The sequence below is a fragment of the Aricia agestis genome, chromosome 5 (genome assembly GCF_905147365.1).
Source record: "Aricia agestis chromosome 5, ilAriAges1.1, whole genome shotgun sequence".
Lineage (NCBI taxonomy): Eukaryota > Metazoa > Arthropoda > Insecta > Lepidoptera > Lycaenidae > Aricia > Aricia agestis.
Window position 1 is genome coordinate 13,277,200 of NC_056410.1, and position 72,089 is coordinate 13,349,288.

Below are 72,089 nucleotides of genomic sequence, written 5' to 3' on the forward strand. Positions count from 1 at the left end.
CAACATTTTAATTTTCTTCGCGTCGCAAAGGCGCTTTCCACCGTCTGTAACTGTATATATTATGCTTAGATCTTTAACTAAAACTATTTTTTTCATCAAGGCGAGCGAAGCGAACCCTAGTATATCCCACAACCTAAACATTTTGTGGTACACTTTACGGAGAAACTATCAGGCCTATTGATTTGTGCTTTAAAGTATTATTTTTATTTATATGTTAACATGTGTTATCATCAGTCAGTCAAGGTGTGACGACGCGAGCCCTCACAAAGCTCGGCTTTTAGATAGTAGATAGAGCGATCATAGAAGAGGAAAGATTTATCAGGGCGAGCGAAGCGAACCTTACTTTATCCCACGACCGCGCACTTTTATGGTACACTAAAAAAAATATACAAAAATCTTTATTCACAAACTTAAAATACAATATAATAACAGTGTTTGAGACCCCCTTTTAAGTAAAGTTACCTGTGTTAGGGGAATCTCGCTCTGCCGAAAACAATAAATTTGGGAAGTAAGTACCGTATATTAAGTGAGGCTAGTAATTATCACAAAGAGAAATATAGTGTTTACTCATGGACGTATAAAAGTTTACTATTTTTTTTTAATTTTTTACTTATTTATTAAAATTACTAATATCTTAAGAGCTATTCGGAAAGCGAGCGCGTATGTACTTCTGTAGGTGAAATGTGGGTGTGAGTGTTGTGTGTATGTGTGTTGTGAGTTTAGGTGATGTGCGTGTGTCTGGGTTGTGTGAGACAATGTTCGGTATAATATGTGGATGTAAATAAATAAGCCAAATTCATGCTGGGTAAAAACAACTTCATTTTGGATAAGGAAAACCTAACATAACCTATCAAACAGTGCTTCCGTTTCGTCGTAGCTTTAGTGTAGTAGCCATTTATTTAGTGTCTGTTTCAATTTATATTTGTTCTGTTGTTTATTAATTAGGTTATAAATGTGGGTGGATTGAGATGCATATTGTCTTGCAGCAAAGTTGGATCTTTATCGATAATTTTTTTTATTTTTTCGCTGTGTTGTTTTGCTATTATTATAATTTAATTGTTTATGGACTTTTAAGACTGTGTGTAAGGTATATAATTTTCTGATCGTAAGCAATTTTGATTCAGTATAAAGCAGGTGAGTTGGATATCTGTATGGTTTAGAGTACATTACTTTAATGAGAGACCTTTGTGCTCTTTCCACTTCTATTAATTTACTTTTTATGGCTCCCCTCCAAACAGTTATACAGTAGCTTATAATTGATTCTGATAGAGAAGTATAAATTTGGTTAAGTAGAAGTTTTGTAGCGGAATGTCTCAAACCTTTAAATATCCAGGTAAGTTTCCTAATTCTACCCGCCAGCAGTTCTATTTATGCATGCCATGGCAGTCGCTGATCAATCATTATGCTCAAGTACTTGGTTGTCTTAACTTTATTGATTTCAGGACAGGGGCTAACAGGAGCATTATGATTGCATGAGTGAATTTTCACACCGTAGTTAGTGGGGGGCTGTGTGTTATTGTACTTTGTAAAAGTCATAAAGTTGGTTTGAGTAACATTGAGGGTAAGAATATTGTTATTGAGCCATTCAGATATTAGTCTGAGCCCAGCTTCAGACTTTTCTTTTAACTTCTTCCCAGGATTTGCCAGTGAAAACAATAGCAGTATCATCTGCATAGGAGAAAATTTTGGCGTTGTTGAGTTCGAGTCGGCAGAGGTCGTCAATGTAGACGAGGAACGGGGTTGGACCGAGTACGATGCCTTGTGGAAGCCCATAGCAAATATCCTCGTCCTCACTAACGACCTCCCCAATCTTTATCCTTTGCTTTCGCTCTTGAAGATCTTGAAGTCAGACAACAAATCTAGGGGCCTTCCCCGTATACCTTTGTTTTCTAGTTTTTTGATAAGAACGGGAATAGAGACGGTGTCGAATGCTTTCCTCAAATCAAAAAAAAACGGCTAGGCATTTCTGTTTACGGTCTACTTGATCAACAATGTGATTGGTTAGAGCAGCAATAGCGTCTTCAGTTGAACGGCCATTCCTAAAACCGTATTGTGAGTTTGAGAATAAATTAAATTTTTCAAAGTAGGAGAGTAATCTAATATTTATAAGTTTCTCTAGTATTTTAGAAATTGAAGAAATAACTGAAATTGGCCTATAGTTATTGATGTCGTCCCTATTCCCATTCTTAAATACCGGTGTTATTATAGCCTTTTTAAGTTGTCTTGGGAATACACCTTTATTAAAACAAACATTTACCAGATGGCTGATTGGTACAAGAGTATCCTTAGCAAACTTCAGGAAAGTCGTAGGTATGTTGTCAAGTCCAGGCGCACTTTCAGATTTCAGACTCATTATGACTCTCTTCACTTCAATTGGGTCTGTTTCTAGCAAGACAAACGATGACGTTGATGTGTGTTACAAATGTAGAGGTATTTCTTAACGACTGGTTCGCACTGCAGTTACCAATAGATATGAGCTAGATTTTTTCCAATATTAGCAAAAAACTTGTTTACCATGTTAACTGACTCATTAGGTGTTGATTTAATTTCAAGGAGTTGGGTATTCGGTGTTTTTGTAGGTTTGTACTGAGTGATATTATTTATCGTTTATTCTTAGCATTTTTGTGTAATTGATCTCTATTATATTTACGTTTTAGTTTTTTAATTAAATTGTTGCAAAAGTTTCTATATCTTCTATATGTTATATTAAGTATTTCATCATTAGGATTGTTCCGTAGCTTTTTTTTGCATATTATTTTTATTTTCAATATAGCGTAATATTCCCGGGGTAATCTATGGTTTACTTAATCAATTGTTTACTTCTGGGTACACGGATTTTTTGTATGCTTAGTGACACTTTACGGAAAAACTATCACACCTATTAATTTGTGCTTAAACATATTAATTTTATTTTTATGTAGATATGTTATCATCGATCAATCAAGGTTTGGTTACTATTAAAACATAAAAAAAACTGCCTTAAACTCACTTTAAAGATTATTACCACGCAGGAAAACGACATGTCGACGACGACGAAATTTGTGTCTCTTAATGATTAATCTAATCAGCTAGATGAAACCCTCCTAATTAATTTAAATAAAATAAATTCGTTTATAGGGAGTTAAAAAATGAGCAATTTAAAAGTTATTTTCTCAAAAACGAAGTAAAATGCGCACACTAGCGTTTTACTCTTGCATTTGAAATATAAGACGCCATCGACTCATTGCATTAACTTAGTCATGTCCGATTTTGGGCGTTTCTAAAACACTGTGCGACACGAGCCCTCACAAAGCTCGGTTTTTAGCTAGTATTATAAAAAATGCATGAACTTACTCTACTCGTTTAATTCAAAAGTAAAATGTACTATCTTTTACTTTACCACTTAACGCTTTCCACCGTGTGTACCTGTTTATTATACTTAGACCTTTAAAACTATTTATTTACCGATAGAGCGATAGCAGAGGAAATATTTATATGTATAAAAGATGGATTTGCCGGGTTAGCCATGTTTTATTTCTAAATAAATATTCAAACATAGTGGATATAATATGAATATTGAATAATATTACTAGAACTACAAAATACTTTATGCAGGTAAGATGCTAAGGAGCACACGGTGCTCGGTTGTATAAAAGTGTTGCTTGTTCTATTTGTTAGTAAGCTGTTAGCTGCATCTATTATGAATAAATCATTTTAGCTCTCGTTGCTGTTCTCACAGTTCGTCGCTTATTATGACTTTGAGCATCTTTTCAGTATTCTGATTTATTTACGTAATAAAATATCAAGAAAATATGACTTAAGAATATTTGAGAATTTATCAATAAAATTCAAGACTTATTATGGTGGGTGTATAAACAGCAATAATTGATGTTTCCTGTTTTCAAATTTAAGAATGACATGATTACATACACCTTTGTTTTAAGTATATAATTTACTTAGATTTCGTCTTCGCCTTTGTCCAAGTAAATACAGGATTTCCGAGTCAAAATGCATAGTACGAGAGCCCTACAACAATTTTTTTATAGGGTTCCGTTATAGGGTTCTGTAATCAACAAAACTTGGTTGACTACTGAACCCTAAAACGGAACCCTAACAAGCTGATTTTTTTGTATATTGATAGTAACTATTAAAGTTATATAATTTAAGAGTAACATTGTCCTACAAATAAAACAGTCCATATTTTAGGACCATCTGTTCAAAGTATGAAATCCTTTCTATCTCTGTTAGCTACCACTTTCGAGATTTTTCGCGAATAAAAATGTTGTTCGTCTTATCAAAATGAAGCTACTCACAAAAAATTAGCTTGATAGTAATAAAAAAAATGTTCTAGGGCTAAAGCTACTAGTAAGCTACTAGTACGGGAGGTACTAGTAGCTTTTGGCCTTTCTCGTAGTCTTTTCTATGTGGCGAATTGTTTATTATGTCAATGGGCGAATCTTATACAACACAGTCAAATGGTTCCGGAGCCTGTTCGATGCAAACAAACAAAAATTAGCTTTTTGTAATATTAGTTAGTACACAGGGATAAAATATATTTATAATTTATTATTTTTAACAACTGCAGTGAATATTATGAATAAAAATTAAATCGCGTTTTTGCCAAGAATTGACCGTAATCATGTGATGGCCATTTTGCGGTCATTCTCCGGAGAGCAAAATTTACGCTTGTATACTCTGTAACTTCGATTAAATATTTCTGTAGATGCACAGTTTAATTCAGACTAAATTAATTTAAGTCGTGTTAAAAAACCGTGTTCCTCTAACTACCGTAACATGCGCGGCGCAACAGGCGTGGGGACTGGGGACACACGCCAACTTGATCTCGAAACATGCTTGTAATTTTTATAACGTACATTATACTTACTTTGACTTATTAATCTTTTTTAACGCTTTTAAACATTGGTTATCGCATTGCAAAATATCGACTCAATAGGCCCAGCCTACAAATAGTTATCATGAAATAATCGCTTGTCCGATCAAAAGTTCTAATTACCGTAACACATGCTGTTTTCGGGTGCCCACCCAAAATCCTGTTATGTTTTTGGCACATTACAAGTGCACGGGTCACTTCTCCTTAGTGTGTGCCAGGTCCCGTCAGCGGTCCCACGTCGTTAATGTTAGTGTGAAGCAAATAAAGCATGTGAGTATCAAATTACCGTAGCTTTGGTTACACACTTTTCTAATTACCGTAATCTTTATTTTTAAACTATGTTTAAATTAGATAATTTGGCATACATACGTTGCCATAAGCTAGTTTTTGCAAACTGTGTCGTTGTACCGTTACATAAAACATTACATTTGTCTAATTACCGTACCCATATTTTTTTTAAGTCTTATTATCTAAAAAAAACTTTAACTGTTACATGCCTCATTTATTATTGTGCACGTGTCTTTAATTTCTTTAATATATTTTCAATGTGTTCAAGTTAGAAAAAAGAAGGTTACGGTAATTAGGCAAATAATGCCAAACCGGAGAATGACCGTTTGCCGTTTTTGTAGTAATCACTCTCCCAAAACGCCCGTATGCAAATGAGGGTTTTCCTGACACTATTATTGCGTGATAACCCTTAGCTTTTTACACAATTAATAGAAAGATTCAACTCGGGTTAGGTGTACAAAAACTGTTTCATGAGAAACTGTTTTGTCGACTTTGATGTCGGGGAATATTGATAGAACTACGAGTACGAATAATAAAAACGACTAGTTTTTATTATTCGTAGTGATAGAAGTAATAAAATATACTACATTTCATATCATGTATTTGATACTTCTTCATTATTTCAATAATATTGCTTGCTATAAATTTTTACTTGGAAAGTATATTAACATAATGCTGATCGACAATATACCCTAGGGTTCGGTCGTGATCTCAAAAGTTATCTCTGAGTAAATATTCATAAAAATTCGGTATGCTTTAAGAGATCATCGACATAAGATCTCTTGAACAGTTATTTATGTAATTTATAATATTATTATTCATTCATCATTAGTAAAACAGAATTATTATAAGTATATTATACAGTTTATTTAATTAAATGATAAAACCTTTTATTCCAAACGTTCTATAGGTATGTTATGAGAGAGGAGTTCAAGCATATTTTGGAGTACAAACAAAAACATGGCGTTTACTCCACAACAGGAGTGTGGGATACGTGGGAGAGCCATGCTTGACCGAAGAAACAGCGCTTGCGCTGTGTTTCGCCGAGTGAGTGAGTTTACCGGAGGCTCTATCCCCTACCCTATTCCCTTCCCTACCCTCCTCTATTCCCTTCCCTTCACTACCCTCACATTACTCACACTCACTCACATTGCGAGTGACTGCAACATCTTATCAAAACATTTTTGTGTAGAAGAAAATGATATTTCGGACTTTCATGTCGTACTTAAAATACCAGTTATACTCGTTCAGTAATGCTCAGAAAGGAATTTTATTGTGCGGCATATGTTCCGCGTAAAATTTCTCATCGATCTAAAACCAGTTGCTTTATGTCCAATATTAGTACCCATAACTCTGTCCCTTTATCTCAATTGAAGTACTAGAAGCCTTTTGTCCAAGTTTGCCAACTTTGTACAGATAAAGGGATGCGGTTACCGTAATTTCAAAGTTTAGCTTTCTATGTAGACAGTAATTTCAATACATAGGGAACATGTTAAATATTTCAATTGCTACACTGTTTAGGTCGTGTTCGTGATTACAGTCTGATTATCCAATTGGATGTAAAATATTATTAACTTATTATAATAAGCTGTTGCCCGCGACTCCGTCGGCGTGGACTTCAGTTTACAGCGCGGTGGGTCCTATTTTCGTTAAAACGATATCAAACAACAATATACAATATTTAAGCCAAATTTTAAAGCCGTAGCCCATTAAAAAAACATATTAACTTTGACCCCCTCTATTGCCCCCTTACAACCAGTTTTTTCCAGTTAAAAAGTAGCCTTTGTCCTTTCTTAGGCTCTGTGTATAAAATTTCACTAAAATCGGTTCAGTACTTTTGACGTGAAAGCGAGACAGACAGAAAGAGGGGTGGAGGTTTATATGCGACTTTCACCAATTTCATGAATTAGGACATAAGAATTTACACGGGACTGTAGACAGTTACTAAAAGACCTTAATTAAATAAGTACTTACAAGAACCAACTTACAAAAATAACTGAAATCCCACCAAAAACATTCTTGTAAAATGTGATACGTGGGAGAGCCATGCTTTGGCACGAATGGGCCGGCTCGACCGGAGAAATACCACGTTCTCACAGAAAACCGGCGTGAAACAGCGCTTGCGCTGTTTCACGCCGAGTGAGTGAGTTTACCGGAGGCCCAATCCCCTACCCTATTCCTTTTCCTACCCTCCCCTATTCCCTTCCCTTCCCATCCCTACCCTCCCGGGCGTTATGGGCGACGGAAGTTGCTTTCCATCAGGTGACCCGTTTGCTCGTTTTCCCCCTTATTTCATAAAAAAAAATGTTGCCGAGACGACCACATAAGGTTTACCCAGTGAAAAAAATTTGAGATCTCATGTAGAGCCAAGCTTCTGAATTTACACGGCCTAACCCTACTGACCCTAACTTAAACAAATTCTGCATAATATTAGTAAATATGTATGGCTCGGCTGTTTCGTTACTAACTTCAGATCAGAAACTAAATCACTTGCATCAGGTCCGTCAGTACTTCTAGTCGCGGTCGCCGGTCGCGGTCTCGAGTCGCGGTGTCGCGTCAAGGTCGCTTTGATTCGATTGCTACCTTATAAGTTATAATAAATGTAGAAACTTTCAAATTTTTAAGGTGGCTTTCTCACCGCGAGCATTCACTTGTAATGTAACATTATAGATTCGACTTTGAGCATTCCATAGCTAGTTGATGTTATTTATTGTATCAAGATATTACACACTGTATCTTCTTATTATGCTCGACTCTGTAACATTACTTGTAATGCTTACATTACAAGCGAATGCTCCCGGCGAGGGAGCACTTTAAGAGCAATACACTTTATAAACAAGCTACGTTGGCCATTATTTTTGGAGTTTTTACATAAAGCTTGGAGCTAAATAATAACAAACCTCTGGGAAAACCTTTTTAATTCTTTGAAAGCAGTAATAATATGTTTTTAAGGAAAAGTGCAAAAGAAAATCTCACGTAACACACAACATTTGCTTGTAATATAACGTCTGTTTATTGTAAATATCCGCGTGATTTATTGCTGACATTTTATCCCCGGCCTGCTCACAAATCATTATTCGATTTTCTTAAATTTATAGCACGGCAAGATTACACGGAGAAATTGAATCACACGGCATAGATGTTTTTCTTATATTTCAGCAATATTAATAAAGTCTTAATTGTTTTGATTTATAAATATCTCCTAATAAGTCACTACTTAGACTTAAGTTTTGTTTGAAACATAATTATAGCGCAAACTTGTTCATTAACTTAATAATGCTTGTGTTATTAAAACTCGATAGCGCCGGGAAGTTAGCGTTAAGAAAACTTAAATTCGTTATTCACAGAGAAAGAATCTAGCAGTTTTGCGGCGAACTTTTACGAACAAACCTAATTAAGAATAGCTATTGGTAGCTACGGTCAGCATATTGTACAATTACCTCGTATTCGGTTACCTATTTCTTCTCGATCAATGTTACAATAATTATTTTTAGTACACGATATTTTTAGCAATTTTAAAATCATTGAAAATATCGTTTAGGTGATACGAAATTGTAAACAATTGCTATGCAAAACTAAAGTATGTGTTTCTCCGTAAAAGTTTAATTTTTTATTTTTGTTTAGGCTTTATGATGTTGTGGCATTTCACCTAGAAATAGATTTTCTACTTTTAATATAACCATAAATATTGTAACCTTACGGAAATCGTGTATTTAAAATCATTAGGAAGTACGGCTGTTTTCATTGTATTTTATTTTATTTAAATAACACTTACAAAGAATTAAGAGTGAATAACTATTATAAATTAAATATTAATTCATTAAAGTGTTAAACACTAAACAATCCGGTCTTAAATTTCAGGCCTTTTGTTTATCTCGAGAGGCGAAATGCAATTAACTTTCAATTATCACTGAAACTATTATTTATGGATCCTATAATAGTATTGTAATTACAACACCGAACAGCTTAGTGAGACTTTAATCCCGATTAGAGTGTGAGTAGCTTTTGCCTGCGACTACGTCTGTGGAAATATTATAGTATACTATAACCACGACAATACTGTACAACACACATTACTTTTTCGGGGCCCAAGTGTGTGCGCAGTACATAAGAGCACTCTATCTTCCTCTACTTCCATAACTCAGTGCGACGGACGACCGACGAATGGCTAGAGATCAGGTGTAGGGCCTACTTTTTACATACCATCTGACGCATGGATCATAGTACTTTTCAGATAATCAGGTGACCTAAGTTAGGTTAGGGTAATGCAGAGTGCATTGTCCTAACCAAACTTAGAAATAACACGTTTCCAACGCAGGAATCGAACCCGTGACCTCCGAGTCGAGAGCCACGCTCTAAAAGGACTATGGAGTAGGAAGAGACACCGTTGTCTACTATAACGAAGTCGATAACAGACGAATTTGTAGACATTCAGTAAGCCGCAGCTAATTAGATTAGTTATAAAGTTTCGGCCGACCGGGATCAAACTGACCAAGATGTTCGATTGTGGCTACAACTATGCCATAATAATCTCTGGTTATTGAAACTTGCTCGTGGTTCAACGGCTTTGTTTAGTTGTGTCCTAATTCATTGTAAGCTGTTTCGATCAAAATAATGTCCATCTAACCGCTAGTCGCTAGAGTAGGTTTTGATGTTGAATCATTCTTTGTTATAATTTTAGACAGGATTACAATAATTGAATTAATCGATACAATGTTGTACTCAATGTTGCTGTGGCCGTGATAAAAACTATACTTACTATACTATGTAATTTCCCGGGACTTCAGTCAAACCAAACTAGGCATTTTAAAAAGACAAGAACACTAGGAATAATGTTTGGAATGGATAACACGTACTCAATTAAGTTTCAAATATTTCTTTGCTATACGATAGATGTTGGTCATTGCAGAAACTAAGCGACTAAAACCGTAAATCTAATTAAAAAAACGTTTTGCTCTGAAGACTTAAAATACCTTTTATAAATACAAATAATCAATGTCTCAATTTGTGATATACATTCCACGGCGTCACCTAAACGGGGGCAAACGGGGACGGAGAGAATTCAAAGAGTTACAACAATTGTTCGGCAGCAAGGTGTCAAGCTCGGTGTTGCCACGACAACAAAACAACTCGCCAACTTCTGTCGTAACACACCTGAGAATTTTAAGCAGGCATCCGAGCAAGTTTATTTAAAAGTGTTGAAGTTTAATTCGCTCATATTTCATGCCGCAAACTTTCCGAGTTCTTTCCGTTGTATTATTAATTATTCTACAAACCCGGTTATTGGGGCTCCAAGGAAATTAATTAATTTTGGTTATTGCTATACGTGTTTCTAAATTTCATTACCGGATTCGTTGTGGTGTGTGAAATTATAAATAGTTTCAAAGCCGTAGCGAATTACGCAACCTATCTTTTCTTTGAATACATGTTATTTCTTATTTAGGAGATAGGTAAGTCCACGTATTTTGTATTTTACGTAACGTAGTACGTTACAGCAGGTACTGATGTATTAGAAAATACGAAAATACTTTCAGTAAACGGCTCGCGTCAGGCGCTCAGCTTTAAAAATCGTGACAGGAATCGGCATTCTACAATATCGCATCAGGTCCGCCCCGAAAGATTTTAAGTAGACGTAATTTTAAGAAGTCATATGGGCTTATATAAATGCAAAAATACTTGTTTTGTTATCGTAGGACGCGAGCCAAATAGCGGCATTAAATAACCCTGTATCTGTAGGGAAATGTGGCGTGATAGCATCAAAGCGCGCTGCCAAATTATCCCCTTGCTGCGTTTACAATAACAGTCGAATGGAGGCAGTATCTATGTCTGGCGATAACTCCTGACTCCGGAGCCCGCCGTGTATATTATTTGCGGTGCGTTATCCCTTGTACGAGTATTTTTTCCTATTTTAGTACAAAGTGAATTGCGTTGTATCAGCAGATTTTAGCTATGCGTAATGCGGGCTGATAAAAATCACAGTGAAATTGTATGAAGCTTTGATTTTATTAAAACATACACACATATAAGTACGACTGTTTATTACGCTACCGTAAATAACAATTGGATTTTATGATTACCTGGAATTTCGAGTCGGAAAGTTCAGAATCTCAATTTAGTAAATCCTTTTAGGACGATACATTTAAAGTTACACCGAGGCTATATTTTATTTATAAGCAATCATTATGATGTAGGATGGGATTTTTTGTTAGAATAAATAAACACTACAATAAATACTCGGAAAAACTTTTTCATATCTTTCGTGAATAATTGAGTCTGTTTGAAGTACGACATCGTAAACATCGCTTCAATAAAGATCTTCGACCCTGAAGATATTTGTTGTGTGTATTTACTGAAATTATGTTATTCCACATAAAACTATGGTGTTACTTTTGCTTTGATTTAATAACGATGAGTGGAAAAGGTTTATGAAGGAAATAAAGTTGTGTCTGCTTTGCTTTTTAGTGACGACGTAAATGCACGTCGTCACTAAAAAGCAAAGCAAAGTGAAGATATGAATTTCCGAGAATAAAGATTGAAGAGCGCTGAAAAATGGAAAAGTCAAAGCAACAAAATATGGCCGGCAGATCCAAAGGTATCATGCCGTTCTGCGAAGTTATCCTACGATTGATATTATTTAACCTTGTAGTTCAGCCATTACTGCTGCTCTTGGGGTAGACGGCCGATTATATTGTTGAATGTATGAATAGTAGCGAACCGCGCTGACTAGAGAACATGCATAAATTATATTCAATCTGTGTACCGTATAATATTTGCTTTCCCCGCCTCCACAATGAGTTTACATGATCGATATTAGCTTAGTTCACACAGCCGAGGTTCTTGTAATATATTGAAGGTGATGCCTGTGATGAAAAGTTTGATGGCAATGAAAAAAATATTTGATTTTTTTTATATCTGGTTAGAGACGTAGGCTGGAATCAAAATGATTATACAATATTCATTAAAATACCTCTTGACGTTGGCCCATGGTAAATAAAAATGGTTACCCCGACGATACGTAGTCGGCTGAAGGCAGTAACTGTTGTTGAGGACATTAGTCTACATTCTACCGTGTACACAATCAACATCCAAGTTGGACTGTTACACGTTTTTTATTGCTTATACTTGTCAATGATTATGTAGACACGGTATAACTACAAAATTTTAGGTCCTTAAGATATTCAGCTCGACTTAAATGAGATATTTTCAGAGGTTGATCGTGATTCCATCGCTGCCGGAAGTCGGTCCGGTGCTCGATTACCGGACTAATAAGCATCTGAGAGCTCGCCTCAGAAATATCTAGGGACATTTCGGTGCTTACGCCCCTTCACACTTCGGAATTTCTGTGGGAATGTATCTTATTACATTGGTATAAAACTTTAAAGCCCTATACTAACTGCATACTATTACGAAATTCTTTGAGCTTAAAGTGTATGCCGAAATTTTTAATTGTATAACGAAAAAGGCCTTGTTCTTCTTTTTACTTTAACATTTACTAATAGTACTCGTAACACCCATTGTTTGGCTATTGAACCCTAAATCAAACAATTGTTAATCAGAGAAATTGGCTTAGTTCACACAAGACACAAAAGTATGAGGACATTTTATAACTTACTACATCGAAATAATATTATTAAAAATCATAAATAAATAATATTTAAATAATAAGAGGGCTTACGCTTAAACTAGCGGAGCTACTTGTATCTGAAATAAGTGATACAGGGATGTTGAATAGCTCGCTAATACTAATTATAACAATAGCTCGGGTTACGGGTAATAAGGATAACTATCTCATTATAAATCTTCGTTACATAAAACCTCGGCTCTCATATTTTCAAACGTACGCTTTAGCGTCTTTAATGCTTACGTTAAGCGGGTGCAGCGAATTTCCGCGCAATATTGCCGAGGTAAATTACGACAGGCGAGATAATGTACGGGAAAAAATATAGCCCGGTAATAGTTTAAAAATGCATCCTACGCTATCACAATTAAGTTTTAAATTGTTGCAGTTCTCATTGTGCTTGCTAGTTTATATTTCGATAAATAACAATCATTAATCCTTCGATCGTGGATTCTTAGAAATCTATTGTTATTCTATTGTGTCTCGCTCACCGGCGAGCTTATGGGGCGCGATGAGTTAATAATGATCTAAAGTGCAATCAATGTTTTACAATGAGAAATTATTGTTTTACTCCTATTTTTTATTAAGAACACATATCCACAATTTTACCATTATTTATCTTGATAGTCTAGTCGACACACTTAAATGTTCGTCTTCATTTTTGTTATAATATCGACTGATATTGAAGTGGAAATCATATTTCCTCCCCTCTTTGAAAATATTAGCTTAGATTTTACGAGCGGGTGCCTGCTGGAACTCAACCCTTCATGAAATGCCTTCGCAATGAAATCTTTTATGTTACCATAATTTTATTCTCATTACTTTTAAGATGATGATTCCGTAATAAACGCATGTACGCCTACACAGAGAATGATTGTCATGGAGTAAAGTAAATATAAAATAATAATAATTTGAAACGCCTATAATTAAAGATTGATCATAGTATAGAGTTACATCAATGAAATTTAATTTTAAAGTACCTAGCTCAAAAGAAAAACACGAGTCAAGAAAAATTCAAACTTTTTACTGATTTTTTAATGTATCGTATTACCTAAATGAGGTGATAATTAGGATCAGCAATTTTTTGGATTTAATATAATTTGTAAACAAAGGTTGTATTAATCCAACTAGGTTGGGTCGGTTTTCGTTCGCTTTTAACTTCGTAATCGGCTTATCGTGCCGCATTCTGTGGGGTCGACGGGGACGGTTGAGTCCTCCCCCGGGATCTCCTCTTCTAATTAATACATGACATCCAAAATACCTTTTAATTTGTTTGTGCCTGTTCACCTGACGCCTCCGAGCCGTCGTCGACAAACATGAAAATATTGAAAAATCTGATTCATCATTCTCTCTATTCTTTCTATGGAAACGTTTTTCAATCTTTTTAATGGCGCGAAACTCTCTTTAAAAAAATGCTACTCCCATCCACGCTTTGCTTTTTTCATCTATGTATGTTTATGAATATATCCTTTGTGAAAAATTTCTACTCCATGTATCAATCATTTTAATTTTTTTACTGAAATAGTCTTGTCGACCTCTGGCGACCCCCATACAGGGGCTTTGCGACCCACAGGTTGGAAAACACTGCTATATGGCGTTAGTTATATCCTGCTGGACAATACAGGACATAATATTATCTAATGCATTTTATTTCACCTACTAGAAGTAATATTTTGGTAAATTCTTTCATTCTATCAGTCTTTGTTTTTATATTCCTCAAATATTTATCGTGTTAATTGCTTGTTTGTCCTCTTTAGGAGGCGTGTGTTAGTATCAATAGGTGTTTACTATAATGTTGTTAATATTAACAAAATAGCGACAAATGCGTAAAATGGGACACGAATAATATTTACCTGCTCTATAATTAAGCTTCAATTACTGATTGTGTGTTGTTTAGATTAACTAAAATTAGTTGTGCATTAGGTACTCTATACATTATGCAACTAGCATAATAGTATTACCTATAACGAGTGCTCATCAAGTTGACAAATTAGCATTAATTAATAACATTATTTTAATGTCTGTAATATTTTTCATATATTTTAGATATACCTACCTACGATTTACCATATATCTATGATTTACTTGTTTTAGCTTATAATATGCTTTTATTTTAGGTATCACAATCGATGTATTATTATAAAAATATGCCCAAACCAAAGACTTGACTAAGGCTGCCTTTCCACCATTGACATGAGTTTGCCATGACATCGCTCAGCGCGGCGAAGCTATTGGTTCTCAAAAACACATTCCTCGCAAAACAGCTCCGCTAAGCCCTGGTGGAAACGCAGCCTAATGCTCGACATGGTTGTTCGGGTCTAGACTCTAGCGTATTTTTAATAAGCTCTATCTTAATGACCTCTGTGGCGGATCAATTAGCGCCAAAATCCTAAATCACGCTATCGAAGTTTTTTTGAGTTCGTAACTCAGTAACTACCTCAGTTGACAAAAGTAGTTGAAGTACGTGTGCCTCGGCCTAACCAAACACGTACTACCTGGCCTAGTCAGAGATCTTCTACTTACATTCCCACAATACTCCTTATTTAATTTCATAAATTAAGGCCTTACCTTAGTCATAATAAAAAGAGAGGGTTGCACCAACTTACTGTAACTTTAACTACATATAATATTACAAAATATCAAATGAACATGTCAAATCTCTGGTTAAAATCAATAACGTGGTAGGGCCATGCTTTGGCACGAATGGGCCGGCTCGACCGGAGAAATACCACGGGCTCACAGAAAACCGGCGTGAAACAGCGCTTGCGCTGTGTTTCGCCGAGTGAGTGAGTTTACCGGAGGCCCAATCCCCTACCCTATACCCTTCCCTATTCCCTTCCTTACCCTTCGTTACCCTTCCCTATTCCCTCTTAAAAGGCCGGCAACGCACCTGCAGCTCTTTTGATGTTGCCCAAGTGCCCATGGACACTTGGGCGACGGAAGTTGCTTTCCATCAGGTGACCCGTTTGCTCGTTTGCCCCCTTATTACATAAAAAAATAAATAACGGACGTCATATTTGATGATAACCGTAACCACTCAGTTTCGGTCGGTTAAAGTTAATTTATTTAAAGTATATTTCCTGTCAATTTGTATGGATAATTCAATGTTTATACATTCATTCTCATTAACTTTAACAAATGTCACTTGGACGTTTGACAAGTTCTGTGGTTATTGTTATAGTTATTGCTAAAATTAATCTTAACTGTAACTATAACAACAACTATGGTGCAACCCACCCTTAGTAGTTACAACAAGTAAACTATGCAAATAAGTCACTCGTATAATATCCAAGATGAATTTTCAATAAAGTGTGTAATATCGATGCATTAGCTATGACACAGCATCGATTATGTCCCGTGAGGTTTAATATAAGTTCGGCGTCGGAGGTAATTTTGTGTGAACGTGAACTTTGTATGCTTTACGTAGTTAATACTTCATGCTCCAATAACAAGCTTGTTTTACACAATATTCAGTTCACTTTCGTATCAAGTATCCTTAACCAAACTGAAACAGATGAGTAACTTCTATAAGTTCGTACCTGAAATATGAGGTTAAAGAAATTAAGACCCCAAATCCATACTTTCATATACATATATCTATAAAAACTTGAGAGGTGTCAAGGGACACCTGAATGGAACGAAGTTATTTATTATGTTCAAAAAACATGTATACATTGTTCGGTCGAAAATAAGAGAATGAATTTAAAACTGTACTCTTTATACAAATGTTATATTCTCGATACTTTAACAATTTTGAATTTTGAACTATGAGCGTCCACCGCGGTTGTAGGTATCGAAGTGGTTCGCGGCGTACCGAGCAGCGAATATTCCCGTGCGTGTGAGTGGGACGGAAGAGAGCCAGTTCGTAGCTAACGCGCGAACATACATATACACTCAAAAAATATTTTAAAAACGCCATATCTATTGACGCCCAGGAATACTAACAACGCGTCGCTGTTTATTCTCAAATAACGCCATCTAGTTGACTCACAGGAATACTATCAACGCCCTCTGCCCCTACCATGCAGGTACTAATAAAAAGTGTCGAAGTCAAATGTCGTTCTGTCTAGGCCCCTTTATGCCGAACGCGCGATAAATGCGAAAGTGTCTGTCTGTTACCTCTTTACGCACAAAGTGCTGAAGCCATTTTGTTAGAATTTAGTATGGAGATATTGTGAGTCTCATGACAATGGACATAATTTTTATCCCGAAAAATGCACGGTCATCTAGTAAAAAAATGAGTTTACTTCGCTACGTTTAACATACATATAACCCGAAGCAGTAAATAAATGATCGGGACATCAAGAGGGCTTAAAATGTATATTATGTGCCCTTACCGCCAAGTCCATACTCATTACCGTAGCAATAAAAGAACAAAGATACTTTAACTCACAAAGGCCTAACGCACTGCACGCGTAGGCTCGTTATAGTGCTCGCGATAATTGCGCAGTCTCATGATAATGGCTCCTTGGGAGTCAAACGCCGTGTGAGTCTTTATAATACTACTAGATGTTTCGCCCGCGTAAATTAGGAATTTTACAAAAATAAAATAAAATATCTTTTTATTCAAAATGGGTACCATGATACACTTTTTGAAAGTCGAACGAAGAAACTACGTTGCCTACCAACGGTTCGGGAACTACCCCGCCGAGAAGAACCGGCGTAAACAGAAACCGTACAGAAACCGTACATTTTCCCATAAAAAATAGCTTATGTCCCTACTCCCTTCACTTGGTCTACTCTATATCTGTGCTTAATATTACCATAAAAATTGCTCCAGTAGTTTCTAATATTTCCCCCGTTTTCCCACATTTTCCTGCGTTTCTTCGGTTGTATTAGTCTTAGCGTGATAATATAGAGCCTATAGTCTTACTCGATAAATGAGCTATCTAAAACTGAAATAAGTTTTTAAATCGGACCTGTAGTTTCTGAGATTAACGCGTTCAAGCAAACATACTCTTCAAGTTTATAATATTAGGTAGGTATAATTTTTTTTAATTATCGCTTGACAAACTCGAGTCTCGATCTAAAAGACTATGAAAAGAACCAATAACAGGGTCATTATAGGCTCATAAGTCATAACCATGGGACGATGCATGGTATAATAATATGGTAGTGATGATGATGATGATGAATGTAATTAGCACAGTAGCATATGCTTTCCGTTCTTAAAACAACGCCGAAACTCCCAAACTTGTATCTATAAAGTATAGGAGTTCTCTCAGCACCTTCCGTACCACGGTATACCAGGTATACCTCGGTGCAAAATCTTACTTGTTGGTAGCATATGCTTAGAATACTTCTCACGAAACCGAAGTCACCACATGTTTCCCTATAAATTTTGAGGAGTTCCCTCGATTGCTTATGGATCCTTCATCAGATCACCACTTTTGTGAATATAATACCAAATTGGGATGATACCCTACATAACAAAAGAAATTTTTTGAAAATCGTTTAACAAACGGCGGAGTAATCGTTGAACATAAGAACAAAAGAACATAACACCTCCCCCATTTTGAAAGTCGGTTGAAATTGAGCCTATGTGTTATTCTGATGTATAAGCTATAATATTGTAAAGTTTCATTAAAATCCGTTCAGTAGTTTTTGCGTGAAAGAGTAAATACATCCATACATCCAAACAAACTTTCGCCTTTATAATATTAGTAGGATTAGTAGGAAGTAGGATTTCTATCTACATATAACACATAACACACAGGTAGATCCATACTAATAATATTATAAATGCGAAAGTGTATCTGTCTGTCTGTCTGTCCGTCTGTCTGTCTGTCTGTCTGTCTGTTACCTCTTCACGCCCAAACCGCTGAACCGATTTTGCTGAATTTTGGTATGGAGATACTTTGAGTCCCGGGAAAGGACATAGGATATTTTTTGTCCCGGAAAAATGTACGGTTCCCGCGCGATAAACGAGTTTTGGCGCAACGGAGTTGCGGGCGTCATCTAGTAATGTTATAAATAGAAACATATGTTGCTTTGTATGCATTTATTGACATTCCAAAACAACAGGTCCGATTTGGTAAAATAAGGTGTTTACAGTGTCTTCCATTCCCACATGAAGACTTTACTAGATCATGGTGATCGTACTAAAGTGATAATTTGACTGCCTATAAATATAGAAATCTTGCTTATTTCATGTACAAAATTTTACCATTTCGCTACCTAGCTTTTAGTTTTACTTCAAAAATATTTTTATTTCAAATTTCGAACGGCAAAAGCGAAACAATGAAAGCTTTTACGAATTATACGTTACGATAAACCCTTCCTCACACAAAATAGACTTCTACTTGAGCAGCCGTATTGTGCCAACAGGTTTTATGTGAAGTGTTTCGGCGCGTTTTGTTCACCGGTCGAGCCGCGCGTATCGACACACAAAGTGCTCCGAAGCCTCATCAGCGTTGGCCCATATTATAACCTCATAAAGAACGATTTTTTTATTTCTCTTCAGAAGTGAAAATGTTAATCCTTATCATATTTATGTATTCTTTTGTTTGCACGTGCACGATTTTCTCTACAACAATTTCACCTTTGCCCGTGGTTGCCTTGAAGAGAATGCTCATACTATAATAAGGCCGCCATTGTGACATCTAAATATTTTGTCTATTTTTGGAGGCCTTTTGTATCTTTTTATGTGTACACAATAAAAAATATTGCATCGATTCATTAATTAAATCACGTAGTAGGAGAAAGCGATTGAGTTTGTCTGATTTACTATATTTTGGCAATTTCACATATTTTAAATATTATATTATTATGTCACAATTGGTAATATAGTTAGAAAAATGTGGTATCAGAGGAAATGCTAACGATTGGTTTAAATCTTACTTAGAAAATAGGACACAGTGTACAGAAATAACTAATTTAGCCAACAAAAGATTAAAAAAATATCAGTCGCAATTCAAATTGAATACTATCGGAGTCCCACAGGGCAGTATACTCGGTCCTATCCTATTTTTATTGTATATTAACGACTTGCCACATTCAACAAATCATGAATGTATTATGTTTGCTGATGACACGACATTGATAATTAAATGTAAAAAAAGGACAATTAAATCATGATATTAAAATTGAATTGAATAATATAATAAATTGGCTAAATAAGAATAATTTGAAAATTAATTTAGATAAGACAAAAATTATTAAATTTAATAAAAAAATATGACAATGACAATGAATTAGATCCTATGAAATGTGTGACAACAACAAACTTTCTAGGTTTTACAATTGACAATGACATGAAGTGGAAATACCATGTTGACAATGTGTGTAATAAATTGAATCGATTTATTTTTGCCTTGAGAAGAATTAGAAATATAGCATCTGTTAATACAGCACTAATGGCATACCACGGATATGTTGCGTCTATTTTAAGATATGGGTTAATATTATGGGGGAACTCATCAGATATCTCAAGGGCATTTATTGTTAAAAAAAGATGCATAAGGGCTATAGCTGGAGCTGACTACTTAGAACATTGTAAACCGCTAGTTAAAGACCTGAAAATTCTCCCCTATCATATCAGTATATATTTGAGATCTGTCTCTTTGTTAAAAAATACCAATATCTATTTCCAACAAATCAAGAAATGCAGAAACAAGGATCAAGTAGGCAAAAGCATAAAATTTGGGTACCTAAACAAAACCTTGAAATTTATCGTAGAAATGCATTTATCATGTCAATAAATATATATAATAAGCTACCAAATAATATAAAAAATATAACAACCTACAATAAATTTAAAAATAGTTTGTTTTCTTGGCTGTTAGACAAATGTTTTTATTCAAATAAAGAATATTTTGAAGATAGACAAAATGAAGGGAGGTTTTGATTAAGTTAAAATTAGATTGTTGATATTTTTTAGAATTTCCTACTACAATTAAATAATTCTGTAATTTTAAATTCTTTGACATCTATGGTAAATAACCCTTATTTAATCATTTTAATAATTGTAAATTTGACTGACATTTTTATTGGATTGACATTTTCATTTAATTTATTATTGTTTTCAATAAATAATTATTGTGGGACCGTGCAGAGCGATGACACTGCCACTAGTGACGAGTAGCCGAAACTTTTACGAAAATTTTATTGTCAACCTCTAGTCGAGCTACGGAAAATTATAAGATTTCTTGAGAAATTTGGGCATTTTCAAGATTTAAAATGCATTGTTGTATTCTCGAATGTTCTAATACATACAAGAAAATTAAAGGCAAATCGAACGGAGTAAAATTTTACTATTTTTCTGCCAAAAGTATTCACATCAATTGGAATATTAAAAAACGAAAGAAATGGATAAAAACCGGTAAAAACACACGTAAGCATTTAAAAAGTTCCATGAATTTTATGTGTAGACTCGTTTTTCCTTATACTCGTGAATTTTGTAGATTATAAACATAAATTCATTTTTGATGAACACAATATGAACCTAACCTATAACCGTTGCTTCTTTCAGTAAACATCCAAACTGGCTTCCATCTAAATTGATATACATACTTATGCACCGCTCATTTAATTGGTATAAATTTGTATCAAAAGTAAGGATAATTTGGAGAAGTCCTGCCAGGAATTCAACACTGAGGATAGTATTGAACTTGAATCATCTTGTCAAAGTGTTGGTTCTCAAAAGGATGATTCTTCAAGTAGGAAAACGATTAATAGTGCAGTCTTTGGGTGTTATTTAAAGAATACTTATAATATGATGTTTGCACTGATGAGGTCCAGACTGAAATTAGTTAAAAATAGTGACAAACAAAAGTTGTGAAGATGGTATCGAGCGAATCGCAGAAGGTTGATGAAATAAAAGCATTTATTTTAGTGAACTTGTTTTATTTTATTAATCCACAGGCATTTTCAGTAATTATTGTAAGTATTTTTGCATCTTCATTATTTTATTGCAATATTTATCAAGTTTTTACTTTCTATGCTGATGGATGCTACTAATTACTTTTTCACAATGATATTCTACTTTTTCATACAATATCATTGCTTTTTCAAATATTTTCTTAGATAACTAGTTACTAGATAAGCTTTATACATTTTTATTCACGCTTTCGTTACTTGTTTACGGTGAGAAACTCATCCATACTCAATACATACTATAAATGCGAAAGTGTGTCTGTCTATTAGCACTTCACGCCCAAACCGCTAAACCAATTTTGCTGAGATTTGGTATGGATTTACTTTGAGCCCCGAGAAAGGACATAGGATACTTTTTAATCCCGGGAAAATGTACGGTTCTCGCGCGATAAATGTTTTATGACGCAACGGAGTTGCGGGCGTCATCTAGTCTTTTACTTTAATCCTTCGATCACGGATCCTTGGAAATTAGTTGTTCTCGCGGCCGCATGTGGCCACTTGGGAGTGTAAGTATCAAATCATTTTATAGTCTAAAACATAAAAAAATCACTTATAAACTAGCCGGGGTCAAAGAGAATGCGAAGCCAAAGTCACTGACAAGTTACTTCTTTTACTCGCATCGTGTCGCTGCTGTCGAATTACGACGCCCTCTATAGTTTCTGCACGGTCCCTATTATCTTGATTATATGACCACAATGTATAGCACAGAATTGTAAAGATGACACTGACATTATAATTTTTTTTTCATCTATTCTCCTTCATCTTATCGCTCTTTTTTTGTTATTTAAATCGTTTTAGACGATGAATTTAATTTCATTACTGTATGCATTGCTAATTTTAAGATTTTTTTTTTAAAAGACATGTTTAAAAATACGATATTATATGACTTAACTTATAAATTTGATTATTAATTGTGTAGTGATTATGACAATGTAATGATTATTATGGAACTAATGTACTATCTTGAGTCTTGACCAATGTTCATATTTTAATGTTTGCATGTCGAGATTACTATTATATATTTTTATTATATATTATATATATTACATTCTGTGGAGATACTGTAAAATTGTACCATCTTATGACCATATTTTTGCAAATAAAGATTATTATTATTATTATATTATAATGAGGCAAAGAATATATTCTAAGTACTTATCTACTTAGATTAATAAATAGGAAGATTATTTCTCTTTAATACACTTATTTGCCGTTTAGTTTACAATAATTAAATATAATCTCTTTATCAATACTGCTATAAGTCTAAGTGGCCGCTTTGTTGATCCTGGCGACACAGGAGTTGCAGTGGTGGGAATGTGCGGTGGGCCTTTTGCCCGTTTGAAAAAAAAGTGGCCGCTTTATTTAAACTAACATTAGAATTTCGAGTAAGGTAATCAAAAGTTTTACATCCTTCAAGTTGGAAAGAAAATATTTTTTACGAATAATAAAAAAGAAAAAGTTTATAAGGATGAAAATGGAAGACACAACTTTTTTAGTTGTTGGTAACATGGTCAAAACATTTAAATAAGATGAAGTGGCATGACTATTATAGTGGCATGCTTTACTTGTCATTTTAGCCAGTAGACATAGCTGGCTCCTAGCTGGCTCCTAATAATTCAAAGAAGCTTACAGTATTAGCGCAGTATTAGGTCGACAGTAAAGTCACTTAAACAAATGTGTACTGCATCATGCTGATATTATATAATACACAATAAGACACAAAAACACATTACGATGCAAATAAAACAATTGAAGTTTAAAATTTTATTCGAAACGTTAATTTATTTTGCACTCTTAATGAAGAGTGCTCGTTTCGTTAAACACGAAAATGTATGCACTTATAGCTTTTAACTTCCGGCAATGAGTGTTTTATTGTACGTAATTACAGCATTGTGGACGAACTGAAACATTTTAATGAGTGCAGGTGCCGCTTCACTCCGTCTCGATTGACATCCTGAAACGTGCGAGTGTTCCTTAATGATTGTCGAATTTGTGAAAATATTCGAGTGGATTAAAGTTTCAACAAAAGGATAAAAAAAACAGCATTAACTAACTGACCATTGATGGTTTAGATTTGCTAAGTAGATACCGATGTCTAGCTTCTGAAAGCCCTACAAAGCATAATTTTATTAAATTATGAAAGCCACTTTAACAATTTTAACATTTCCAAACTTACGTCCATTAAATTTTATTATTGAAAGGAAAGGTTTATGTATAGAAATAGCAAATGTTGATGGGTATTTTGCGACCGACGCTTTTAACACATTTAATCAAACTTCAACGTTCAAACAGCCTATTTTAACAGTTTCAATTTGTTTAAAGTTCAGCCTCACCTGGCATTATCGATTCTTTTTCACTGAGCGATAAATGTAAATCACTTCATCGAATGAGATACATCGGACGTGCTGGCACTATTCAATACACCCGGTGCACGAGCACAATTCTCTTATACATTACTATTGAAATGCCATTGTCATACCTTTTATGCTGTATTAAATAGGGCCTGGAGTTCAGCGATTGTAATTACAATAGTAGAACAGAATTTTTACTTTGGTACGAAGAAAATACCACCAGGGTAATTATTTACAGCAGATTTATGTCAAGTCAATGTTAAGTATTGATAATCATATTGCTAGGTTTGATATGATCGGACCAAATTCATGGTAAATTACGAGCTCAAAGCGTTTTCAAACTCCCACTTGGTTGCAAAATATGGACACAAACTCTAAACACAAAGCTGCTGAAAAGTAAATTCCCACATGTCGAACGTCAAATTCCGTTCGCGGAATTGACGAGATGGGAATATCATCGACGGAGGATCATATAACATAATTGCTGTTATGGCGCTTAATAAAATCGAAGAAGAAATATGTGGAGGGTCGGGAGTCGGGAAGGAGGTCAATAATTCGTTTCTATATGATCGAGACATCGGCCGGGCTCGGATACTCCCGCGGGACGCCGCCGGAATATTAACCCGCCGAATAAAAATTGCGTCCGCATTCTTGGCCGGCTCAGGTGACGCCAGAATTTGACGCCGGTAATTTGACGGGATTATTGGGCAACAACTCCCAGCTGCCGGCCCGCCTCACGTGCTCGACAAACCAATTTGTTGGATTTGAATACTATTCCGATAATAAGAGGGAATGGCGAGTATTTACCTTGTCTATTTTTGATTTTTTCGTCGTCGCAAAGAGGTGAGATATGCATTGATGCTAAAAAGCTTTGAACCGTTAATGTATGTATATCAGTCGCCTGCTTTATACATACCGGCTGTATTTTGAATTTAAGTACATATATTGATGATGTAGATTGTAGAGTGTAGACTGTGGTGCTATTCCTTTGTGTATATAATCACATATTATACAATGAAGTGCAGCTTTCAAGAGAACAACGTAGATAAATGTATTGCTTGTTGCATAATAGTAGGTAAGTTAGTGTCTGGCGGGGAGGTTCTTATTATCCAATTATCCAGTTCTGCGCGACACCAAACTTTGTCATTATGCACTGTTCACCCTGAAGTACGCCTTTATTATGTACTTTGACGTTGTGTATCAAATATTTAGTGAAATTGGATTGTAAATGTGAATGAGAGAAATAGATGTAGTTCAAAAGTAATTATAATAATAACAACTTATAATAATATCTATGGACACCTCACACCACGTCAGTCTGGCCCCGTGCTAAGTACCTGAAGGATTTGTGTTATATTATATTTCCGGTATATATATTTCCGTTGTCTGGTACCCGACCAGAATAAGGAAATATATTTAATATAATATTACTTTTATACTATACCTACATATATTTAAGATTTTTATTATATCATACACATAATATTTAATACACATCCTGATGATTTTTGTTCCGTTGGCGGGATTCGAACCCGCGATCCCCGGCTTGAGCTGCCAGACATTCTTAACCATTGCCACAGAAAGTGAAATGAGTTTTATAGAATCATTCAAAAATTAGTGATATATGTGTCCTTTATGCATTTAAAACGATCTTATGAATCATTCAGATTAAATAAATTTAGCTAGAGTCAAGTTAAACGTAAAACTGTTGAGTAATTGAAATTATTATGCGCCATTAATCAACGAGCGCCTAAATTTGTATTAGCATGCACAGCGGGCCAAAATTTAGGGGTACATCAAAAAGAAATGATGGAAATCTTTGAAATGAATGAGGCAAGGAGAAATAAAAGTAATTAGAGGAAGGAGTTAGGCACAGGCGCAGTGGGGCGCGAGCCGCGTGGCCGGAATTGCGTAATAACGGCCGCCGTCCGACGGATTTGTCAGGGCGAGCGAAGTGAGCCTTAGTATAAAAAAACTATCACATATTGATTTGTGCTTTAACATAGTAATTTTTATTTATATTATATAGATGTGTTATCATCGGTCAGTCAAGGATTTTTATATGTAGATGTCAGTTGATGTGCGACGACGCGAGCGATAATAATAACTAGTTAAAGCTCGGCTTTAGTTAGTTATTATTATGAAATATAATTGGCTTAGGGTTGTATGTATAATCCCAAAAACCTTATATTAAAAGTGATGTTCTAATCTAACTAATGCTCGGCAAAAGATCTCGCTCCTCGCTAACACTAAATGCGGTATTTTAAGGGGCTTTTTAAGCGCTAGTTTGGCCATTTTCCAAGATTTTTGAGTTCAACAAAGATGGATTCTACATTGAATGTGGATGTAGATCGAGATTAGGTCAATGGGAGTTTGAGCCGGGAAGTTTCAAAGCTGGGACGTTAGTTAATCATTCTCGCCAGTTTATCACGGTGCAGTTTTAACTTCGCAAACTTATACGATATCGGAGCTGCATCTAAAAACTTCGTAAGTAATTGTACTCGGGAAGTCTATTCGCAGTTCGACGGATTCGTTCGGGTCTCTCCTTTTTCCGTACCCAAAGGGTAAAAACGAAACCCTATTACTAAGAAATCGATGTATGTCCGTCTGTCTGTCTGTTTCCAGGCTGTATCTCAAGAACCACTATAGCTAGACTTCTGAAATTTTCACAGATTGTGCATTTCTATTGCCGCATTAACAATAATTACTAAAATCAGAAAAAAAATTAAGGGCTTCCATACAAGAAACATACAACAAACTTTTTATCTTTTATGCTCATAATCAATAATGGCAACAGGTAGGCACTTGAAATATAATATTTACAAATCCTTATTAATTATATATTTTGTACTTCATCAAATTGTAATAAAATCAAAATATTTAAATATTTATACATATAAATATATAAATATTTAAATCCCATGTAAAAAACACATTTTCTGGCTAGTTTCGCTCTATAACGATACGGAACCCTTCGTGCGTAAGTCCGACTCGCACTTGACCGATTTTTTTATTAAATTACATCTACTGATATAATTTTATATCAGCTTAGGGGAAGCATAATATTTTATGAAAACGAAACCTTAAAGGGGCCATAAAGTCCATAATGTAATATTTAACGTTGTATTAAGTTAAGCCTCGCGAAATTTTTGGATTCAGAGGAAAAACGCCTTCCGTACACAGGGCGCGCAGTATTCATCGCAATCATTAATTCTTGACATAAAATATGTGGCACATAATTTTTGCGCTCCCATATCTCATTCCGTAAATAAAATATTCTATTCGCCATTTACAGATTTAATATTCTGCTCACTTTGTGTCAAAAGTAGCTCGGATTTATATTGCTTTGAATGAGAATATTTTAGCATACATTTTTCACAATATTTTCTAAATAAAAATACTGTGCTTCACGCAAATGGATTATGATTTTTAATTTACTAATGTAATATATTGTCATAATATTAATTTTAGATACCTACCTTATATTTCTCAGTACTCAGTATTCACTAATAGATTATACAAAACAAGAGGCTCAATATATAATACTTCGTAAACGATACGTACACCCGATCAAATTCTATTAGCTTCATATAAAGAAACATTGTTTTCGACGAGCCACAAATATGAAGTGTACTTAAAATATCGGAAATTTTATTGCGTATTATATCGGGCCCCGATCGCCGCGGATCAACGATAATAATCCCATTTCACTGTGAGTTTCGTCGATTGAGTGCCATCAGTTTTGCGACGACGTTAAAAAGTTACGGTTACTCAGGTTACGGGGATGATCTTAAAAGTTAAGCCATTTTGATTAGGTTTTACTACAGTAATATTAGGACAAAGTCTTAATGTTTGTTTCTTTTCTGTTGTTGACATTAATGCATGTTTATTAGCTTATTTCAATTGAAACCATAAACAAAGTAAAATATAAAGTAAAGTTTAATAATTGAATATTCACCAACCATATGGAATTATGGCGAAGATGAATATTGATGAAGCTATAAGTATAATTGGAATTCAAACTCGAGTCCCGTCCTCAATCCTCATATTATATCAGCTTAAAAGTTTTATTTATTAACATGCTTTTTCACTAAAATGAGAATGCAAAATTGCTTTAGGAATGCTGTAAAAGGTGTTTGGAAGGTTTTTTTATACTTAGTTCCTCTCTAACTTAATTAACGTTTTAGCTTAATGAAAGTTTAAGAGCAGTGTGTTTAAGTGTCCTCTGAAGGTATACTGCCTTAGATTAAACATATTTTCATCATTTAACAGACATACTTTTACATAGAAATCTCCTAAAGGCCTTTATTTACTTTGATTACCATTTAAATATAATTTGAAAGACCCTTAAATGCCTACATTCACTTTGATTAGTGATAAGTGCAGGTGATTAGTAATTAGGAGAAAGTAAAGGACTTGCACTTCTGCACTTATCACTAATCAAAGTGAATATAGGCATTTAAGGGTTTGTCAAATGGTTCAAATTATATTTAAACGGCATATATATTTTATTTATGGGCGTACATTAATCTTTTAATGACATCTAGGAGGTCGATAGCATACGTCTTCCGTACCGATGCTCGTGAGGCACATCTCCCTTATCAGAAATAGGTACGGTCTGCAAACGTAATGCGCTACGTGACGCTACGTACTCTATACTCCGTTTCAGTTTAATCTTAATTTAAGTAGAAACTGAAATTTCACTAGTTTATTTAGCACCATTTTGTTTCTTTGTGCAGTTAACACAACATGATTAATGCCAAACAGAACCTGTTTAGTCACCGTAGAAAATTATTTTAACTGTTTTATTAGCAGGAACTTAATGAAATGGGTAGCATTTGGCCTCCAGGCCCACAATTCGTAACAAACACCAAATTATGTAATAAAATATAAATCAGCCTAAAAGTAGGTTCACACAGCAAAATACTGCACGTTTTTTTGCAGTAAACATCTTAGGGTGTGTCGCACCAGAGACGCGGTTATAGTTACAGTTATGGTCAAAGTTTTGGTTATAGTTTAATTTAATTTTGACCACAGAATTTGTCAGATGACAGCTAGTCCGACAAGGCTTTAAATGAACGTGGCGGGGGCGCTGCTGGTAAAGAAAAACTGGCAAAAATGGCGTTTTTGTATGATGACAGCGTTAGTTCCTTTTATCGCCACGTTCATTTAAAGCCTTGTCGAGCTCAAGGCTATCGTTAAATATGGTGTCCATTATTGACTTTAACCAAAGATTTGACATTTTGCATTATAGTTAAAGTTACAGTTATAGTTAAAGTAAGTTGGTGCAATGAATATTAAGGGTGGAACATTCATACGCTGATTGTACTGCAACAAATCGTGCAGTACAATCGACGTGTGAATGGTTTTATATACATTGTATATAGAACCATTCGCACGTTCGTTAAGACGTATACTGCAAAAAAACGCGCAGGAAATGTGCAGCATTGTGCCGTGTGAACCTGGCCTTAATATGTAATTTTTTTATCTAAGGTTATTTATTATGGGAAGTACAATCTCACAGGCATGCGTAAGTTATCTTAACTCATCTTTTATGATAAATATATCAAGACGTATGTTCATAAAAAAATAATATTCAACACTGCTGGCAGTACCAAGCGTTTAATCCTAAAATGTCATGAGTATGATAAGTTATTTTTTCTGTAATGTTGCCCCACTATTACCCGCAGAAATTTATCGAGGCCAGACGGCTTTACGAGCGAAAGGTTGTGCTTAAATGCGATGTAAATTCATACTAGCTATTTCACCGAGCTTTGCTCGGTATTCGATAAAACACGAATAAAACGACATTTTCTAAAAATAATTCCTAGCTAGATCGATTTATCGCCTCCGAAACCCCCAATATACAAAATTTCATGAAAATCGTTGGAGCCGATTCCGAGATTCCAATTATATATATACATATATACAAGAATTGCTCGTTTAAAGATATAAGATAAGTTTATGTCACTTAGTTTTTTTGATAAGACACTATATTTTCTAGTGATATTCTAATGTTGGTTAATTTTTTTATTGTGTAATAAACCGAACCAAGAGTTGAAGTCTAAAGAGCCTCGATAGATTTTTAAGTACTGATAAGTACCACTCAACAAGCTGCACCTAACACCTTCCATTAGGCAACACTTTGCGTTCCTTCTGTACAAAATTATTAATGTATTGAGGTTCGATACTCGGAGCCTATATTTCATACAACTCGGAAAAATATCAAAGGCGCTTTTCATCGATATAATAAGTTAAATTACAAAAATATCGAACAAAACTTTTATATTACCGTCATCATTTTGATATATCGTAATGTCACATACCTTGGCCGTAATGGGAAGGTTTTCCTCGTAACTTTGCGGACGAGTGGTGCCATAAAAAATAATGATAAAGGAGAAAATATACACAAGAATGCCGCATCAGGCGCTGACTTAATTCCTTTATTTTGTTGTGAAAATTCCCGGCGATCTTTCGATGTCTTCATAAAGAAAATATTTGCAACACCAACAACTTCCAAACTCGCTCCTACTCCTTATTAGCGCTCCGCACTTAAAGCTCCGACTTTCTTAATGAAAAGAGTATTAAATATAGCACTCACGAGTAGGTACTAGGAATATCTTGTACTATCAGAGAAGTTGATTCCTAGGCACATGGGGGGCCTACGTAGTTTGGTCGCGTTACGTCAAACCCAGCCGACAGATCACAATTAACATTGATATGACACGATCTGACCAAATGACGTTGGTCTGTTAACTGCCTAGGAATCAATTTCCTCGATGGTACATCTCGTCAAAAGCTGATGATGAAAAAGCGAAATATGATGGAATGTTTTCTAAGATAGATAAAGGTATTTCTTTTAAAATTGTGTTACATTTTTTCGGTAAATAAAAATTCCAAAAAGTTCGTGACCCACATAAATTTCTTCGTATGCACTCGGTGTAGTGTCTAGAGGCAGAAATAAATTTGTTGTTTTATTTCGCCTATGCCAACATTTATTTGGCCCTCCAGTTTGTACAGCGTCCGAGATAACGAGCAGTCGACAGGGGATATCGACTTGTTATTTTAATTTTATTTTTATAGCTCTTGTTAGACCAGCGAAGCTTTTGTTAGCGATGTGCTAAGAATATTGAAAAACCTTAACTTACGTTTAGACCGGCGCGGTGTCTAGACGTGAGGTATGTACGTTCCAAGTACCCTGGTGCGAGAAAAGGTAAGCAACCTTAGCTAGCTAGGGTACTTGGATAACCTGCATTGGATTATTTCTATATAGAAGTTGTAAATAAAAAAAAAATATGAGCAAAAACTTTTTGAAAAAAAGGTTTTATTTAAATACTTTAAAAAGAAGAAAATAAATTTCCCCTTAAAAATTCTAACTATTAAGTTATAACCTCAATATATTATACAATTTGCATGATAATAAAAGCTTGTCGCGTGATTTGTTAATAATAAACTAGTAAGTGCCAATTTAACTGAGTAAACTGATATTATATTTTTTATTTTATTAAAGTAATTAAATGTTGACAGATTGTTAAGTCTCGCGACAAGCTTTTATAATAATGCAAATTGTATAATATATTGAGGTTATAACTAAATAGAATTTTTAAGGGGAAATTTATTTTCTTCTTTTTAAAGTATTTAAATAAAAGCTTTTTTCAAAAAGTTTTCTGTTCATAATTTATTTTTTGTTTTTTAGTTAAATCTCTGACTAGATTTCTTAAGTCTGCTTTGTTTCATGTTTGTTTTGTTTCAAGAATTAGTTAAAATCTGATTAACTTAATTTAAGTCTTTAAGAAATCGTACTTAATTTTACGACTAAAAAATTAAATATCACTTAACAAAAATGATCGGATTCAACCAGGCATTTTCTAATGCCCGACTGATTTTGACTTGAAATAACAAGACACGACTCACACGACACGACACGACACGATATGTCACGTTACGTCACATCATGTTACGATACGGCACGACACGGCACGACACGGCACGACAGGACACGACATGACTTTTCAATTTACTCTCAATAAGCCTTTTTGTTTGATACCCATATTGCAGAAGTGCTTTAAAAATAACTAAGTATATTCTCCCATCTTAGATGAGCCGCCATATTGGATGTAGAATGACATTACGTTCATTTCCGAGTTACTCTCAATGAGCCCTTTCATTTGATACCCATTTTGCAGAAGTGCATTAAACATGACTATATCCCCCTACCTTGAATAAGACACCATAATATTGGATGTAGAATGACATTACATTCGTTTCTAAGTTACTCTCAATGAGCCCTTTCATTTGATACCCATATTGCAGAAGTGCATTAAAAATAACTATACCTCTATCTTGGATGAGCCGCCATATTGGATGTAGTATGACATTACATTCGTTTTCAATTTACTCTCAAAAAGCCCTTTCATTTAATATCCATATTGTAGAACTGCATAGAAAATAACTATTTCGCCATCTTGGATGGTCGGCCATATTGGATTTAGAGTAATGTCACATACAAAACGTGCCTGCAAAATTTCAGCTCAATCGGTTAAATATATCTACTCCAAAATTGAGTTCCAAGATTTCACCCGAACATACATACTTACATACATACAGAGCAAGTTAAATAAAAGCTTTTAAAAAGAGTATGTTCTTTGATAAAAAATGTATGGTACTTGAATTGTCACTTGCGATGCTGTTTATGTTAAATTGCTAACATTACTTATTACTTCGGTGTCTCAATTATCGAATGTTAGTTCTTTTCACTACCTCGCTTGTTTGTCGTACGAATCATTATGAATTCATTAAAATATTGTAAAATAATTGGCATATTTACATAATATGCGTTAGCAACAAGCATAAAATATTTTCGGTGGCACACACTCGATATATTACAGCTTTATAAAACAAAGTATTTAATATTATACATTTTTTACTCAAATATGATTGTTTATGCTCTGATAGCATGCAACTGATGAATTTTGTTTCCATCCAAACAAACCGGAAGTGCAATCGCGCCATGTGCCGCTGATTTCATTTTGACACACGTTTAGCTCCACTTTTATTTGTTTTATACTCGTAGTGAAGTGAGTCGTACTTTTTGAATGCATAAAATAAAAATACAAATTTTTATTGTAAATAATTATTAAACTTGTCGCAGGTGTAATTATTTTGCTTATTGCTGCGAAATTGCCTACTCCATTTTCATCATCAATATGCGATCGGTTTAGTTGGTACTTATTACAATAAGTGTTCGATTGTAAATACGTCGTATCAAATAATATTTTTATCATAAAGTGTCAATTATAATTTATCAAGAAGATAAATCATTATTTATCAAGAATTCTGAAACGAATCAAAGCCATAAAGTTTTAATGGAAAAATATTTATAACTTCTCAATTCAAATGAAATTAAGTATATCCAAATATAAATATTGGATCAACATAATATTTATGATATATAATTTTTGTATCGTTGTCAGGTAATTTATGTGTTGTATACCCTATACGTTGTTTTTCTTATCTAACAAGATCGCGGAGGTACCCAATAAAGTATTGTTTACTCTCACAGCCCTTTGTTTTTCGTATTAGCTCCAGTAACCCAAACAAACAAAATTGGTAGCCGGTGTTTTTTTAGTAGCGATCATTTTCTTTTTGTTCACACGTGGGTCGGTTAGATTTAAATAGCGCCCAATAGCCAACTGGCACATTGGAATTGCAATTGTTTTCTAAAAAAATCTACTCTTCGTTACACTCGGCTGTTCTAGTATTGCCATTGATACCAATGAAATAGATGCACATGGCTTTGATTTCTTCAAAAGCGTAGCTACTTGATACTGCTACTATAAGTGTTGCAACTGTAGCTTCTATGTTAAACATGTTTTGTTATTAAAGCATCCGATTGGTACACTATCATAGGTAGCGTACCATTTTAAATTTAGTTTTACATTTTATTTAACATCGATGCTAAGCGAAGAGAGATTCAAATAAAATGGAATGGAATTGCATTGACATCAGGTTCGGTTTTACTGGAATATTGCAGTGGATAAGTACAAAGGTACTACTTGTGTGCAACTGTTAGGTCAATGCACAGTAAAATAGTGTCGTTGGTTACTGAAAATATGCATAATATTACAAAAGTTGCCGAGAAAGGAATAAAAGCATTTTTTGTATTTTTGATTTTTATATGGTCATTGAATAAATAAGTTGAATACTTAAATTAGTCTATTAATAATGTTTTCATTTGTGTCAATTAATTGATACTTTATTACATTTATAGAGCACCGGGGAATTCCGTTTTCAGTGTCAGGATATGGAAGAGTTAAAGTAATTCTAGCACCATCTAGCACCTGAATTCAATTCTCTAGAAAATATTTGTAAAACAACGACATCAAAATGGATCAAAACGGATTTTAAAGACAGGCGAACTGTACTTGAAATTACTGAAGTCGGATGTTTAATATTAATGTGAATTGTTTAAGTGATTCCGTTTGTGCCGGGTTGGGCGTGATTAAAGCCGCCAAATAAACAATCAGGTTGGCGACTGCTGACGAGGGCTGGCGGCGGGCGGCGGTATGACGCTGAGCCGCCTGTGGTCAAATTACTCACACATTTTTGGGTTCTTCGTCAACGTTTCGACGTGCGTACGTTATATAATCTACTTTCAGTTTTGCTGTGTTCGGTGGCAGGACTAGTAATGATATAATCACTATTAGAGAAATTGATGAGGCAAATGCCGAACCTATATTGTTTGGTCGGTTATGTAATGTTACTGCTACTTGTGATCAGTTGTCAGTTGGGTCACAATTCGGTATTGTAACCAAATCACGTAGGTCCATCCATCTTCCAATAATTCAGTTTCATAGGGCCATGAAAATATTCTTCTTTAGTGAACATTCAACAAAAGCTTCTTACTTAACATCCGCATAATATGATTAATGTCTTAATACATACCATAATATAAGCCAGCCTTATATAACCTTCAAGCCTTCATCAGACTGAAAGACAGCTAGACACGAGTGTACTGTTACTTGGTGGGTCTTGAGAGACTTTTAAAAAAAAATCACTTTTATTAAAACTAGAATATTTATTTTAAAAAAACTTAATAATTATCTTAAGAGAAAACCTGCACCCGACGAAGGTCCAATTCGATCTGATCAAAAAATACGGAAAATGGAATAACAGAAACAGCAAAAGTTTGCAATTGCAATTCATGGAAATGCAACTGAAAACCTAAGCGTTTTTACTACACATACGTTGACATGTGACTTCCGATATAACAGCCCCCCCGTTAAGATCGATCATCACATCTTAAAGTGATGAGAGATTGAAATTACTTTAAGCGCGAGAAATTGGACTTTCGTTTGGAGTATACAAGGAAGTAGCTAAATTATAAATTATTTAATTAATGACATTTATTTAAAAATTAAAACTTAACTAACACACAATAAAAACACAAAATTATAAAAAGACACAAAAATTTTAATAAGAGATTATTATAATATGTAATTATTATAGAAAATAATGTTTATCATTATTTATTCAATATTCAAATAAAATCATACAGTAATAAAATTGTTACATTTCATGATCCTTTACAACATTAGTTATAACAACATTTCTTTTCAAAGGAGTCGGTGTGCTTACAAAATTTGTTTCTTCCAACATAGAATCATTCTTTACACTATTATTATCTTTAAATACTACAAGAGATGTTGGATGATCAGTGCGAGTCTTTGAATTATGACACTGATTAAAGATTTGAATACAACAAGGATTTTTCTGAGAAGTAATATTTTTGCGACATTTATATAAGAGATAAAATATGAATAATATGCTACTAAATAAACTTAAGGACATGTAATAATTTCCATATGTATCAAAGTGAGATGGATTTTCTAAATTATACAACTCATCTTCCATCGAACGAAGATGGATGCTGGCATGAAGTAAAGAATCAAGATTACCAATGTTCTTTAAATTAGAATGTGGAAGTTTAGAAAAAGTTTTATTAATTTTAGTTTGTTCACAACAATCGTCTAATAAAATGTTGAAATTGGAAATTACATTTGTTACGTTGCCGAGTGATGTTTCATCAACTGCGGTGAACTGCAAAGTCTTATAAAATGCTTTACAATGTTTAGGTAAGGTCAGGATGCCAGTACCAAATAAAATTACATCTAAATTTACGTCAGACTTTTCGCAGGTAATATGAGATTTCCCTGGTTCTGATTGTACAAAGATCCTACGGTTAAAACTAAGCTTATGAAATACATCTATAGAACCATGAACAATTTTAGCTACACAAGAGTCTGGGAGTTTAGTAACCACTTCAGTCAATAACGTTGTTTCACACGTAGGATTGGCAACGACTGAGAACAAGTCGGCGAGCACACACACATAACACTTTTCACTTATTAATTTGCACTTGTCAATGTCCCTTAATAGTGAATAGAACATGCGATCACCTGTTACTGCTACATATGAGCTAGTCGGCTCTATTAGAATATAGGTGTCTGGTTTCAATATATCGTATGGGACGGGTAATGGTATTATATTATAAAGATTATAGGTTTGAGGTAGGACTAAAGGAATGTGAAGGACGAATATTATTTTATTTTGATGATAATAGCAAACTAATTTAGAAATATCGGTTAATTCCTGAATATTTTGTAGCGTTAATGGTATAGGCAAATCATAATGGCTAGGAAGTTTATTTCTATGTTTATCTAATTCGTTATATAACTGATAGGGACTGAGTACAGTCGGGTGTAAAATGTTAAGTTTTGCAAATAAAATAGCATTATTTATGTCGTCGATATCGAATGACGACGTTAAGATTATAGCTTCCAAAGAGTTGGATAAAGAGTTAATTTGAGTTTTTAAAGTAAGCTTATCATTAGTATTTGAAACTGAATCTAGTATTTTATGTATTGTTTCCATATTTTCCAAAAGATGTTTTTCATTTAAATTAACTTTTGACATAGAATTATTAAACGATGAAATAGTGGATTGTATGACATGAATATTATCTTTCATAAGATGAGCGAGATGTTTCTCGTCTGTCTGGACACTATTTATAGCCTCCGAATATTTGACAGCATCTTCAGCATCCAATGTACCGACGATAGTTTTCAAGATAGAACCTCCTAAGTCAATAAGACCTCTTTTAAAACGCTGTTTTCCGTTATCATTTTGAAGCAAATATGAAACCGAAGAAAACTTATTAACATTAATAAGGTGCTGATTTTCCAGCGCCGTAAGAGAATTTATGCAATCCGACTGTATTTTCGACGACGTAAGAGAATTACAAAATACGCTTAATTTTTCTAATAAAAATTCTACCTTATCTAGATTCGGTTGAACATGACTTATATCTAAATATGCTAAGACTTTCCAATCATTATTAGTAAACTTAACATCTAAGAGCTTATCGAAATAGAGGCCCGGACTACTAATGATGGGCGATACGTAATCTGATATAGCTAGCGGCGACAGCGCGCATCTGAAATAGAACGAAAGGACTTATGTTACGATTATGTTATAGTTATTATATAGTTACTACTAACTTACTGACCTAGGACACTATGACGTGTCATCACTTGCCGGCTTTATTTCATCGAAATGATGACGTACGTGCTTACGATTAATTAATAACGTAGCCGTATGATTACCGTTGAGCTTTATTATTTTATAAGGGCCTTTCCACACTGGGGACAAGGCTTTATTTTGTTTATGGTGGCAACGGACATACACCATATCGCCAGCATTATAAATGATAGGCTTTGTTCGTATATCATAATAATTTTTTGACTTTTCTTTAGACGCTTGAATATTTTGTAGAGCCTTTTGACGGCTATAATAAAGACGATGATTTAATGCTCGAATATAGTCTGTATATGTATTATTATCGAGAACATCTATGCTAGATGGTATGTAAGGCTTAAAACCGAATAAAAGTTCTAGGGGGGAATAACCCGTTGTACTATGCACATTTGAATTATAAGCTATCATAGCGCTTGGGATGTAAAGGTCCCAAGTATTTTGGTTTTCGCCTATATAAGATCTTAAATATTCTTTAAGGGTGGAGTGGCTCCTTTCGAGAGCTCCACAAGTTTGAGGATGGTATGGTGAAGCGAAAATATGCTTAATACTGAATAATTTAGCTAATTGTTTAAAGAGATCTGAACAAAAGTTTGTGCCTTGGTCTGAAATTATCATTTTAGGTATTCCCATGTGAGCAATATAATTAACTAGTGTTCTGGCTGTGTCTTCAGCTGAACATGATTGCATAGGATAAGCCTGTGAAAATTTTGTGAGATCATCCTGAACGGTAAGTAAAAATTTATATTTATATTCATATGTTTCAGGCAATGGACCGACAAGGTCTAAATATATTTTTTCATTAGGCCGCGATGCTGTGGAAGTGATTATCATTGGAGCCCGATTGGTTTGACGTAAGGGCTTATTAATTTGACAGGAGCGACAATTTTTAACATAATCTTCGATATCCTGTCTCATATTTTTCCACCAAAATTGAGATTTTATTCTTTCCAGCATACGCGAGATACCGGGATGTCCGGCTACAGGTGAGTCATGATTATCTTTTAAAATTTGTTTAATTTCACTAGGTGTAGGATATTTTATACAATTATGATAGATATGAATTTTAATATTAGTGTTATGAAAAAGAAACGAAATAATATTATATATTTTTGTGAACGAAAGTTTAGAGAAGGGATCTGTGAAATCTGATATTGCTATCTCTTTCTCTTCGACATACCAGTATTTTATCATGTCTCTATATTCACGAAGGACATTAAATATATCTTTGTAAGTCATTTCATCAAAATGATTTAATTTAATAAACAAATGAGTAAATACATGATTATCGTTAGATGTTGAATAATATGAATAAAGTTCGCGTTCAATATTTCGGATATTAGGCTCACTAGTAGATGCGTCTATAATTTCGCTACAATAAGGAATAGAATCATCTAAATCGACTGATGTAGGATACGCGATTAATTTTATTTTAGTTTTTAATAGGTTTTCATTATGTTCTTGAATTACGGTGTCAAAAGTAACACCGGATTGTTTTGAGATTTGAAGAAATTGTTCGTAAGTTTCAGATATTGACGGAAGGTTATGAGAGTCGATGTCACTTCCGGGTGACAGTGTAGGATTACATAACATTGAATTATCAGTTGTATTTTCATCTAAGGCATGTACTGGATAACGAGATAATGCGTCAGCGTTAGCGTTTAATTTTCCTTTTTTATATACAATTTCATAATCATACTCTTCTAATTTAAGGCGCCATCTAATGAGTCTGGATCCGGGATCTTTGACACTGAACAGCCACACTAATGGTTTGTGGTCTGTTATTATTTTAAACTTACGGCCATATAGATAGGGACGGAACGTTTTTACACCGAATAAAATCGCTAAGAGTTCTTTCTCTATGGTAGAATAATTGCCTTCGGCATTATTTAGGGTTCGTGACGCATACGAGATAGGTTTATCTTTGCCTATGTCTCCTTGCGATAATACAGCACCTACCGCGTAATTAGAAGCGTCGGTAGTTAATAAGAAAGGTTGATTGAAGTCTGGATATTGAAGTAAAGGTGCTGAAGTTAATTTATCTTTAAGGTTATTAAAAGCTAATTCTTGCTGATGAGACCAATTAAATATTGCATCCCTTTTTAATAGAGATGTCAAAGGTTTTGTGAGTTGTGAAAAGTTATTTATAAAACGTCGATAGTATCCGACTAAGCCTAGGAAGGATTTTATATCCTTTGGATTTTTAGGAGTTGGGAATTGAGTTACGGCCTTAATTTTATCTGGATTTGGGCAGACACCTTTGTCTGTGATTATGTGACCTAAATAAGCAACTTCGCGCCTGAGAAACTCACACTTGTCGGGTTGTAATTTTAAGTTAAATTTTCTTAAACGATCAAAGACTAATTTAAGTTTTGAAATATGACTCTGAAGGTCGTGACTATAAATAATAGTATCATCTAAATATATATATGCATGCAACCCCTGAAGACCCGAGAGAACCGTATTCATCAGTCTCTGAAATGTAGCGGGGGCGTTTTTCAGCCCAAAAGGCATTCTAGTGAATTCGTAGTGTCCAGAGACACTCGAATTTGTATTTATAGTGAATCCTGTCTTCGGGGCGTCTTTAGAACTCATCCTAACCTGATGAAAGCCACTAGATAAATCGAGGGTGCTGAAATATTTACTATGTCCTAACTGATCTAAAATATCTGTGATGAGAGGTAGCGGATAACTTTCTGATACAGTGACGTCATTTAACTTACGATAATCTATTACTATTCGCCACTTCTTTTTACCTGAAGCGTCCATCTTTTTAGGAACGACCCATACAGGAGCACTCCAAGGTGAAACCGAAGGACGTATGATATTTTGGTCAAGCATTTTACGAATCTGTGAATCTACCTCTTCCTTATGACATTCTGGGAAACGATATGATTTTACGTAAATAGGAGGCGCGTCTCCTGAATCTATGTTATGTTCGATCGCGCTTGTAAATGTTAGGGGTTCACCTTCCATATGAAAAATATCTGTGTAGTGTGAGCAACATTCCAAAAGACTTTCTTTTTCTTCTTGATTTAAATGTGAGCAGCGAATAAGATCGAGGACTTTTTGGACTCTATCAGAACTAGAATAAGAAATAGAATTTACGGATTGAGACGGAATATTACACGAAGAATTTTCTTGTTCGAAAGGGCTTAACTCTACGGAATAATCTTTAATTTCGATAGCTGAGTCGGTAGTATTTAAAATTGAAACATTAAATCTTTTATTTGATTTTATAGTGACAATACTATTAGCAAAATAAATACCATCTTTTAAAGTATGGTCTAATAATAAACCTTGATTATTCGGATAACGCTCAGGTGTGTAATTAGATACCGCGCACTCGATGACGGCTTCGGAACGAGCTGGAATTATATAAGTTGGTTGGACATAGTTCATATCCAGGGTTTGTCCGCAGATATTAATTGTTTTAGAATCGTAATTAATATTGGCTTTAAAATGACCAAGAAAATCACTACCGATTATACCGTCATATTCTAAACTTACATCATCATTAAATATATGAAATTTATAATTATAAACATTATTAGATATGTAGAAATTAATTTGAGATGTACCTAGAGACTCAGAGCATTGCTCGATATTATTTATTCCTTTTATTTTAATGATTTCGCGAGACAAAGTGTATTTATTATTTAAACTAGATTTTTTAATTAGACTTATACTTGCGCCTGTATCAATAAGAAAACGTAAATTACGGACAGAAAATTCAGTTTTTAATTCGATATGAGGCAATGATATTTTAGTTATAAATGATTTTATTTCGTAAATTGGAGTTTCAGATTGAACTTGATTTTTGTTTTGAGATTGGGCACATATTTGGGACTGGTTACCCGCGGCTCTGCCCGTTGATTTTCGAGTTTGGACACATATTTGGGACTGGTTACCCGTGGCTCTGTCCATCGATTTTTGATTTTGGACACATATTTGGGACTGGTTACCCGTGGCTCTGTCCATCGATTTTTGATTTTGGACACATATTTGGGACTGGTTACCCGTGGCTCTGTCCATTGACTTTTGATTTTGGACACATATTTGGGACTGGTTACCCGTGGCTCTGTCCATTAAAATATGATTTTGGACACTACTTTGGGGCTGGTTACCCGTGTCTTGGTCCATTGAAAATTGATTTTGGACACTACTTTGGGGCTGGTTACCCGTGTCTTGGTCCATTGATTTTGTATTAAAATAAGTTAATTTATTTTTAGATTTAGCAGGAATTCGCAATGTGCCTAAATTAGTCGGAAAACGGCGGCACTTTTTCGTAATCCGATCATTTAGTTTAAAGAATTGTCGCCGACATTTTCACAAGAAATTTCATAAGGTGTCGGTGACGGTGGCGACGGCGGCTCGTATGTAATATGATGCGCGTTCGCGGACTTATTGTATTTATTAGAATGATTATTATATGAATTGCGATTTTCATGATTGTATTTATAAGAATTACGATTTTCATTATTATATTTCCTTCTATAACAATCTTTAATATCATGACCGTCTTTTTTGCAATATCTACAAAAAGATTGAGAACTGGATTGATTATTATTAATTATATTAAATGATCTTTGACCTTGAAATTTTGAAAAATCACGAGGCGGATAAGAACGTTTATCTTTATAATTACATTCAGATTCCGTATGCCCTGTCCTTCCACAGGTTTTACACCTAGATTTAGAAATATTAGTTTTATATAAAAGATTTTGAATTTTTTCTTCTTCTAAAGCAATATTAATAGCGTCATTTAGATTTTTAGGACTTCTACATCTAACATTATTACTTAAGCGCGAATGTAACCCTAATGAAAATGAAAATAATGCTAAATCCTCTGTCATAGCGATGCGACCAGAGATATCTTTTTTAAGAGAATCGGAATTATAGATTTCGGACTGTAAATCAGTAAGACAACTTTCAATACGCAGAGCAAATTGTGCAACAGGTTCATTTAATTGCTGCTTACATGACTGTAGATCTAGTAATAAATGGCTATAGTGTTTTCTTTCGCCGAAATTTTGTTTGAGGAAACTTTTTAATTGATTAAAATCTTCAAAAACTTTATGTGAACAGGCAATTTGAGCCTTGCCTTCTAAACGTGATAATATATATTTATTTAATAAATTCTTTTGAGACGGCGATGCTAAATCTAAGGCGTTTTGACAATTAGTTAGAAAAGCAGTTAGAGTTTCACGATCTCCTTTATAGGGACTAATAAAATTACATAATACATTAATAGGGAATTGTTCGCTTACTGAGACTTCTGCCTTTTTATCGACCGACATTTTTAAATTAATTTAAAGAATTATTTTTTTCTAGATTAATTTTTAAATAATTAGGTATAATATTGTTACTTTATGGATAAGAGATTGGTAAGGAATTTGGTAAGTATATTGAACGACACTGATTAAAAATATAGCTGAAATGTAGCAATAACAAATAATAATATGCTTTACTCACAGGGACAGGAACACTAGGAACTTGAGCGGCATAGCAGCACGGCGAGCGACAGCAGGCAGCGGCGGCGCGTTTCCAAACGCAACCACGTCAGGAACAACGAGAGCGACAGCAGAAGGGCAGCACGACGACCGGGACGGCGGCAGAACAGCAGCAGGAACAATGACAGGAACGATGGCAGGAACGGCGGCGTTACGGATTTATCGCGATTCGCGCGCGAGATGTCGGGGTGCAGGAGTGCAGGACTGGTCTGCAGGCTTACGACGAAAGGCTTATTGTCGAGACACAGTGCACTTGAGTTTTACGAAGTGGACAAGGACACAATCACACTCCGGAGACGAATTGGTTCATAGTTTTCTATTCACTCAGTTCTCTTTCACTTTTCAGTTCAGTTTTCGCGAACCGTTAAGGAATACCAGCGAAACGACGGATTTAATGCTGGTATCCCACTTCTGACACCACTGTTACTTGGTGGGTCTTGAGAGACTTTTTTAAAAAAAATCACTTTTATTAAAACTAGAATATTTATTTTAAAAAAACTTAATAATTATCTTAAGAGAAAACCTGCACCCGACGAAGGTCCAATTCGATCTGATCAAAAAATACGGAAAATGGAATAACAGAAACAGCAAAAGTTTGCAATTGCAATTCATGGAAATGCAACTGAAAACCTAAGCGTTTTTACTACACATACGTTGACATGTGACTTCCGATATAACAGTACCCTTTGTTACGTAGGTAACGAATAAAAAACTCAACTTAATATTACGAGGAATATTATTTTCTTATGAACCGTAAACTTCGGATCCCTTGAAATTGATTGCAGACCTAGTAAGCATTTTGTATTTTATTGTTGTTTGCACATGGTATAAAATTGGAAAGGAAATGTTAACGACATAAGAAATATACTCGCGGAAACTTTGAGGTAAATTATACTCATCTCTGTATATAGATCTCCAATGTTCCTTTGCAAATAGCAAAATATAAATATCAAAATGTATTAGAAAAGTTCAATGGAAAATATATTGCATTTCAATATAATAAAGTTACACACGATTTACTGGATATTCCAGGTCCAAATCGAGTTAAGTTTAAACGCTGCAACTTCGGCACTTCCAACAAACTCGTTCAAGTAGAATGTTGTCGGAGCGGCCGGCGGGCCGACTAAACAGCGCCAAGGCGGTAAAACGCAGAACACACCTCGCATAATATTGTCTTAGTGATTTTAGACGATAATGAAGCGAAACAGGAGAGCCTTGGATCGATCCGGCCAGCCATAACAAAGAGTTCTTACTTTACAAATAATTTAAATAATTAAAAATAGCTACGCTCACTTAATACGCATTTAATTTCATGCATTTAATTTCAGTATACGAATATAATATTGTATCTATTGAATTATGGAAAGTTCATAAGCTCAACAAACCATTGCTAAAGTTACTATTAAAATGAACTATTAAAATCAGTAAATTAAATTTCAAATAACAAGGGCATCATATCTTTCAATATCTAGAATAACATAACATTTTAATATTGCTTCCTCCTATTTCCGTTATAAATACTGTACCTAATAGATATAAAAATACTGCAATATCCCTAGGGCATGAGGTTGTAAGCGAGTAGTACAAACAGGGAGCTGGTATGTACCTGAGGGTCTTTGTGTAGCTTGGTCATCTTTATCTATGCCCTAAGGCGGTTTGCTTTACGTACATCTCCCTAAGTTTTCCTTGCAAGGAAAAAAGGTTTTTAATTGTGGTTGACTTTTTCGCTAATGACTCGTCCCTTGCCCTTGGGCTGGAATAGACCACGCCAATTTTTATTAAAGTCAACATGTTTTTAATTTCCATTCTTATGTTATAGAAACGATAAGTAGACCCACAAATTCTTGTAGCTGTTGGCAATTTGATGCTTTTGATATGAAGATGTATTTATTTTATTAGTGTTTGAAAATCAAAATTATTTTGTGACGCACTAACTACAATATGGTACTAATAATATTATGAGCGTACACGAGAGTAGAGGCATATTAATACATATAGGGATTTAGCTGCAGAGCTCTATTGGCCGCCGCACCGGGCAACGATTCCAACAATTCATGGATTTCCCGCTGTCGAATGTAGTTAGTTATAATCCCTAGGCAATTCATTGTCATTAATGAAGACTACTAGACCATTAGGGTGCCTAAATAAATTACCATTTATAGCTTCAATGGAATATTATTGCACGGAATAAAATAAATGCCCGTTTTACGTTGAAATTCGGGACGCTCCATAGAATTGGGAGAGCCTTTGGCACCCGCAACGGTAAAGTTAAATGAAACAGTTAATAATAAATCAGTGCAGCAATCAGCAGTAAAGATAACAGCTTCACACGTTTCGATTTATAATGAAAGAGCTCCGGATCCCATTGTAGCGTTATGCACATACGAGTATCATTGTTATAATTTTATCACCGCTTTAAATCTTCAGTGGCGCGTGTAATGAAGTTGGGAACTTGGAATTAGTTGGGCGCGATATAATATTCATCAGTGAGCTAGCCCGTGAGCCCGTGAGCCCGTGAGCTCGTGAGGGCCCCGATGAATACCTCACTCATAAAGTTTTGCATGAATTACTTTTATGTGTTGTTCGCTGTTCCCTTTGTCGATCTCGTATCAAAGTAACTCAGTCAGAATAATTTAATTATACAGGTTACGATTACTATTTAAAGTAAGTTTAAAACAGTAGAAGAGAGTGTCATAAAATCATAATAATAGACCTTAGGGCCTTTCCACATGACGTATTTTTTGCGCACTGACGACGCGCGTTTCTGATGCGCTCGTCTTCTGCGCGTTTTCATCACGTTTGGGCAGATATAAAGTTTAAAACGTGTCGGCTTCCTTGCGTTTGCTGAGCGTTCAACTTGCGTTTGTATCGATACAAACGAGCGTAAAATAACGTCGTGTGGAAGGACCCTTACTTTTTGTACACTTTGGTCAATAATGCCAATAAAACTTTAGATAAGTAATATACAAATACTGTTTTTTTATCAATGAGATCTATAATTAAATTTAAAATCGGCAAGCTTAAGAAATAGAAGAATACGTCATAAAGCGCGCGGCAGTGACCCTTTGACAATCGAGTTTGCTCCCCTATGGAACTAATTTACCTCGTATTGTTCTTTCATATTTGCGCAGTTATTACATTTGCCTCGATCTGATACGGAATTGCCCTTCCTAGAGACGACCCTCGCAAGAGATTTATTTAGATGGCCGTTAACAATGTTATCTGAGATCAATTTGGAGAGGTCGGCTATGGTGGAACCTACCTCCTTAGGTTGGATTGAAATATTATTTTTTCTCTTATAACTTTTCTTTTGGCTGGATTTATAGTATGCGTCCATCCGAACGCCGGTTTGGTGGCTACACTGTGATATTACAAGCAAATGTATCTAACAATTGCAATATTGGCGCGGTCACTGTCATTTACATACAATTGTTGTGCAGCCAAGTCGCGCGTTGGAGCGAAAGCATATAAATGGAACCTAAGGTAGCCTTGCTTTAAAAGAAAGATGTTCTTCATAGTAGCGAGTAAAGCAATATGGTTTTACCACTTATTAGCCGTGGCACGTACTAAAGTAAACACCCGGAAGACTCCAAGTTTCCACACGTACGTGTTATAATCTATTTACGTCACTTAACTAAACCAAGGTTGTGCTCGCTGGTGGGAACTACCGGTGGTCGGTCATTATTTTAGTTCCTTTGTGGTGAGAGTCCCGACGCACCATCTACCGACCTTCGAGAAGGAGGAGTTCTGGCCGATTGGAGTCGTCTGCAGAAGGTTCCGAGGACGACTTCCGAACACGTCGCGCCCCACGTCGCAGACAATACGTGTTTAGTGTTTTAGTGTTAGTGTTAGTTTATAGTATAATTGTATGTATGTTAGTCTATAAGTTATTTATAGTATGGGTCAAGATGCCTGAGTTAAATAAATAAATAAAATAAATTATGATGACAATTAAAACTTTACAATAATGCTATTCTGTATGCAGCATTACTATATGTAGTATCATTGTTAAGTTTAAATTCCTAATCTTTTGAGATATATACTTTTTTTATATTCATTTTCAATGTTAAATTTTATGATTCGTCTTTTCAATAAAGTACACAAAGCACCGTTAATCTCGGAAAGAGAGAAAGGAGAATAGACAATCAAAATTATTTGAAATTATCGTAATAATTGATTTAATTAAGTAATCGTAAATTTTGTATTTCGACGTCTAAAAGTGTTGTAAAGCCTATTTTGAATTAACGAATTTGACTTTGACTTTGAATTATTCTGAGAAATATTTTAGAAATTCTACGATGTCAAGGAACTTCCTAGGAGTAATTATTTAGCTAATTGACACAACAAAGTTGTTGCGGAGTCCCACAGGCCCCGGACACACCCCTTGCCTCGCTCTTCTGCGGCTAAAATTTCCATTTGCCGTGCATTTCGGTACTAATGTATACGAGCACTAACTAAAAGTAGCCTTACTGCTTTTGATTAAGTTACTACACGTTATATTAATACATTTCAATATACTTTTTGTAGCGTTAAAGTTTTCATAATAATAATAAGGCATAAGGATTTTAAAAAGGCAATATATAAAACAAAGGAAAAAATATGGATTCATTCACACATTTTTTGAAAACGTAGATTCAGATTTTGTCATAAATTATGAAGAAAAAATAATTCGTAGCTGTGCTACGCAACCGCTCCATACTATGGCCACCGTAGCGCTACGAGCCTACGACACGTAGACCGTAGAAGTAGTCGGTTTACTAAGTTGGTTTGTTTTGCAACTGTTTTTAACGTCATTCATAATAATAAAGTACTGATTTAAAGCTTTCAATAAAATATAAATTTGTCTAAAACATACAAAATTTGCTTTCTGAAACCGTCTTTTATATTGTTTTTAGCATTCGCTTGTGCCATTTAGTTGGAAATGTTTATTGAGTTTGGATAAAAAAACAGCAAACTTTATAAACAACGCCGTAAATATATATTTATGGGTCGCGCCAGCTGCAATATAAACGCCAGGCCATGGAGCGTATTTACAAGCCCACGGCTGGATTGTAAACCAACACATTTTGCAAACAATAAACTATCTTATTTACATTTTGTGTGATATTTTCTATGAAGGCGTAATAAGTATTTTTGAAGTAACTGCTGGACGTAGGTACAGCTAAGCAGTACTCAAAATAGGAAAAAGTGGTTTTGACTATGCAGGGTTGCTTAACGACAATTTCTTATGAATTTATGAACTTTAAAAGATGAATGATGTTTCCCCACATTGAACATAGTACTATGTATAAATGCCTTATTTAAATACCTCAATCATCATCAGTGGCAAATGCGATTCGCATTCATTGCTTGTTTCACGACCCACCTGTAATTCACATTAAATAATAAAACAAAATGGTGACTTAAATATGGCCACCGCGTGAGTAAATCAGTACCAGAGAGATGAGTGCCGATAATTGAAAATTCACCGAGGCGACAAGGATTTAAGCTGAGGACAGACGGGATAATACCTTATAGATATCTACGGCTACTTTAGAAATATGAAAATTGGCCGTGCAAAGGAATTGAAAGCTTTTACATAGATATCCTTTTAAAGGAATTATTGTAATTTCGAACGTGCTGAGAGTTGAGACCACTTCGCGACGCGATCTCGCCATGTTTGTACAAGTTTTACGGCTATCATTCTGTATAATAACCTTTTATAAGAATGATTTTAACGCATCCGTTATTATCCTTATTTCATGAATGTATCCTTACATAATTATAAATTAATAAAATAAACCAATACATTTCTCAAAGAAAGAACTTAATATATGTAATCCAATCAATGTTTCAGACAAACAATAAATGGATTGAATTAACTTTATACAAATGTAGTCTAGACTGGTGGAAAGATCTCGCTGATAAGAAATGTTTCACGTCGCTGGCAGACACAATACGGGTTTCATTTTTCATCTTTACTGTGCCTTGTATCAGATAACCTCTATATAAGTCATTTAAGCTTATCTGATCAGCGCACAAGATTCAAAATGAAATGGTCTTTATATAAAGATCTAACGCTGTTATTTTTTACATAATGCTATCATTTCCAGTGGTTAAGTTTTAAAAGTAGCCCAGAGCTAATATTGAACAGCAGTAGCTCAGATCTGTTTTGAGATTTGAGCTGTGTGATTTTCACTTTAATTGATTTTTGGGTTCCGTACCCAAAAGGGAAAAACGGGACCCTATTACTAAGACTTCGATGTCTGTCCGTCTGTCTACAGGCTGTAACTCAAGAACCGCTATAGCTAGACTTCTGAAATATTCACAGATTGTGTATTTTGGTTGCCGCTATAACAACAAATACTCAAACCGCAATAAAATTAATAGTTAAGAGGGACTCCCATACAACAAACGTAATTTTTAAGGTTTTTTCGCTCGTATCCAATAATGGTAACAGCTGGCACTTGAAATTTTCACAAAATCCTTAATTATATTCGTACTTTAATAATTAATAATAAAATTTTAATTAAGTAAACATTTAAGGGAGTATCCCATACAAGAAACATAATTTTTGCCTACTTTCGCTCTATACCGGTACGGATGAACCCTTCGTGCGCGAGTCTGACTCGCACTTGGCCAATTTTTTTTGTGCGCGTAGGAAAGGGTTGCAGGTAAAAGCGAACTAAAACGTCGATGGTTTTAATGGTTCAGTAAAACGTTGCCACTGGAGTGCCGTCGTTCGTTAACGATGATCATTATTATGAAGAGCTCGGCTGCCGACTGCCGGCTGTCGACAGTCACACGTCGCGTCGAAAGGGAACTTCACTAATTAGCAAATAACCCGTCGCGAATCCGAACGTTTCATTCGACTCGCAATTTATTATACCTGCATAATCGATAAAGTTAATATCTGCGAATCATCGAACTCACCGGTGAAAGGTTAATATGATTTTTTTGCAATCCGCTTATCCCTCCACGTATTTATCAAATTTATCGGAGCTTACATGCTCTCGGCTTTATTGGTTTCGACGTGTTTATTGCACACTTTATATTGATAAAACGTCACCGCTTCCCCGCCACCGATCATAATAAATTAACTTATCCCGGTGCGATCGGTAAATAACAAATATTCTCTATGTGCTCGGGAGTTATGACAAATTACTTTTTCAAATGCACCAGAAGCGGGACGCGAAAACGTAAAAATTCAGAACGTTCATTACGCGAGGAGCTGATTTAAATAAAATACAATACAGCCGTCCCGGGTAACGGGTGCATTTGACATGCGATTTATGATTTTAATAAAACACTTGGCGCGATAACGCTAAGAATGTAACGTTTCGTGCTTTGCGCCACCGACGTAGAGCGCCTGAATGAGGCACCCTTTGCATCAATTTGATGGGTGATTTGGGTGCGTGCGGGAAATTACTTACTGCAAGCCTTAATGTGATACGTATCTGACGCGTATGAAGTAGCTGGGGCGATATGAGTGGGGTGTGTTTGTTGTTATGCTTTAGGAAATTCATCAGCAATCATATTTTTTGATTTCGAAAGATTTCTTGTACTTACCAATTTTATTAGTATTCAAATAACAGCTTTCGATGCTTATCTTGTTATGAAATATCTTGTTTTCGGTGTTGCTTAAATGATATTATGTAATAAGATCCATACTATATTATAAATGCGAAAGTGTGTCTGTCTGTCTGTTACCTCTTCACGCCCAAACCGCTGAACCGATTTTGCTGATTTGTCTTTGAGTCTTTGAGTCCCGTGAAAGGACATAGGATACTTTTCATCCTGGAGAAAGAGACGGGTCCAGCACGATAAACGAATTTTGACGCAACGGAGTTGCGGGCGTCATCTAGATCTATACATATAAGACTCAAAGGTGACTGACTGACATGATGATCTATCAACGCACAGCCCAAACCACTGGACCGATCGGGCTGAAATTTGGCATGCAGGTAGATGATATGACGTTAGGGGGCGATACCGGTTCCTCCTCGTTGGTGTCCCTGGGCTCCTGGGTGCGCCACCCCGCCCTTTACACGGGGTGAGGTACTCAGGATGGCGGAACGTCGGTCTTTCCTATTTTTCTTTCTTTTTATTAGTGTACTCTTCGTTTTGCTTACTTTGTTTTATTTTTCTATCTTTCACCATCTTCTCTACTCTGTATTTCCTTTTTGTTTATCTCTTCTTTACATTAGTGTGTGTTTCTGTGTGTATGTCAGTGAGTGTATGATTTGACGGATGGACCCGTGGGTCCCCAATCCCCGGCATAGGTACCCGGCCTTGGGATGCATGGCGAGCGGGAGGTCTGCGCCGCAAGGGTACCACAACAGGGCAGAATCACCCTTAGTAATTGATCAAACATGGAAGTAAGCAATGGAAAAAATTCTCCCCGGGTGGGTTCCGGCAGTCCGGTGGATGTCGGAGAATCCCACACTCCTGCTTTGGCGGGGGGTCGCCCCAAGTATACGGGGGGGGCTCAAGTTGCTTTGGTAAGATCGGAAGACGTTTTTAAAGGATGTGACACCTCGGATTTGACAGTACCGGACAAGACAACACGTATTATGACTCGAAGTGGCTCGCGGGCGGCAATGCCAACAGTCACAGCAATGGAAACGGAAAAAACTTCGGTGTTCTTTAGAAGACCTACTAAAGGTACGTCAGCTTCTGAAGAAAGCGGTAATGAGACCACCGTTTTTTCAAAGCAGGCGGCATACCTGAAAGAAAGGACCACCGCCAAAAAGCGGAAACCTGGACAAGACGATGCAGATGGGGAGTCGGAGGCTGAACCGTCGAACCAAACAAGCCCGCAGAAGACGAAAGCCTCGCGTGCTAAACGCGGGAGAGGACGACCGTCTACTACAGGAGAGCATGTAGGCCTAAATAATAAAAGAGGCGTGGAGCATAAGCTTCTTGAAGTCCAAACGGACAGAGAGGTATTGGAACTGACGCAGAGGAACCAACCGCTCCGATCATCGCGAGCGTCCGGAACCTCTGAATATTCGGATGCAATGTTGGGTTCAGACGAGGAGACGAAAAGCGCGCTGGGCGCCACTATATCGACTAGCCTGGCTGCCATTTCAGAGACAGTCAGGAAATCCAGCAACCTGAGTGCTACTAGCATTAAGGCCATCAAAGATGCGACCCGTAACTTGCAAGAGGCTTGCTCGGTTTTGCTGACTCGTTCGTCAACGGCAGTGACCAGAGCCCTGGAAAAGGCGAATGCTCGCCTTTCCCGTGAGCTTTCGGACCTAAAACAAGAATTTGAGATTGTCAAACGGGAGCTCGCCGTCGTTCGGCCGCATGGCACTCAGACGAAGCAGACGACGACGACGAAGTTGACCACAGAAGAGTTGATCGAACGGGCTGTACGAGAGGCGGTCTCGCTATCGAGCGCTAGACTAGACGCACGACTAGAGGGTCTCGAGGCTCGACTCCTACCGGAGCCACGCCTGAGACCCCCACTCGCAGCGGACAGAAAGAAGGACCAAGCGGCTAATGCAAAGTCTGCACAGCCGTCGCAACCAGAGTTTGAAAGAACGGCGACGATGTCGGTCACAACGCTAATGCCACCGACAAATCCAGGCCCAGCCCTGAAAAAAAGAAAGAAGGCGCGGAAAACTGTTGCGGCTTTGGAGGCGACTAGTGCGAAACAAGACGCCCCTGTAGCAACAACAGCTCCGAGATTACTTCAAACCACAGAGTGGACTGAAGTGGTGAAAAGAGGTAGAAAGAAAAAAGAACAAGGAGCGGAAAAGAAGAATGGCAAGGTGCCGAAGAAAACAAAGAGTAGTAAGTTACGCGCCCCTAAGACTGCGGCTGTGGTTCTTACCCTACAACCGGAGGCAGAGGAGCGCGGCGCTTCGTACGGAGAAGTGCTAAAAGAAGCGAAAAAACGTCTTGTCCAGCAGGCATTCGAAATCCCTGCGGTTAAAGTCAAGGTCGCGGTTACTGGGGCCCGAATACTTGAGGTCTCAGGCGATGCACACAGCGAAAAAGCGGACACCTTAGCTAGTAAACTAAGGGAGATTTTGGGGGACCATAAAGTACGTATCTCCAGACCCCAAAAGTGCGTCGAGCTACGGGTGTCAGGGTTGGACGACTCGGTTACGTCTACAGATGTCGCCGAGTCAATTTCAAGAGCTGCCAACTGTCCAGTCGAGGCAATCAAAGTGGGTGAAATACGCGTCAGCAGGAATGGTCTAGGGGCTGCGTGGGTGAGTTGCCCGATAGAAGCCGCGAAGACCATTTCTAACCCTAGTACCAAACTGTACGTGGGGTGGGTTGTAGCTCGCGTTACACTGCTGCCAGCTCGGCCCATGCGGTGTTATAAGTGCCAGGAGTCGGGTCATGCGAAGAGCAAGTGCACCTGCGACATTGACCGCAGTGGTCTCTGTTTCCGCTGTGGTCAACCAGGTCACATATCGCAGCAATGCCAGAACGCTCCGCATTGTGCGCTCTGCGCTTCGAAGGGAAGACCGGCCGATCACCGCGTTGGAAGCACGATCTGCGGGAAATCAGCCCCTAGGAATAAAAAGAAGACCGGCTCTGAAAAGAGCACGAGTCCTCAGACAGCCGCAACATCATCTACTGCGGCCTCTGCAGCAGAGAAGACTAGCTTGATGGACGCCCTATAACAATGGCCCAAAAAAGTTTCCTGCAATGTAACTTGAACCACTGCGCCGCCGCACAGGATCTACTGGTCCACTCCATGGCGCAGTGGTCCATTGACATAGCCGTAATATCCGAGCCATACCGGACTCTGCCTGGCGCGAACTGGTTTGTTGATGCAGATTCCTTAGCTGCTATCGTTACCGGCCCAAGAATCGTAGCATCTAGTAGCGCAGTGAAGGGTAACGGATTTGTCGCAGTGCACTTCGAGTCGTTTACCGTGGTAAGCGTATATTTCTCGCCCAACCGACCGATAGCTGATTTTAAGGAGCTCCTAACGCGACTTTCAGCACTCATAAGCGGAACGCCCAATCCAGTAGTCGTCGCAGGAGACTTTAACGCAAAATCTGCGCTTTGGGGCTCCCCGGCGACAAATGCCAGAGGCCGAACAATCGAGGAGTGGCTAGTCGAAACTGGCCTGGTAGTGCTCAATCGCGGCAATGCCAGTACCTGCGTACGCCAAAGAGGGGAATCCGTAATCGACATTACCTTGGCTAGCCCTTGCGTTGCACAGCGGTCTACCGAGTGGCGCGTTCTCCAAAATGTGGAGACTTTGTCCGACCACCGGTACATTCGGTTTGGCATTAATGACTTCCACGACAGACCGGGTCGCCACTCATCACCTTACAGTGGCCCCCGATGGTCTCTGCGGCAATTAAATAAAGACCTTTTAATAGAAGCTGCCATTGTGCAGTCGTTGGTACCAATGCCACCGGTAGAAGATGCTGATACAGCGGCGGAATGGTTGAATGAGGCCATGACGCAGATCTGCGATGCGTCTATGCCCAGAATTCGGTCAACCAAGCGCGTACGCGAAGTGTACTGGTGGAGTCTGGAGATCCATCAGCTACGAACGGAATGCGTAGCAACTCATCGACGATATACGCGTCTTCGAAGAAGACGCAACAGAAATGCAGACGCTGAAGAGGTTGCTTATGAAGCCTATAGAGACGCCCGAAGCGCTCTAAAGGCAGGCATTCGGCAAGCCAAGTCCAAAGCGTGGACCGAGTGGCTGGAAACTCTAGATCGCGATCCTTGGGGGCAGCCTTACAAATACATAAGGCAGAAACTTCGTCCATCTGGCCCACCTCTCACCCAGAGTCTCGAGCCACAACTACGAGAGACAGTCCTCTCAGCTCTGTTCCCGTCCAGAGCCGATTGGTCTCCGCCAGTAATGGCACCCCCGGACGATACCGACGGTACCGACGATGAAGAGGAGGTTCTACCCATAACGTCGGCGGAACTTGCCATAGCAGTAAGGAAAATGCGGCAGAAAAATAAGGCACCTGGCCTCGACGGCATTCCAGGCCGCGTATGGGCACTCGCAATGGAGGAGATGGAAGAGCGAGTGCTCATGGTACTTAACATCTGTCTATCGCAGTGTCGTTTCCCAAACCGCTGGAAAAGTGGGAAGCTGGTTCTGATCCGTAAATACGGAAGACCTGAAAATCGACCTTCAGCATACCGCCCTATCGTCCTGCTCGACGAAGTCTGTAAGATGCTGGAAAGGGTGCTTGTAGCGCGTCTTACTGAGCACCTAAACCGAGTTGGCCCAAACCTGAGCTCCAACCAGTTCGGATTCCGAGCAGGACGATCTACCATCGGAGCGATTGCTCAGATGCGGACGATTTCGGTAGAAGAAATTGCTCGGGGTGGAGTAGTTTTGGCCGTGTCACTAGACATATCGAATGCCTTTAACTCTCTGCCCTGGGCAACTATCAAAGAAGGACTTCGGTACCACAAAGTGCCCAAGTACCTAAGAAGAACAATCAGGAACTACCTCTCAGTAAGATATATAGAGTTCTCGACTAAAAATGGTTGGGTAAAAATGGCAGTGGTATGCGGTGTTCCACAGGGGTCAACCCTCGGCCCAAATCTGTGGAACATTGGGTACGATTGGGTGTTGCGAGGAGTCATCCTAGAAGGAGTAGAGCTGAAATGTTACGCGGACGATACAGCAGTGGTTTGCCGGGGGAAAAATCAGCGTGACGCCATAATACTGGCGACTGCTGCGGTTGCAGAAGTGGTTCGCCGTATACGCGCTCTGGGACTTGAGGTCGCCCTGGATAAATCCGAGGCGATCTGCTTTCATGGGCCGCGGAATGCGCCGCCATTGGATGCTGCTGTAATCGTGGGAGGTACACGGATCGAGGTGCGTCGGTCCATGACCTATTTGGGTCTTGTGTTGGACAGCCGGTGGTCTTTTAAAGAGCATTTCCGATGTTTGTCAGAGAAAGTCTCAAAGACCGCCGGTGGACTAACGAGGCTGCTTCCTAACTTAGGAGGACCCAACCTCAAATGCCGAAACCTGTACATGGGCATAGTGCGGTCAATGTGCATGTACGGGGCGCCAATATGGGCCGAACACCTGGCGACAAAAAACAGACAGATCCTGGTCAGAATGCAACGTACACTGGCCATTAGAGCGGTTCGGGGATACCGCACAATATCGAAAGACGCAGCATGCGTCCTCGCAGGCAGCGTCCCTTGGGACATTGAAGCCAGATCGCTGGCTGATATTTACTGGCGTTGCCAAGCCGAGCGCGAGGAGGGATATCTTCCACCGCCAGACTATATACGACGGTGGAGGAATGACGCGAAAGACCGCGCGTTCGAGCAATGGCTGGCACGAATAAACGAATCCACAGTTAGTGTCGACCTACTAGCTGCTATGAGCCCCGTACTGAGGGAGTGGGCAGACAGAGAAAGCGGGGCGCTATCTTACCGCCTCACACAGGTGCTGACCGGACATGGGTGTTTTGGTCGGTACCTGTGTGACATCGCCAGACGTGAGCAGACCACAGCCTGCCACCACTGCGACGACGAACGGGACACGGCACAGCACACCCTGCTGGCTTGTCCCGCATGGACCGGACAAAGAGCGGCTCTGCAAGCCGCCATCGGAAATGACATTTCGCTGCCAGCGATCGTACGCGCGATGCTGAGTAGCGAAAATTCCTGGAGAGCAGTCGCGACATTTGCCGAGGAGGTGATGTCAGCGAAGGAGGAGTCAGAGCGCAGACGTGAGGCGGAGTCACTCGACCCTCAGAGGAGGCCAAGGCGAAGACAGAGGGCCAGACATGGGCCCGACATCCCGACTTAGCGGGGAAGCTCGGGGTACCGGCGTGGGGACGCCGTCACCCAACAGCACCGAGCTCCCGAGTTGGCTGCGATGCGCTAAGTGTTCCGCGCATCGCATCATAGTGCAGTGCAGTGTGGGCCTAACAGCCATGCACTAGTGCCTTTAGGGGTATTCGCTGGCAGGGTCGCGGTTGTGTATCCCGCGTATCCCGTGGCTCTGCCTAAAGCGGAATGTAGGAACACTCGTTGGGTTTTTAGTGGGTATGCCCGGGCGCGGCCTCACCGCCCTGGGGAGTCCCACATACCCCGGTAGCCATCCCCAGACCGCCGGGGATGCGTAATAGCATTTCCCCAACGAAAAAAAAAAAAAAAAAAAAAAAAAAAAAAAAAAAAAAAAAAAAAAAAAAAAAAGGTAGATGATATGACGTAAGCATCTGCTAAGAAAGGATTTTGATCAATTCTACCTCCAAGGGGTTAAAATAAGGGATGAAAATTTGTATATAATAATACTTCTTAACGCGGGCGAAGCCGCGGGCAAAAGCTCGTTCTAGTATATTTTAATAAATGTCCCAATTTCGGCGGTCTCTTCCAGCGTCGTACGTAACGCTCCGCTCTCATCTCGCGACTCTGATTCAAAATGAACACTTTCGCGTTTAATTAAACTTACGTTAGCGAATAAATGTGCTTTAGCTAGCATATTTATGTTGGACAAATAAAACTCGCTTCAATCAAAATTATACAGTTATTTTAATACGCCCCCGGCAGAATTGGACGGGCGGTTGTACAAAAATATTAAAAGCTGTTGTTTATTTATTGTTGGTCTTTAAATTAAAATACGTATATTACGAATTATAAATTTAAACCCTCATTTTCGACGCAGGTTGTTTATACCGGGTTTATAATATACAATACTGTGTATTTTTATACAGGATTATTTTTTCACCAGTACAATAAACTGTACCACGTCATTGGTATCGATAATAGAGTATATTTCACAAATATTTATTCACAAACACATAATTATTATTGATTTATATTTTTTTTTTTCACATGACTGCCGAAACGATTTCAATGGAATTCGGTAAGAACATAGACATAATATATTATGTCTATGGGTAAGAATATATTTTGGGCCCAAGTGAAGGATTTTTTTTTATTAAATCATTAAACTTTTTTGATATATCATAGAATATTTCTTATGACAACAATGTAAAATATTCGAAAAGATTACTTTGATAATCTTTTTATTCAAAAGTCATTTTAGGAATATCTCTGACTTCTGAGTACGTCGGAAAGTCTTAACATCTAATTATTGTATTCCATCAAATATATTCCCAGCAACAAGGTCGCAAGGATTACACAATTAACTCCCGCAAGGAGTACTTATGTTTATCTCTAAGACGGCGTATTTATAGCTTTCTTAAAGTTTATGGTGAACGTTAAATGATGCTTTTCTATTGTTTGATAGAAGAGTTGGAACATTATGCATAAGGCCTATTTGGTGACTTATTAAATGGCTTAAAAACTTGGCGGCGGCTACCTTCACTGTGTGCATATCAGCCATAAAATAAGCTTTTTTATAGATTTACCGAAATTCACCAAGAATTTACAAATGGTTGATTACTGATAATAAAAAAGAGAAAAAAAATCCCCTTTTTAAGGTTCCTTTATAAAAAAAGTAAAATATATCCTCCTACTTTTCGGAAGTCAGTTAAAAAGTAGCCTAAGTTATTCCTTACTACATCAGCTATGTGCCTAAAAAAGTCCCGTCAAAATCGCTCCAGCCATTAGACAGACAGCCAACAGAAAAAATGGTAAAAAATGTTGTTTTGGTGTCTGTACCCTATATACATTCATATGCATGTAGTAAAAAACGGTTCTTTCAATATTACACACAGACACTCCAATTTTATTTATATGTATAGATGTATAGATATGTAATTCATATGCAGTATGCACACAGAAACTAACCAAATTCTATGCCTGAACCTGCCGAAGAATCATTCTATCGATTGGTGAAAAGTGGATAAAAATCCGTGGAGTGGTTTTTTATAACATGTAGTGATTATGGAAATATAAATACAATGTACCTACCTGTAAAAAGACCAAAGTAATCGGGATTGTTTTGTGGGAGCCCTCCTTAAATATTTGTTTTATTTTGTTTTAGTAAAATTGGTAATAGCGACAACAGAAATACATAATTTGTGAAAATTTCAACTGATTAGGTAGCGCGGTTCTTGAGATACAGCCTGGAAACAGACAAACAGCAAAATCATTGTACTAAGGTCCCGTTTTTACCCTTTGGGTCCTTACCCAAAGGGTAAAAACGGGACCTTAGTTTAGGGTTCCTTAACCCTAAAAAGGAAATAATCTTTTTTATTATTATGTTGACGCAGACGAAGTCGCGGGCAACAGCTAGTATTATCTATATAAGAATCATTCATATTTTAAAGAAAGGAACAACGAAAAAAACTTTTACTGGAGACTAAATGCTGTCGCCACAATCTGACCAAACAAAAGGTGTAGAGGTGTGACTACATATAGTGACTGAATAATGAATATGGTTACTGGTTGATTAGATTTACCCACTAAGTAGGGTGGTCTGTAATCTTCAAAGAAGAGGTCTCTAATGCAAGTAATTTTGTTAAATTATACACAGAAAACAGATGAACTCATATTACATGTATCCGTTAATTTCACTTCCGGCATTTGAATCCAAGCTGCCATTATTGGCATTATAATGCCAATATATTTCATTTTATGTTGCTTTGTGTCCAATCGACCGCGTAATTAACGAATGCATTTTGGCAAAGGCTCCCATACTTAATTATAATATTATAAATGCGCAAGTTTATTACCTCTTCACGCCCAAACTGCTAAACCGATTTTACTGAAATTTGGTATGGAGATACTTTGAGTCCCGGGAAAGTGTACGGTGAAAAAAATTACGGTTATCGCGGAATAAACGAATTTTACGCAACGGAGTTCGGGCGTCATCAAGTTATCTTTATATTTTACGTTCCATATTTACCATATTTACCTATAATTATATACGACAATATATTTTATCTACAAATTATTGATTTAAATGGACATGATTATTGGGTTGAATTTTTTTGACTGTCCACACAAAAGGCCGTGAGCATTATTTAGCTAAGAGAAGTGTCATTATTAAGTCTTTGTCGTTAACTACCAGTACTTGAATGCGCTATTACGGCTGTAGAACAAAAAGCAGCCGGTGAAACTTCGCTACTGTAAAGCTGTTAACTTTATTTGTTCGAGAACTACCAACAACAGTTTAGTAAGAACTTATTGCATAATTACCTTGTATTGATTAGCGTAAATGTTTGTGCGAAGCAATATAAGTCGCTCACAATACCTATCTATTAAGGTCGCTAAGACAATGGGAAAATCGGCTCATGCTCAACCACACTAGTATAGGTACTACAATAGTCACTTTTTTAAAGATAATCTACTAATAGTGGATATATACTTATAGAATAGCGATTTACAATGCGGTCGGTACATTAACACCCTCCCAGTTAAGTTTATTAATCAACAATTCAATCTTAAAGATGTAAGCGGTCTATAGGTACTGGCACCTTGATAAAGTGAGGTTTATGTAGATATTATGTTTTACAATATTATTAAAATATTGTTCAATATTTCGATAATATTGTATTGCGTCATTATCCGCGGTTCGGAGAATTTGTCGTTATTCATTTCGCACACGACCGCTACACAACACACAATATGGTATCTTCGTTATTCTACAGAGTTCAAAGAAAGATAATTCCTGCAGGATAACGAAGATTCTTGCCACGTTCCGTTTTAAATTTCTGGAATAAAATGTCAATGCTAAGTTTCAAATACTAGCTTTAATGTAAACTTTATTTTCCTCGTGGGAAAGGAATTTAGAAACGCTAGTATTAGAAAAATATGGAAAATGTAAAACAATATTATCTTTTAAATTACAAATGATTGAAATCTGAACCTAATTAAACCAACGTAACAAATCAAATTGAATCAAAAAAACGGAGCGTTCGGTAAATAAACAATGGACCAATTTCGCACAGCAAAGTAATTTATTGTTCGAGAAAAAATATCTCATTAAGTGAAAATCCAGACTCAGAGGACGGACTGATTGGACATAAATTATTATCATTTTACGGGAAAAGATTTATTTTTTCAGTGACATTGTAGCAAGATTTTAACTGGTGGAAATTGAGTTTAGTTTAAGTCGAAAAAAGGCCTAATGAGCAACTTGTATAATTAACATTTTTGTTGACACTATTTACAGTCGAGAAAAAAATAATCCTTCCGTTTAGTATACGTAATATACTATAGAGCATATTCGCTATTATTTTAGTAGTCGGGTAGCGTGAGAGGCCCTAACATCTAGTGTGTATAGCCTGAGCAAACTCAACAAGTTTGATAACACCAGCCGACTATTTGTCTCAAACTCCTTAACACTTCCGCGATACGATCTTGTGTTTATGTTCTTTATATGTTTAAGTTATGAACGCTTACTTCATGTAAAAATAAGTTTGTAACGTTACACATTTTATTCTATCGTATCTGTGAACATAAAAGAATCATAGAGATAAAAATATATTTTCTAAAAACTTCCTAAAGCTACTGGGGAGAGCCATGCTTCGACACCAATGGGCCGGCTCGACTGGAGAAATACCACGGGCTCACAGAAAACCGGCGTGAAACAGCGCTTGCGCTGTTTCACGCTGTTTTCTCTTTATTATTCTCTTATTATTCTATTATTCTCGTTATTATTTTGAATATTAAATATTTCCTGTTAATGCGGTGTTGCAATAATTAGTAAAATGAAAACTCGTATATTCAATACGTGACCTATAATATTATGTTAGATATTTTTTAAATTTACAAAACAATATTATGGTTATAACTGATTATTTTTGTTTGTGTTTTTGTGCCTACTTCGAAATTTCTTGCCAGAAAATAATGAATCATAAAAGTGGGACCAATCGCCAGATGATAAAATGTTAAAAATTCATATCTGGTCATTGGGCCCACTGGGCCTAAAAACCTTGGGACGAAACACCTGAGTACTCATCCGATCGACTTCATCTGACACATAATGTCAGATGCCTGCCGGAACGCACTCTGCATATATTTTGTATCTGACGTCCGGTCCGGATGAGTTGTCAGATGCCGTCTATCGGATGCAGATGGCAGAAATTTTTAATTGCGTTCCGGCGGGCGTCTGACATTATGTGTCAGATGACTCAGATGACGTCGATCGGATGTCAGTTCAAATGTTTCTGACGGATCGCGCTCTCTCTTACATTTTGTACTGAGCCGAGTGAGCTCGAACTCGCCGGAAGGAAATTTGCAAAAAGTGTGCGGTGTGGCGGTCCGGCCGACGTTCAAATTTTTCGTATCAGAAATTTCGGACAATGTGCGGCCGGGCTTAACCGAACAGATATCACAATTCACAGGGCACACAATCTTCGAATCACGATTGACAGCAGCTTTCAAAGTAATATTGGATACACGAACCGAAGAAACATTTCATGTAAAGCACAATAAAGGACTTTAGAGCTGTAAGCGGATTATGAGAGCTTTCGAAGTAGGCTGCTTTGAAACTCGCAAGAAAAGCAATATCCATTATCTTGGCGGGCTTTGTGTACAGACCGCTGCATTGTTGGTTGCCTGCACCCACCGTGCCCGCACTTACTCCTATATTGTTTGATTTGAGGAGATTTAGACTTTTTATTTGAAGTTGCGAAAAACATGCAATTTAATACATTCAATTTTGTTTCCTCGGCCGTTTAGTCTCGTTGCCACTGTAGAATATGAAATAGAACTCCGTATAATAATATTTTTTTTAAATAAGGGGGCAAACGAGCAAACGGGTCACCTGATGGAAAGCAACTTCCGCACTTGGACACTCGCAGCATCAGAAGAGCTGCAGGTGCGTTGCCGGCCTTTTAAGAGGAAATAGGGTAATAGGGAGGGTAGGAAAGGAAAGGGAAGGAAATAGGGGAGGGTAGGGTAGGGGATTGGGTCTCCGGTAAACCCACTCACTCGGCGAAACACAGCGCAAGCGCTGTTTCACGACGGTTTTTTGTGAGAACGTGGTATTTCTCCGGTCGAGCCGGCCCATTCGTGCCGAAGCATGGCTCTCCCACGTGTATATTAGAATTTTGCGCTAAAAAAAATGCGAGAAATAAGTAATATTTACTTACTTTATTTAAATAAAAAAAATTATTGGTACCATCCGCTATACCGTAACGGAAATCCCTAATGCCCGGTTCCAATATACACAAAACGAATCGTTTTGCTTACGGATGGTAGATTCGAGGACGAGGCGTAACCCGAAAGTGTTTCTATAAAAAACGTTTCGTAAGCAAAGTTACCGTATGCTTGGTACCTGCGGATGGTAGGCGGTAGGGAGGGCTTTTATAACGGACCGCTAGGTTATTGTATGGGCATGGAAGCATGTGGTGTTTCTATAAATTATTTTGTTACGTCCAAGTTTACTAGACGTTAGTTGTTTACATACCGCGCGAAATCAGGCGGTTGAACGTTGTTGTGTTCTTTAATATTGTGAGAAATACTCATTATGTCTCATTCAGACAGTGATCAGACTGATCTTAGTCATCTAGAAATTTTATCAGACTGGAATGGATCTGATTCCGACGAAAATAGTGGTAACAATCATAGGATCATTCAGATTTTTAGCTTAGATTTCGACTAGATAAACCGTGCGTTGAAAGCTTACTTGCTGAAAATATAATATACCCTTACTTAAAAGTGAAGGGAACCTGCAGGTATGTATGTAGTGACTGTTTTAATTTGTTGCTTAAAAATAGAATGATCAAAATTATTTTACTTTTGGTGCCTGGAAAGGAACCTACTTACGATGCACAGTGTGATAAAAACCTCAATTTTGTTCCACCTTGTTTTTCTTTCAAAATATTATAGTTGATAGCTATATAAACATTAGAGTCAAACTCCGAGATCGATATTCTTTGTATTTTTTTTTAAAGAGAGTCAAATTCGCCTTATCCGGGTCATTTTGCAAAAAAATTTAATTTACAAAAACTAATCAAGTAACATTATTTTTGTTTATACTTACTAATTGAATAAACACTTAATACTATACTTTTTTCCAAATTTGGTTAACCTACTGTGATCAAGTAGGGATATGTTAATTTATTTATTAATTTTAGTTTTTCATTATTTTAAGCATTTTAAATTTTAATTTTAAATATTATTTTAAATGTCAAATCAATGATCACAGTATATAATAGGTATTTTGCGTTTTGTTCTCTTCGGCAATAATGGGTAAAACTTGGTAAAACTACATTTTCTACTAAAATGTTTTTTTTTCTTCATCGTAACAAAGCAAATTAAATAAAACGCGGATTATTTAAGTGATTATTATGTGATCAAGCCGGTAATAAACATTGGTTACCATAAATTTGAAATGAGTAGGTCTTTAATATCAAAACGCAGTATTACCGTCGGGAGGGCTTCGGTTAGCGCGTTACTAACGACTGTTCGTAGCAGGTAGAAGCTAAAATAACTTTGTGAAACGCCTTTAACGGTTCGTTACCCGTAAGTGAAAAACGTTTGGTAGCTGATGTACAGTGACGATTCGTTAGATATAGGAACCGGGCATAAAAGAAGAAACTAATAACTTTCAGATGAGATACAAAAGCATTAGCGAGGCAAAGATTTCATGAAGCAGGATAAAAGTCCCGTGATTATAGTACAAAGAGCCGGGCGGTTAGTAGCGGACTCAATTAAGCACGGCGAGGACTATAAATCGTGTGTCCGCAGCCCGACACACCAATTACTATCGCTACTCATCCGCAAAACAATGTTAATAGTCCACTGATTCCTTTTATTTCACACGGTGTCTTCTGTTAGACAACACGAGGTATACAATATTAATAATAGAGATTACACCATATTATTACTATATATACTGGAAACTACGTTGCAAATACACAAGAGCACTCTCTCTTGTGTACTGCGCACACACTTGGGCACTATAAAACTACTCCTGCGTAACAGGCCTGGTTTCAATGAAACTGGCCACCGAAATCGGTGTGGGGAGTATTATTATTATATTAAAAGCTTTGTACCGTTTTGCGCCGCACGCGCATAAAACTTCGTGTTGAATTTGAAACTTTAATTTCGCAGACACTCGATTTGTAGATTCCCATGTCAAGTCGGCCTGCGATCAGTCTGATCGGATTGACCGGTCTCCCCGTACTTAATATAATGGTACCTGGATGACCGAGCTTCGCTCGGTATAGCAAACACTCATTGACTTCGTGTTACTTAACAACGCCATCTGCTGGAATAGCTTTAGCTGTTGTTGTGTCGTTAAAGCAATTACTTGCTGACAAAATAGTATTATTATTCGCCAATAGATGTCAGGAAGAGTCATATTTTTCAGTTGATCCATAAAACACGAATAAAAAGACATTTTCTAAAAATGATTCCTAGCTAGATCGATTTATTGCCCCCGAAACTCCCTATATACTAAATTTGCTCGTTTAAAGATATAAGATTATTTTGTATTTTGGTACCAAGGTGAAACACTTCTTCGCAAGACAACGATAATAGCCGTCGATGTTTATTGTGATAAATGGCCCTCATTAATGCACTAATTGTGCTGACTGTTACTTGTCCTGTAATTAATTGTACAACATCTTGCGTCATTTGTTATGTACGTTGTAACATTTATTACTAGTTTTTTTATAAACGTTAACACCAAAAAAGTTACAGGTTGTCAAATATAATTTAAATATTTTTTAAATAAAATAAAAAGACTAAGCTTTAAATGTTTATTTCTAAATGTTTTTCTAAAACTCCGCCACATATATTCTGTGCGAGTGAATCTGCGGTAGGGTTGCTGAGGATTCCTCTTCCGCTTCCTCATAATGAGGAAGTTCCGCAATATTTTGGGTTCCTCAACCGTTACCGCATTCCTCATAAATAAAAATAAAAATTCCTCTTCCGCTATCGCTTCCTCAAAATTTAAGAGGAATTTATGAGGAATTACACTGCGCATGCGCGTCGCGTATCCAACCACGCTCTGGCGCGGCGGCGCGGCGCCGGAGCGGTGGCGCACCACACCCGTGTGGTTTCTCCCTGAGGGCCCATAGAAGTGTAAAGATGAGTATTGCAGCGGCGCCGCTGCGGCGTGTGTCTAAACAGCCTAAGGGCCGCGACACACCAGAATGGCAGCGGCGACGCGAGCACTTTCAGTGTCATAAGATTTTAAACTTTATCTTCATTTTTGTAATACATAGTACAGCGGCCACGGGCGGCAGTAGACTTCTCAAGCGGTACTATGTATTACAATAATGAGGATAAAGTTTAAAATCATATATATGACACTGAAAGCGCTCGCCTCGCCGCTGTCATTCCGATGTAGCGCGGCCCTTATTGCTAGACTGATTTTGATGATTCTTTATTGTGTGTGTTTTGAGAATGGCTTAGAATTTAGATTCATAGTTTGGTTCACTGGAAAATGCCCTTTTAATTAATTTTTGTGTAATGTATGTACCTAGTACGTTATGTACAAAGTACAGACAGGACAAAAGTTTGGGTTGGGTCCGCTAGTATTTATAATTTTCTATCTTCCTCTTCCTCATCCGCTTCCTCTTCCGCATCCTCATCCGCATCCTCTTCCTCATAAAATATCCTCTTCCTCATCCGCATCCTCAAAATTTGCGCGTGACAATTCCTCTTCCTCCTCCTCTTCCTCATAATCACTTCCTCAACAACCCTAATCTGCGGACATTGTTAATTACACTTGCAATCTCAGTGTAGACTGTAGAGCGAAGCCACGTTGCCCTCTGCGGTGCGTTGCTTTGTTGAAACGGAATAGCGCATATATTATACGTTTCTGCGTCGCATCGATGCATGACGACACATTGCAAGACGGTAAAAGCTCAGCGCATTATCTCTCCCTCCCCCGCCCACTTCCACATCCCCTGTCTGACACTTCGGCAAAATGCCTATTTGAAGACAAAATGTAGCACTCATAAATTGTGTGTGTGTCATACGTCGAATAAATGCTGCGTCGTCGCACCGCAACGCAAAGGAGCGAATGGCCTATAATAGTTACAGTCGACAATAGTTACATAGCACCGAAATTAATTGGTTCATCTCATATCTTGTTAAGCACTGAACATGAAACACCTAGAGACACGAGTTCATTAGCATTTTAACAAGCTACCTGCCTATTTAAATACGAAAAACTGAAAGAGGATAAAAGCTATCAGAATTTTGTAAATAATATCTCCTTATATGTAAAAGCTCCTTTAGCAAATTATAACAGTACGAAAAATAATAATATACAGATGTTTATAATACGATTAAGGGGCGCTTACATTATTCCAATACAATGATCCAATCTAGCCGTTAGTATGCTAAAATTACGTAAACAGTAACGTTGAAAGTTGTAACAGAGTCGCGTTTTCAACATTTTGTTTTCCAGGTGAACTGCTACTTGCTAGCCTTGAAAAAATCAGAAATATCGATTCAATCGTTTTCGGTTTTTAGCAGCGCAATTAAGCTGATGTGTCATACCTACTTAAACTGGCATTAATCTGTGACGGGTCTCCCCGCACCGGGTTAAGTCGCCGGGTAAACCCGCGGCCGCGCCCCGAACCCACGGTCCCTCGGTGATAATGGCGTAGGCTTGCCTTGCCTTGTAATATTCAAGCAGGTCAGGCCTTTGGTTGGCATTGCCTTTTTTTAGGGTTCCGTTGTCACCAAGTAACCCTTATAGTTTCGGTCCGTCCATCCATCCGTCTGTCTGTCCGCGGTTTTTTAAGGTACCTCCCCTACACGTCAAGCGGGGATGAATTTTTTTTTCGCTTCCAGCCCGCCGTGTGGGGATGTAAGATAAAAACCATCGTTGGATAGGTTTTTTTTTAAATATTATGAGTATTTAAAAATCATTTTCTAATTGAGGGATCCATAATTGTGAAATATGAACTTTTAAACCTTCTACCAGCTAAACGGTTGCTTCTGGAAATGTGAAAAAATTCACGGGATTAGGAAACATACTGAATTTAAAAGGAAAACTAAGAAGACCTCATAAGTTAGTGAGTTATTATAGTCGATCAACTAAAAAAAATGTATCCGAAGAAATATAAAGGAAATTGTCGTTCAAATTCCTTTAAACGTAACTGAAATGATGTAGTAAGTAGTATAAAATACGTTATACCTAAATGTACATTCATTGACCATTAAAAAAAATATCAAAACTAGCGGTGCTACAGAACCTTAAAATGCACGTGGCCCGACACGCACTTGGCCGGTTTTTTAGTTCTGACTTGAGAGTGTAGAGCGCGTAGATTATTTTTATTAATTTTACTACATTTTTAAGATAAAAACCATTATTTATCCTTCCCCGGAAGTCTTAAAAAGTCTTATTACCTTTCCATACCCATAACAATAATTCTAATAAAATTTTAACATTATTAATCAGATCTTGATAGATAGATAGCAATCTGTCCTGGCAACCTCAAGTCAATGAGGTAAGTAGAAAAATATTCCACTCGATACACATGCTTAAGCGTCTTCAGAACTTTTTGCCTTTCAAAACTAAAATTTCCCTAGTCCAGTCACTCATTTTCCCTATCCTAGATTATGCTGACTCCTGCTACCCAGATGTGACCGAAGAATTGCTGACAAAGTTAGAACGTTTGCAAAATCTTTGCATTCGTTTTGTCTTTGGTCTTAAAAAGTATGACCATGTCTTTGCTTTTCGGTCAAGGCTAAGGTGGCTTCCGATTCGCCTTCGGCGAAATATCCATATTCTCTCCCTCCTTTATAATATCCTTTATAACCCCTCTTACCTCGTAGAGCGTTTTAACTTTTCACGATCCTTAGACATCCCTTGTAGACCTAATGTTAGAACAAACCTTTCCCTCCCCTCCCATCGCTCCAACTTTTTTTCCTACTCCTTTACTGTTCATGCAGTCAGATTGTGGAATTCCCTCCCCCACGCCATCCGTGATAGTCCTACAATCACTGTCTTCAAAAGACGCTTGAAGGAGCACTGCCTCAATACTGATACCAAATATGATTATGAAATATACATATAGTTTGTATTTATTTTAGTAAGAATTTATAGTTTATAGTATAGTATGTATTCTAATATTATTATTAGTATAATGTAGTTTTTTTTTTGTTGAACATAATATGTATAATAATAATTTTGTATTACTGACATAGTTATAATTCATATTATTCATTTCTGTTTTTGCACGCCCTGTCTGTTGTTTGTGATCAAATTTCTCTTCTTAGGGTTGCTGGAAGAAATTAAGAGATAAGCAGTACCTTTTGTGTCGTTTTTCTACATATTATGTATAATTTGTTAAATGTTTTTGTGTGCAATAAACTGTTTAAATAAAATAAAATCTTGACTATAAGATTAGCTATACCTTACAGCCACGTATATTCATGAAGGGCCATGAACGGATAGTGGGGTTGATTAAAACACTCACACCGTAGTATCACAAGTAGTAACGAACAAACGAGTAATTAGACGTGAAGCCTACGTCATTGAGGCCTCTTTGACATTCACACTGTGTCACGCGCGGGGTACGCTGGATGCATTATTTGATATTCGGGGCTTTGTTAACGAACAATACCGGTTGATCAAATCTTGTTAAATAACATCTACGATACCGAGTCGATACTGGGTACATAATAATAATAACGTAGAACAAACATTTGACATACATCATTCTATGCTAATTTAAAACTTATGTTACGATAATTAATAGACTACGAATACATATTAATAAATAATATTATGTTAAAATATTGGGGTATCCGTATTTCACATGTATACCTTAAAATAAGACAAGAGAATATCGAAGTGTTTCGTATTATATAAGCGCAGGCATATTTAGTACCATAAATAATATAAAATAGAATCTAAAGACCGAATACGAATGAGCCTTCTAAAATAGTGTGGATTTACTTCGAATCTATAGTATTCTAAATCAGGATCATTTAACTGTGTGTCATTTGGTTGCCACAACTCCGAGGGTCCGAGTGTCAGGGCGAAGTTCCCGTATAGTGATTAATTAATTATTACGGCCTGGGGACGAAATTATAATTTGTTGGACGACCTTGTTAACACGAAATTATTACAAGTAACTAATGAAGTGACCCACTTTGTTACTGATGAGATGAAGAGTAATGTTAATCTCAAAATCAAATTTACATCCAGCTAGATAACACATTTACACATAGCTGCCAATCGCATTAAAATGTAAGTTCCTGTTTTATTTACATTTGTGTAATTTTGTATTTATTATAAAAACACATAATTTTCTCACTTCATTAGAAAAGCTCGAATTTTAAGCCGTGCCATTACGCCGAGTAGTAAATATGTAGTAGAAAAAGTCAATCTTGAATAGCTATCTCAAAAATGCCTCGCCGCATCACATCTATATATAAATTAGAAACCGCTTTAATGACTCTTAGAAAACAATTTAAATTGGCTTCGTTAGAACTGAGGTTAGGACTGTTGAAGTCGGAACCAATGGTATTCTACACCGAGTATCCAATTTCGGTAACATTACCTGGACGTTAATTATTTTAGGAGCCGACTGAGCGGACTCTCGAATAGTTTGCGAACTAATCGATGTCAAAGATTGAGAAATGAGACCGAACTCTCACGACTCTGTCCCCATTAACTGTTAGCCCAAGAGCCAGCGACACATTTTATAAAAGCTTCATTTTTTCCTGTATATGACCCCTATAGAGGTAAAAACGGCCAGCAACTATGGAATTTCGCAGTTACTTTAGGAAATATCCAGTTCTGAAGGCCTACCTAACCTTCGATTAAGACGTATAAAGCTCAATTTTTTATCTTATTTTCTTTTGCATAACTGGGGGAATCTCGTATTCCACTGCTAGACATTTTTGCCAGATGCCACCCACTGTCAGACAGGCCTGATGTAATAAATAGAGGTGGCCTGGCAATGTCGTTCTTATCTCCATTAGGGAAACTTTCAGCTCTTATAAAATAAAGAAAGTGACTGTTGCTGGCTCTTGGGCTATGCGGAATTTGCAATGTTCGAGTCACGTTGAAATATTTAAAACACGAGATGTGAGTTTGAGTGATGGAGACTGAAACATTCACACTTGATTAAGCGAGACTCTGGAGCTGAGCCGACGTAATGATTAATGACTGATAATCACAATGGTACTAAGAAATGCGAAATGTAATAGATATATAGCTATAGGCGGTATACTCAAACTCAAAAGTAGAACATAAATCATAATACAACGTGAAATTTTAGTGGTTGTTTTCCCGCAGCAGAACAATTTACCTATAGTAGTATTATCGAATCATGCAAGTTATTTTTTGAAAATTAAAAATTATAAAAATATTTTTTAGTACTATGGCAAGTTTATACCGATAGGCGTGAGCGGCTATGACCCGGCCGATTTTTTTTTAATGATTTGAATAAAGAAAAATTTTACAAATCTATTTTACTAGGGTGAACATGACTAGTGATTGGACAGTTCTAGTCATGGGACAGAGCACAAAAACACTATATTTATTAAAGTTGCTTTAAAAAATACCTCTTTTTCTTTAAAATCAGCCGTTCTTTTACTTTAAAAACAGGCAATTTTTAAAGCAATATTAATGAATATTGTGTTTTTGTGCTTTTTCCAATGACTGGTACTGTTCAATCTACTAGTCATTTACCCTACTAAGATATAAACATTTTACTGCGGGAAAACAACCATTAAAATTTCACGCAGTATAACGTAATGCTACGAGTATGTAGATATTTTCAGCGCCATTTTTAAATTAAAATAGTCTTTGTTTTTGTTAATCTTTTAAACGAGCGCCGAAGTCTTGTAAGTTTGGTTTCAGCGGAAAGCGAGTTGAATGTGTTAATATTTTAGTACCTATTTCACTGAAAATTGTTCAAACAATGTCGTAGAAATTGCTCGTTTGCCATAGCATGGCAAAGGTATTTAATGTTTAAATACAGAATAGCGAAAACACACGCTGCAGTTCAGGTACAGTGGATTTTCCATTATATTTTAATACTTTGTTGCATTTTTTCATGCATGATGCATAAGCTATTTGAAAAAGCAGACCCTCTATGCTTTGAAATAGTTAATAGGCATATTGCATTTTTAACTGCATATAACATTTTAATCAAATTTTAATCAAAAAATAATTCAAATAAATA